Genomic DNA, 72032 nt, shown 5'->3' on the forward strand with positions numbered 1-72032 from the left:
GTGGCAAACCTCTTCAAGGTTAGAGCGCTTTGTCACAAACTAAGTGGTAAACTGTCACCAAATCACCCAAGAATGAGAGTTCTTTCAACAGGACAGTACCTGTGTGTTTGTTTCTCCGTCCTGGTCCACCCAGGCCTTAGGCGAGGTCAAGGATAGCAGGGTTCGGTACACGAATCGGGTTCTCGGTAGGTCCAGGTCCAAACGCCAACAGGTAAGTCCAAACAATCCAGCTCATACACGGTAAATCCAGCCAATCTCTATAGTCTCTTTCTCTATTGTTCATAGCTCCTTCCAGCCCTCTCTCTTCCTCTTCCTGGTTTCTCTTGACCCTTTATCTGTGAGTCGGCTCCACCTTCTGAGGGTTCCCCTCTGCTTCTGGGACTTGTAGTTTTGGCGGTCGGCCATTTTGTGATCTGTAGTTCTGACAGGGGTGGCCATTTTAGTGATCGGGCAGAGCCCGTTTACTAGCTCTGCTCTCACATATCTGCCACTTATCACTCGACCCTTCTTTGCCACATATCTCTCCCCTAGATCCGACTCCCCTAGGTCGGGCTACCGCAGCAAAATATGCGTGCATGCGGGATAACCCATCCACGTTTCCCATTTCCTTCCCTGCTCTGTGTTTCAAGTCAAAATGAAACGGTTGGAGACTCAAAAACCACCGCATCACCCGAGCTGTTCTTCTCTTTAGCCCTATGCATCCAGGTGAGTGGGGCATGGTCACTGATGAGGGTGAAGTGGCGCCCCAGCAGGTAGTACTTCAGGCTTTCTAGAGCCCACTTTACTGCCAGCGCCTCTTTCTCAACGACTGAGTAGTTGGTTTCCCGTGGTTCCAGCTTCCTGCTTAAAAACAGGATGGGGTGTTCCACCCTTCTACCTCTTGGGATAGCACTGCTCCCAAGCCGACCCTCTGAGGCATCCGTCTGAACCACAAACTCTCTTCAAAGTCTGGTACCACCAGCACTGGGTTACAACAGAGAGCCTCCTGTAATGTCCTAAATGCTTTGGTGGCCCTTTCATCCCATTTGACCATGTTTGGCCCTCTGGCTCTAGTCATGTCGGTAAGTGGGGCGGCCACTGTGGCATAACTTGGGATGAACTTCCGGTAGTAACCGGTCAGCCCTAGGAAGGCTCGGACCTGTTTATTTACTGGTTTCGGCCATTCTCTAATTGCCTTCACCTTCTTATGTTGGGGTTTGATTAACCTCTTCCCACAGTGTATCCTAGATACTCTGTTTCCTCTAACCCCACATAACACTTGGCAGGGCTTGCCGTGAGCCCTGCCTTCTAAGGGCATCTAACACTGCCTGTACCCGGGGTAAGTGGGATTCCCAATCTGGGCTGTAGATCCCCACGTCATCTAAATAAGCTGCGGCGTATGCCTTGTGCGGTTTTAGGACTTTGTCCATGAGCCGTTGAAAGGTTGCTGGGGCCCCGTGTAAGCCGAATGGCATGACGGTGTATTGAAACAAACCGTCAGGTGTTGCAAAGGCTGTCTTTTCTTTGGCCCTGGGGGTCAGAGGAATTTGCCAGTACCTCTTTGTCAGATCAAGGGTCGTAATGTACCGAGCATGACCAATTTTCTCCAGTAGTTCATCTACTCGGGCATGGGGTAGGCATCAAACTTCGAGATTTCATTTACTCTTCCGAAAGTCGTTACAGAACCGCAAACGACCCATCGGGCTTGGAGACCATCACAATTGGGCTAGACCACTCACTATGTGACTCTTCAACCACTCCAGCTGTCAACATTTTCTCAGTCTCTGCTCTAATCGCGGCCCGTCGAGCCTCGGGTACCCGATATGGCCTCATACTCACTTTTCTCCCTGGTAGGGAAACGATATCATGAGCCGTAACCTCAGTTCGGCCAGGTACCTCTGAAAACACATCTCTGTTTTTCTGGATCAGGGTCTTTACTTCCTGTACTTGCGCTGGGGACAGAGTGGGTGAAATATTTACTTCGGCTGTCTCCTGAATGTGTGTGGGGTATGTGACCATTAGTGTTCTCTCTCTCTCCATGCTTTTAACAGGTTTATGTGATAAATCTGTTCCTGGGGTCAGCCGACCTGGCTGTCGGATCCGATAATTGACTTCTCCTATTCTCTCCAGTACTTCATATGGCCCTTTCCATGTGGCTAGTAGTTTACACTCTACTGTGGGGATCAGCACTCAACACCTTATCTCCCGGTTGAAATTCCTCAGGTAGCCTGCCGGTTATAAGTGTGCCGCTGGTGTTCTTGTGTTTGTCTCATGTGCTCTCTGACGATGGGCATGACTGTGGCTATCCTGTCTTGCATTGCCGTGACGTGCTCTATGACACTAGTATACGGGGTGGATTGGTGCTCCCAGGTTTCCGGGCGATGTCTAAGATTCCCCGGGATGCCTCCCATATACCAGCTCAAAGGGAGAAAACCCCAGCGAGGCTTGAGGAACCTCTCTAATGGCAAACATCAGATACGGCAACATGCAATCCCAGTTTTTCCCATCCTTATCGATTACCTTTCCTGAGCATTGACTTCAGGGTTCGGTTGAATCTCTCAACCAGCCCGTCCGTCTGAGGATGGTAAACCGATGTCCTCAACTGTTTCACCTGCCACAGTTTACAAGAGCTGTCCGCCATAAGGCGGACATAAAGGGGTCCCCTGGTCGGTAAGGATCTCCTTTGGAACCCCTACCCTGGTGAACAAGAGCACTAATTCCTTTGCGATATTTTTGGAAGTCATCGTCCGAAGGGGAATGGCTTCTGGGTAGCGAGTGGCATAATCTAGAATGACCAGAATGTATTGGTGCCCTCTGGCGGATTTGGGTAGTGGGCCCACTAAATCCATCGCTATCCTCTCAAATGGCGTTCTGATTATGGGGAGTGGCACTAACGGGCTTCTAAAAGCTGGTCGGGAGCTGTTAACTGGCACTCCGGGCACTTCCACAATGCCGAGCCACTTCAGCTTGAATTCCTGGCCAGTAAAACCTCCTTACAATCCGGTCTCGGTTTTATCGATACCAAGGTGTCCACCCAGAATGTGCCCATGAGCTAGATCCAGTACTGTCCTCCGGCACCGAGTGGAACCAACAACTGTTCCACCAACATCAACCCCTATTTTCGAGACTCTGTACACCAAACCCTTTTTCATGATGAAGTGGGGAAAACTATTAGGCATCATCCCACCATTTATGGGAGTACCATCTACGACCTGCACATCTGCTCTGGCTTGTTGCAGGCTGATCCTGGTTTTGGGCCGGCCCAAAATTAGGTCAAGGACTCTGCCAGGTCTGCTGGTTCTATATCGTCGTCTCCTCTGGAGTCAGATCAACCCCAGCCCCACTAGTACCGGCTGCTCACCATCAGCCAGGTTTGGCTACTTCATCCTCCTCCTCCCCTACTAGCACCTGTGATGTTGTCCCCTGGGAGACCTCTTTTCTTGGCTTTGGTTGAAGGCCCCATGCTTCTTCCTGCTCGGTCAGGGTTGTTGATTCTCAAATATGCTATTCTGTAGGCCTAACTGGCAAAGTTAGGAAAGTTCCCACCAATATTAATTATATGGCATCTTTGGGACCACGTCACCTTATAATCCAGCAGACCGTCCTCTGCTGTATGCTCACTAAGGCCGTGGGGTACAGACGGGTATCCCCATGAATGCATGTAAAACTGATATCCTGTCTTGTATCCAGTTTATGATTCGGCACTAGGCCTGCAACGACCAGGGTTAGCATAATGTCGGAATCCAGCAGTGCTTCAACCTCTTTCCCCTTCAATCTTCACCCTGCACATATGTTTGTTCTTGATCTTTAAAGTACAAGTGGTTACAACAGGACATGCATACCGTATATCATCTTCATTTTCACAGAGGTTACATTGCATTGGCTCTTCTTTAATAGGGCAATAGGCTGCAATATGTCCTGTTGATTACAATTGTAACAGATAATAGGGGCACCGGGGAGACCTCCTCACACCCAGTCCCGTTCCGTTTTTTCCTTAGTGTCTTGGCCTGAACATTAGTATAAGATCAGTAGTGTGGTTGATTTACCCCCCTCTCCCCATATATCTGACTGCATACGTTCAACACAAGTGCTCAAATGCCAGAAAGAAGTTCCTTGACAAAATAAATATTTTGTTATTATATTTTTGGAATACAACATTGAATACAAAGTAAGGCTAGCCTTCAGCAATAGACTATATCCAGACCTTAACTGTAAATACACTGGATGTATTGAATGTGAATGCTGGATTCATCATATGGTGTACTGTATTTGGATTTGAGCGTTGCAAGTTGCAAAGAAAGCATAGGCGTATATGTGTGCTTTAAATGTGTGTTTCTTGTGATTTAGGAAAAACGTGTGTATCGCAGTGTATTCTCGTTTGTCCGGTCTTTACCACTGAATTGACTAGGATATGGAGGTTTCTGGAGAAAAATCATACCACACTGTAAAGCATGACTATTCCTACTACAAAGATAATTTTGTTTTTTTACTTTTTCAGACACCATCTACATTGTAGTTCCATTTTAGATGTTTTGTATTGTACATAAAGTTTGTGAAAGACTTAGTTTTGTTGATGTTTGTTCGTAGTTCAGGTTTACATCTGCCATTCCTTTGATGGTTTACTGTATGGTCAAGTAAACCATCGTGACCTTACAGTAAGCCACATACATCAAGTGATAAACCAGAGGTAAATGTTGCAACTTCTACAAATGAATGTATCCAAAATTCTGATAACCACGGTTATTTCAGTTTTATTAGCCTCGCCTGCATTGTGTGAGTAACATTTTCTCATACATTTCTGTCATATCCTTAATAATAGTATCACGTAGACCCCTCAAACTTAACTCTGGACCACACTGCATTTTTTAGGTACTGATTTAGACCTGGGACACTAGGTGTGTGCAATTAATTATCAGGTAGAACAGAAAACCAGCAGGCTCTGGACCTCGTTAAGAGTTGAGTACCCCTGGTGGTTCTCAGTGTGGGCCACTGAGGTACTGCAAGATGAAAATAATTACATGAATATTACCAAATGCATTTTGGCCAAAGACCGGTATCTGTCGAATAAGTTGAGGGTGTAATGCAATTTAATAATAAAGGAGCTAGATGTAATATTTTTGTATTATAATTTCATAAAAGTCCTTAAATGTCCTTAATATATACAGTGATAGTATTTTCCCCCCAAAAGGTTATTGTGGGCAGACACAATTACATTCTAAATTGGTCAACAAAAGGTGAACGTCTCTTGTCAAATTGACTGGGGCCAGCAAATGTTAAACGTAGAAATCGCTCAGCCCCAGTCAATTTGACGAGATTTGCTGGTACCAGTCAATTGGTCGTCCATCATTTCTATAACTACAAAGTCATAAACCCCGCCCATTTCTACAAATTCTCTAACATTTGAATTTAAACCTAACCCTAACAGCCGCAATGCTAACCTTATATCTAACCTTAAATTAAACCCTGACCTATTTTTGTTGTAGCCAATTTTGACATCTTTGGGGATATGGTAGGGGTTGAATGTTTAGCAAAATAAAACGAAGTGCGCAACTATGGGACAAAACACGGGGTTGGCGTAGATTTTTGACATAATTTGTTAACATATTCTATCCAATGTTTATTGAAAACACAAGGTTGAACAATGAGCACTTGTTTCTCAAATACATCGTTAGGTTTACATTAGATAGAGAGCTTTTTTGTTGTTGCCATATTAGCATAGATGTGACAGTCAAAACACCTACAAATAAGACATAAAATGAGCTGAAATGAGCCACTAAAGATTCACCAAATGGCAGTTTCTTGACATTGTTGCTAGCTCTCTGGCCATCCAGAACCATAACACACTGCCTTCTGCCCCTTGTAAACTTCCACATCGTTTTTGCGACGTCAGCTAACCTGTCTATTCAACCTAAAGGAAACTCAGTTATGTTGATAACGAGATATATAGTAGTCTTTTGTTGACCATTAACAACGCTCTACCATTAAATGCAATTTTGTGTGGACCTAATAGATTTTTGGGGGAAATAATATTGTGAAACACTCATTCCACTATTATTGTCGATATGAAGAATATTTTTAGAAATAATAATGAAAATTATAACATATAGCCTAGCACCTTTATTCTACAATGTATGTTCTTAACCCTGGGCAACATGGGTCTTGGAGGCTCCATAGTACTCAGTACTTCTTGTAATTCCCTTTAAAATGTTTTTGGAACATAAACATAATTTTGTTATCTGCCTCATGGCAAAATGTGTAGAATTGCAGGATATTAGCTTGGAAAATGACACATTTTTCTCTCTGATGCTGTTGTCGAGACTGGATGTTGAAGCAGCCTTCTATGCAGTAAGTAGCAGGATCAGGTGCAAAAGAGTGTCCAGTTTATTAACAGTGAAAGGTGGTTCCTGGTGAATGACGGAATCAAATGAATGAATATTTACACAATGTTTACATATTTACAATATGAACAGACTCTCAAAATACAGATTTAAATCTAAATCGAAAAACTTAAGCCTTAATCAGACCTACCCTACTAAACCAACTATAGCAGGTTGGGCTATAGACAGCCTCCCACACAGCTCACATAGCAGAGCCAGAACATATTTCCAGCTCACAGGTACCTTTATACCTATGTCCCCTCCATGTGGACTATACCATTAAACATGGGGCTCTTTTCCCAAATATGTCATATTAACCCTTATACAATTTCCACGGCCCTGCGGAAACCAAATGAACATAATATAAAAATCCCCATCAAAATCCTGTTTAAAAATGATATATTTCTGCATGGGCTGCGTCTTAATACGACGGCTCCGCAGATATCACCCTTCCACATCTGTGGTGAAGGTGACAGCACTACTTCTAATGCGTCCGAATGGTTTGACCTACAAACTATTATGGAAGGCAGGTCCTCACCAGACATCACTGGAAACAACGTCGCCTATGGGCACAAGCCCACTGTCGCTGGACCAGACAGGATTGGCAAAAAGTGTTCTTCACTGACGAGTCGCGGTTTTGTCTCACCAAGGGTGATGGTCGGATTTGCATTTATCGTCTAAGAAATTAGCGTTACACCGAGGCCTGTACTCTGGAGCGGGATCGATTTGGAGGTGGAGGGTCCGGCATGGTCTGGGGCGGTGTGTCACAGCATCATCGGACTGAGCTTGTTGTCTTTGCAGGCAGTCTCAACACTGTGTGTTACAGGGAAGACATCCTCCTCCCTCATGTGGTACCCTTCCTGCAGGCTCATTCTGACATGTCCCTCCAGCATGAAAATGCAACCAGCCATACTGCTCGTTCTCTGCGTGATTTCCTGTAAGTCAGGAATGTCAATGTTCTGCCATGGCCAGCGAAGAGCACGGATCTCAATCCCATTGAAAATGTTTGGAAACTGTTGGATCGGAGGGTGAGGGCTAGGGCCATTCCCCCCAGAAATGTCCAGGAACTTGCAGGTGCCTTGGTGGAAGAGTGGGGTAACATCTCACAGCAATAACTGAGAAATCTGGTGCAGTCCATGAGGAGGAGATGCACTGCAGTATTTAATGCAGCTGGTGGCCACACCAGATACTGACTGTTATTTTGATTTTGACAACCCCTTTTTTCAGGGACACATTATTCCATTTCTGTTATTCACATGTCTGTGGAACTTGTTCAGTTTATGTCTCTGTTGTTGAATCTTGTTATGTTCATTCAAATATTTATACATGTTAAGTTTGCTGAAAATAAACGCAGTTGACAGTGTGAGGACGTTTCTTTTTTTTGCTGAGTTTATTTGGTATTCTATTAGGATCCCCATTAGCTATTGCAAAAGCAGCAGCTTCTCTTCCTGGGGTCCACACAAAACATGACACATAATACACAATGACATAATACAGAACATAAATAGACAAGAACAGCTCAAGGACAGTACGACATAAAACATTTAAAAAGGCACACGTAGCCTACATACCAATGCATTCACACAAACTATCTAGGTCAAATAGGGGAGAGGCGTTGTGCAGCGAGGTGTTGCTTTATCTGTTTTTTTGAGACCAGGTTTTCTGTTTATTTTAGCAATATGAGATGGAATGAAGTTCCATGCAATAAGGGCTCTATATAATACTGTACGCTTTATTGAATTTGTTCTGGATTTGGGGACTGTGAAAAGACCCCTGGTGGCATGTCTGGTGGGTCAAGTGTGTGTGTCAGAGCTGTGCGTAAATTGACTATGCAAACAATTTAGGATTTTCAAAACATTGTTTCTTTTTTTTAAAGAAGAAATGATGCAGTCAGTCTCTCCTCAACTCTTAGCCAAAGAGAGCCTGGCATGCATAGCATTTATATCAGCCCTCTGATTACAATTAAGAGCAAAAAGTGCAGCTCCATTCTGAGCCAGCTGCCCCTTAATTAACTAGGTCTTTCCTTGCATTACTGGACCACATGACTGGACAATAATCAAGATCAGACAAAACTAGAGCCTGCAGAACTTGCTTCTTGGAGTGTGGTGTCAAAAAAAGCAGAGCATCTCTTTATTATGAGATGAGCTATAAAAATGCACATTTTCCTCTACCCCATGGCAAAATGTGTAGAATTACAGGAAATGAGCTTTAAAACAGCAACAGTTTCTATCAGTGTCATAGCGAAATGTGTAGAATAGCATAAGATTAGCTATACAACGACAAAATGTATCTCTACCACATAGCAACATTTCTGCAGGCTCACCCACCAACGAATTTCTGGCTACACCACTACGTAGTCAGCAGAGGTCGTAGAAGAGCCTCTCTAAATCTAACAGTTAATCTGGGCTAGACATGGGGCAAATTCGTTTCACATGGCCCGGTGCCCCTGGTGAGTAGAGATTCAGTTAAGGACCAATGGAATGGTCTAAAATATACAGACTACGCCGACCGGGTGCACCGAGCCACGCAAAACGAAATCGCGCATTGCAACCGGGGATATGGGAGGGGTTAAAGACGTGTAGAGATTATGGAACAGTTCGCGGAATGTCACTGGAAACTGGGCGAGACGAGACGTACCTGGGGAATTTGCAGGAACAGAGCTGCACTGTCTATGAAGGGTATGCAACACTGGAATATGCGTTCTTGAATATTTGGATACATGTATACCACCGAACGCAGGCGTATGAGCCTGCACGAGGTTAAGAGAAAGGATCCTGTTTGGGTATCAGCTGGAAGTTTATGGCAGGACCCTTTGGCTATTGAACTCAGCACCTCGAATAAACACATTATTTCCCCCCGGAGCCGGACTAGGGCTGTTGCTGTTGCATACATTGTCACTGAGGATGCATCCCTCCCACAGACAGAAGATAACTTGTCACTGAAGTCCGTGAAAGAAGCCTGCGCGGAAACGCACGCGGTGTTCAAAACCATTCCTTTCGAGAGAATATCGCTTGGGACGACTGACATTCTTGATATCTTCTACAATGCAGGCAAGTATAGTCATGCCGACTGTCTGTAAGGCATTGGCCACACCACACGACTTAATTCTTCTAAAGTGTTGTTGGCCAACAAGTTGTGTGTGTGTGTGTGTGTGTGTGTGTGTGTGTGTGTGTGTGTGTGTGTGTTCTGCACCCAGGTATTTTAAGTGCGTACCTGCGCTGAACGGGTGTTTTCGAATTTCGACACCCAATTTGACCCTTCTCTTTTGACAGATGTGGCAGTGGTGGAAATGAGTGATACTTACTGCCAGCAGTCCCTTTTCTATCACCTGGGTGTAAGAGAGAGCTTCAGCATGACCAATAACATCATCCTGTATTGTCACAAGCAGGACAGTGACCTGGAAGCACTCAAGGTACACCCAGGGCATCGTGAGAGTTTAAAACTATTAAATGATTGAGGAAGGGACCAAGTTGGCCTTTTGCCAGCTCACTTTGGGGGGAAATTGGGTTGTAAACAGATATTAGGGTGTGACATTTTGGAAGATGTCCCCTCCATTGCCACAACAAACCCACCACCAGTTGCTTAATATTGCCAATAACTACTGCTGTACTTAAAAAAACCAAAAAACATTTGCAACATATTTTTAGCCCTGATTTCTCTGATATAAGTTGATCCTAGGGTTGTTTTCTCTGGCTTGTTGAACAAAGATTGAATTGCAGTCTTTTATGGGTTTATAGGTCAATGGATTTCCTATGACCTATCAAGCGGATGTGTGTGTTTAGTAGATATATGTGTTTTTAAAGCAGCACCGCTATTAGAGCACGATACCACTCTGGTATGGATAAGGTACCAAGGTGAGTACTCCATTATCATAAGACAATGGAACAGTGTTCATAACCTCAGTAATGTTAATTAAGCTTTTGCGGAGATGTGACTTAAGCAAAAACATTTCCTCATATTTGAACAGATGTTACCACACAGTGGTACCAAAGTGAATATTGTGTATGTTTCTGTTCGCTAATAGTGTGCTGGGCTTTCGTCATAAAATATTCATGTCTGCTGCATATAGATGACGCTTGTATGTTAATGTCCGTATGTGTGTCTTCCCTCAGGAGCAGTGTGGGAGCTACACGTTCATCCCGTATGTAGTGTTGCCACAGGGCAAGGTGTTTGCCTGCGACGCGACCCTCGTAAACGGCATCAAAGAACTGATGCAGCCGAGCTTCCAACTGGAACCCCTCCTCACCCCACTGGTAGAGAGGCTCATCCAACTGCTGGACAATGTGCACGTTCATGCCAGGTCAGCATGTCATGCTACCCACGCTGCATGTCTAACTATTCCCTTATGACTCCCTTGTTGTGTTTTTCCACTTAGTTTTGCTCAACCAAACTGCTTGGTTTGATAGGGAGAATAGCAGCAAATAAAGTACAAGGTTACGCTTGGAAATGTCTAGACTGCCCAACTGCAAATGTCTTTCAGTTAGCGATTATCAGTCTTTCGTGCTGTATACAATATATGCCTCTGGATCAAGAGCAGTTTCAGGTGCTAAGTGCCTTGCTTAAGGGTACAACTGTCTCTCTTATTAGTGAGTACTTCCGGGAGTCCATCCGGCATGAGATCCGCACAGCCCGGGAGCGCTTCAGTGGCCAGGACTTGAGTCAGGAGCTGGGCCGCATCCAGAAGCGCCTTGACACGGTGGAGCTGCTCAGCCCAGACATCATCATGAACCTACTGCTGTCGTACCGGGATGTCCAGGTGGGATTAGCTATGGGAGCGAGGGACCTGGATATCATGTTTATTAGGTTACACTGTAGCAAAGCTTTGTGTAATAGAAAATGAAAATGAGCGCTTCTTATTGGACAAGTCCATCATTGATGGTGAAGACATCATGACGTGACAGACAATGTATAGCCTATTTCAACTTGATTGGCACCAAGCAGTAAAGAGCTGCCCGGGCAACCCACAGCAGGGCCATGTCAAGTGGCCTATTTCTTTGCTATAGCCTGCATAACCTATTTCAATATATATGTTATAAACAATTTATACAATGCAAAAGAACAATGTAGACAGAGCTAAGATTTTCACCAAAGCAGCTCAAAATGTCGTGTCAGAAACATGTTTTTTTTCTCTCTCTTCGTGTCGGGTGATCTGGGCATATAGCCGAAGCCTATACATTTTTTAAAACTTTTATAGCGGACAATCCGGTGTCGGATTATTTAAAAAGCCTAGATTTGTATTTTCTCTCCATTTGATATGAATATGACACCTGTTTTTATGCATGCTGGCTTTCTCCCGCCTCCTCCCTCTGCACTACTTCCTGATCAAACAATACATTTATTTAACAGAGCTCTTAGACAGTTTCAAGTTGCTTTTGAATAAACTTAACATGATAGGCCTACGGTAATAATGAGAGGTAGAACAAACAATAGCAAGATAGAGAAATAGAATGAGTAGTTTGTTCAAACCTTACAGTTGAGCCAAGCTTAGTCTGAAATAAATGATTCATTCCTCCTACTTGCCGTTGCGAACCAAATGGCCAAAAGCCAAATCCTACTAATTAAAAACGCTTATAAAAAGCATTAAGACGAGTTAACATTATAAAAGATATTTCCCAAGTAGGCCATTCCAATAAAGTGTTTAATGTCCTAAAGTTGCAGCTTTCAAATGGAAACAATTGTGAAAGTCAGAATCTATAGGTGATTTTCTGATCCAGATTTATTTTGAATGGCAACTATTACAGGCAACAAGAAGTGAAATTGTGCAAACAATATTTTGGTGGACAAATTAAGTCAAAAGGAAACTTACAGCTGAGCCGAGCTTATGAAAGAGATGATGTGTAGAGTAGGCCTATTTCAATAGCCTATTATTAGCAATGTACAGAACCTACCTACAACATATAGAAGCCTTGGCCTAATAAGAGAGGAAGATTTGTCAAAAATGCAAACCATTGAATAATTATCCAGTTCTGGGGACAGCAGACTTGCTTGCTCTGCAGCCAGGCCCTTCATTATTTACAAACCAAAATATATCACAGAAGCACAGCCCATTAGGCTGTCTTGCGTGTCGGCACACACACACACACACTTCTTTTATGCCACAGCTCCAACAGAGAGGAATAGGCTACTAAAATATATTTTTTGCAGTCTTTTTAGTGTCCATTTTACAATTGTATTTCTTTTAAATAAATACAAATATACAGCACCTGTCGCAAGTTTGGACACACCTAATCATTCCTGGGCTTTTCTTTATTTTACTATTTTCTACATTGTAGAATAATAGTGAAGACATCAAAACTATGAAATAACACATATGGAACCATGTAATAACCAAAATAAGTGTTCAACAAATCAAAATATATTTGAGATTCTTCAAAGTAGCCACCCTCTGCCTTGATAACAGCTTTGTACACTCTTGGCATTCTCTCAACCAGCCTCATGAGGTAGTCACCTGGAATGCATTTCAATTAACAGGTGTGCCTTGTTAAAAGTTAATTTGTGGAATTTCTTTCCTTCTTAATGCGTTTGAGCCATCAGTTGTGTTGTGACAAGGAATGGGTGATATAGAAAAGATAGCCCTATTTGGTAAAATACCAATTCCATATTATGGCAAGAACAGCTCAAATAAGCAGAGAGAAATGATTTACTTTAAGACATGAAGGTCAGTCAATCTGGAAAATTTCAAGAACTTTGAAAGTTTCTTTAAGTGCAGTCGCAAAAATCATCAAGCGCTATGATGAAACTGGCTCTCATGAGGACCGCCAGGAAAGGAAGACCCTGAGTTAGAGGATAAATTCATTAGTATTACCAGCCTCAGAAATTGCAGACCAAATAAATGCTTCACAGAGTTCAAGTAACAGACACATCTCAACATCAACTGTTCAGAGGAGACTGTATGAATCAGGCCTTCAAGCTGCAAAGAAACCACTACTAAAAGACACCAATAAGAAGAAGAGACTTGCTTGGGCCAAGAAACACGAGCAATGGACATTAGACCGGTGGAAATCTGTCATTAAGTCTGAGGAGTCCAAATTTGAGATTCTTGGCTCTAACCGTCTTTGTGAGACGTGGAGTAGGTGAACAGATGATCTCCACATATGTGGCTCCCACCGTGAAGCATGGAGGAGGTGTGATGGTGTGGGGGTGCTTTGCTGGTGACACTGTCAGTGATTTATTTATAATTCAAGGCACACTTAACCAGCATGTCTACCACAGCATTCTGCAGCGATATGCTATCACATCTGGTTTGCGCTTAGTGGGACTATCATTTGCTTTTCAACAGGACAATGACCCAACACAACTCCAGACTGTGTAAGCGCTATGATGGAGTGCTGCATCAAATGACCTGGCCTCCACAATCACCTGCGCTCAACCCAATTGAGGCGGTTTAAATTGAGTTGGACCCCAGAGTGAAGGCAAAGCAGCATATGTGGGAATTCCTTCAAGCATTCCAGGTGAAGCTGGTTGAGAGAATGCCAAGAGTGTGTAAAGCTGCCATCAAGGCAAAGGGTGGCTACTTTGAAGTATCTAAAATATATTTTGATTTGTTTAACACTATTTTGGTTACTACATGATTCCATATGTGTCATTTAATAGTTTTGATGTCTTCACTATTATTCTGCAATGTAGAAATAAGTTAGAATAAAGAAAAACCCTTGAATGAGTAGGTGTGTCCATACTTTTGACTGGCACTGTATATATATTTGGCTTGGCAAATAGGGGGGATATTAATTTTATGTCACCATTTTTTTTATGGCTACTTAATCAAGTTAGAACAAAGGTTGACATCGCCCAACCCTAACAAGTACCGCAAGGGTTAAAGTAAATCAGTTTGAATGAGGATCTTCACTCTGTGTGTCTATTTAAACATGTTAAAGGTGTCTGCAGCCATGCCTAATTTATAATGAATTGAAATCAGATATGTTATTATAATGTTTATAAAGGGTTTGCTGTAATCCAGTCCTCTTTCTGACTTCAGGACTACGATGCCATTATCAAACTGGTAGAGACTCTGAACAACTTGCCCATGTGCTTGGTGGCTGCCCAGCAGAATATCAAATTTCACTACATATTTGCTTTAAACAGGTACCATTGTTCCTCCACTTGTGTATTGCTCACATATTCTGTTTGACGATAGTCTTTCACATTATATAATAGAAGGAAATAATGTGTATACAACACTAAATGGGTTAAAGCCTTCCCCCATTTTAACACTTAATTAGTGAGCTTTCTGAAACCACCTTACTGTTTTTCCCCCTTCCCCCATTTTAACACTTAATTAGTGAGCTTTCTGAAACCACCTTACTGTTTTTCCCCCTTCCCCCATTTTAACACTTAATTAGTGGGCTTTCTGAAACCACCTTACTGTTTTTCCCCCTTCCCCCATTTTAACACTTAATTAGTGGGCTTTCTGAAACCACCTTACTGTTTTTCCCCCTTCCCCCATGTTAACACTTAATTAGTGGGCTTTCTGAAACCACCTTACTGTTTTTTTCCCCCCTATCTTTGTTATTTTAAACAGCTTGAAATAAGCACACAAGATTTTCTTCAAGAAATTTACCAGACACTTTAAATTTGCAGCACAACACATGCTGTTGATTCTGAGGATTCCATCTGTCATAATGTTTCCTAATCTTTGACTTTCAGGAGGAATCGTCCAGGTGACCGTGCCAAGGCCCTGGAGGTGATTCTGCCCATTGTGGAGTCAGGTGGCCGGGTGGTGTCGGACGTGCACTGCCTCTGCGGCCGTATCTACAAAGACATGTTCATGAGCTCTGGCTTTAAAGACCATCGCAGTCGAGACCAGGCCTGCTACTGGTGAGACACACCATTACAGTGTCTATATTAGTACAGCATTCGAGTCAGAGGCAGTTTGTACTTGTAAGTGGTCCTAATATGCACACCGTAGACACAGCATCCCTTCACTCACTCCAGTCAAGTCCTCCTTACTAGCGCTCTACTATGTTACTATGTTATCCCTTTGAGTTCCCTCCATCCTTTCAGTTACACTTTACTTGAGTCCTCTGTCATAAAGGCTGCATAACACTGTTAGAATTATAACATAGCAGATGGCATAAACAGTCACGACACACGTGATACTATTGTCAGGATTTGGCCAGGGTTGTTCCGGTTTTTGGTCACTAGATGCCCCCATTGTGCCTTTTGACCTTTTGTTTTCCCTTGATCCCCATTATTATTTTCACCTGTGCCTCGTTTCCCCTGATTGTATTTAAACCCTTTGTTTTCCTTAGTTATTTGCTCTGTGTTTGTATGTTAGCACCCAGCCCTAATACTCTGTGAACTCTTGTTGATCCTGGTGGACTCTCTTGTGGAATTCTGTTTTTTGTTCTTGTTTGTTTGTTTTTGAGTATCTTTTGAGGCTTTTTGTGCTATACCTTCCACCTTGTGGATTTACCTTTTTGTCTTGGAGGATTACCCTTGTTCTTGTGGAATTCCTTTTGAGGTTGTGGAGTTACATGTTTTCCTGAAGAACTTCACTTTTTACTTCATTAAATACACCGTCTCAAGTACTGCTGTGTCTGCCTCATCTTCTGGGTTCTGCCGACTATTCGTGGCTCAGTTGGTTAAGTGACTGTTTCTCACTCCGGAGACCCGGGTTCGTAACCGGGTCCTGACAGAAACACAGAGCCAAGAACTGAGGAAAACTAAAGGGTTTAAATACAATCAGGGGAAATGAGGCATAGGTGCAAATAATAATGGGGATCAAGGGAAAACAAAAGGTCAAAAGGCACAATGGGGGAATCTAGTGACCAAAAACCGGAACAACCCTGGCCAAATCCTGACAACTATATGTTACTCTGTTATTAAACAAATCATTGCTTAGGTCAGCTCATTGACTAGGCAGCAATATGTATTAGTTAATGAATCAGTTTTAATCTCCCTTCATGGATTCTCCCCCAGGTACGGCAAAGCATTCGAGACAGAGCCCACCCTTCATTCCGGCATCAACAACGTTGTCCTCTTGATGGCTGCCGGCCACGAATTTGACACCTCCATTGAGCTGCGGAAAATAGGTACATTTGTTCTCACCGACACTCCACTGCCCTGAATCGGTAGCCTGTCAAAGGGAACTAGTGTGTTCATGTTTTGTTTAATTGCTTAAATAAACTACAATTGCCTTATTTTTTTTATCCATGTCTGTGATCAACCGAGTGTGGGCTAATTGTTGGTGCAGTCGTAATCCCTGCCAATCTCTATCATCATTGCTAACAGCCTGCATAAAGACACTAAATAATTACACCCGTACATTATTTATCAATGCATGTCACTGTTATTCTGTGCTTCTGTGCCATGTCATGCGTCTCTTTTTTCTTTTGTTACATTTCGATGCCATACTGTTAGCTTGAAAATATAAATATAATACTAATATTCTCACCATCTAGCATGTTTGTCTGTCTGCACCCATCTGTGTGTGTGTGTGTATCCAGGCGTGACCCTGAGCAGCCTCCTGGGGAGGAAGGGCAGCTTGGAGAAGATGCAGGACTACTGGGACGTAGGCTTCTACCTGGGAGCCAGCATCCTGGCTAACGAACACAGGAAGGTCATCGAGGCTTCAGAAAAACTCTACCGGCTCAATGCACCCATGTGGTGAGAGGAGTCACAATTCATTTAGTCAAATCCTATGGTCATCACTGCAAACATTCGAGACAGGACAAACAGATCTGGGACCAGGCAGGCATTCTTGATGTGAAATATATGAGCATATCATTCTAACAGATTCAAATCAAATCTAATTTTGTCACATGCGCCGAATACAACAAGTGTAGACTTTACCGTGAAATGCTTACTTACAAGCCCTTAAGCAACAGTGCAGTTCAAGAAGAGTTAAGAAAATATTTCCCAAGTAGAAGAAAATGAAAAAGTAATAAGAAAAAGTAACACAATAAGAATAACAATAACGAGGCTTTATACAGGGGGCACCGGTACCGAGTCAGTGTTTGGGGGTACATGTTAGTTGAGGTAATTTGTACATGTAGGTGGGGGTGAAGTGACTACGCATAGATAATAAACAGCCAGTAGCAGCATTGTACAAAGGGGAAGGGGGTGTCAATATATATTGTCCGGTGGCGATTTCATTAATTGTTCAGCAGTCTTATGGCTTGGGCGTAGAAGCTGTTAAGGAGCCTTTTGGTCCAAGACTTGGCACTCACGTACCGCTTGCTGTGCGGTAGCAGAGAAAACCGTCTATAACTTGGGTGACTATAGTCTCTGACAATTTTCTGGGCTTTCCTCTGACACCGCCTATTATATAGGTCCCAGATGGCAGAAAGCTTGGCTCCAGTGATGTACTCAAAAAACACAGATGTTGCATGCACCTTGTTTTTGAGATTGAGATGATTAGAAACCAGAATGAGAGGGCAAATTTCAAAATATCTTGTTAAAGGGCCCGCACAGTCATTCGGATTATCATGTAAAATAGCCTTTTATATTTTTTCCCGATTTAAAAAAACAACAACATTTTTTTTTTTTATTTTAAATATTTTTTTTAAATATTTTTAATTATTTTTAATTATTTTTTTAAATATTTTTTATAATGCTCAGAATTGGAGACAAATGCACTTTTTCTCATGTCTAACTATCAGTAAGGTTGAAAAGACAGGCTGAGTAGGCAGGGAGCTAATCGGCTGAGTGGGGAGGGGAGCTCACCTTGACTGACATTTCTTTGAAATATGTATGTCAAGCAACTTGGACGTAATGAGCTGTGTCGTGCCTCTGGCTATCATTAAAGGTGAAGTCTGTTATTTTATCAAATCAATTCTCTGTAATTATTATTACTTGATTAAACTAATCATGTACATTTTAATTAACTAGGAATTTTAATATCTGATCAATTAGTCTTCAATTACTGAATTATTCTTTACCTTACGTCAGTCTAATTTCAAACGTCGTAGAATTCTTGGTTATCTGCACAAACCCAGCCTACAACATGAATCATCCATAGACCAATTGGCTATTTATTTACTAACTAACTAATGTTGGGACATGGTAGATTTGGGCGGGAGAATCCCTTTGTCTTACTGTGAAACTCTCTCAATTGCATGGTCAGGGAGAGTCTCTGTGGTATTTACGACCTGGGGCAATAAAACCTGGGTTTAGGAGAGGGAGGGAGAGTGAGAGAGGGGGAAGCCATGATCTACACCCAGAAAGGTCCATGTCATGACAGCGGTGTTACAGTGAGATCATAAAAATAGCTAGCTTGTTCATCTTGGACAATTTCAGTTGAAACTGGACAGGGTGAGGTCTGGGTATCCCTCATATGAGTGTAGAACATGGCTTCCCCCTCTCTTTCTCCCTCTCCTAAACCCAGGTTTAAAAAAGTATTTAGTCAGCCACCAATTGTGCAAGTTCTCCCACTTAAAAAGATGAGAGGCCTGTAATTTTCATCATAGGTACACTTCAACTATGACAGACAACATGAGAAAAAACATCCAGAAAATCACATTGTAGGATTTTTAATGAATTTATTTGCAAATTATGGTGGAAAATAAGTATTTGGTCACCTACAAACCAGCAAGATTTCTGCCTCTCACAGACCTGTAACTTCTTCTTTAAGAGGCTCCTCTGTCCTCCACTCGTGACCTGTATTAATAGCACCTGTTTGAACTTGTTATCAGTATAAAATACACCTGTCCACAACCTCAAACAGTCACACTCCAAACTCCACTATGGCCAAGACCAAAGAGCTGTCAAAGGACACCAGGAACAAAATTTTAGACCTGCACCAGGCTGGGAAGACTGAATATGCAATAGGTAAGCAGCTTGGTCTGAAGAAATCAACTGTGGGAGCAATTATTAGGAAATGGAAGACACACAAGACCACTGGTAATCTCCCTTGATCTGGGGCTCCACGCAAGATCTCACCCCGTGGGGTCAAAATGATCACAAGAACGGTGAGCAAAAATCCCAGAACCACACGGGGGGGCCTAGTGAATGACCTGCAGAGAGCTGGGACCAAAGTAACAAAACCTACCATCAGTAACACACTACACCGCCAGGGACTCAAATCCTGCAGTGCCAGACATGTCCCCCTGCTTAAGCCAGTACATGTCCAGGTCCGTCTGAATTTTGCTAGAGAGCATTTGGATGATCCAGAAGAAGATTGGGAGAATGTCATATGGTCAGATGAAACCTAAATATAACTTTTTGTTAACTCAACTCGTCGTGTTTGGAGGACAAAGAATGCTGAGTTGCATCCAAAGAACACCATACCTACTGTGAAGCATGGGGTTGGAAACATCATGCTTTGGGGCTATTTTTCTGCAAAAGGACCAGGACGACTGATCCGTGTAAAGGAAATAATGAATGGGGGGGCCATGTATCGTGAGATTTTGAGTGAAAACCTCCTTCCATCAGCAAGGGCAATGAAGATGAAACGTGGCTGTGCCTTTCAGTGATCCCAAACACACCACCCGGGCAATGAAGGAGTGGCTTCATAAGAAGCATTTCAAGGTCCTGGAGTGGCCTAGCCAGTCTCCAGATCTCAACCCCATAGAAAATCTTTGGAGGGAGTTGAAAGTCCGTGTTGCCCAGCAACAGCCCCAAAACATTACTCCTCTAGAGGAGATCTGCATGGAGGAATGGGCCAAAATACCAGCAACAGTGTGTGAAAACCTTGTGAAGACTTACAGAAAACATTTGACCTCTGTCATTACCAACAAAGGGTATATAACAAAGTATTGAGAAACTTTTGTTATTGACCAAATACTTATTTTCCACCATATTTTGCAAATAAATTCATTAAAAATCCTACAATGTGATTTTCTTGATTTATTTTCTTCTCATTTTGTCTGTCATAGTTGAAGTGTACATATGATAAAAATTACAGTCCTCTCTCATCTTTTTAAGTGGGAGAACTTGCACAATTGGTGGCTGACTAAATACTTTTTTGCCCCACTGTGTGTGTGTATGTATGTTTGTATGTTTGTATATGTATGTTGACTGCCAGACTATGTTCATAAACCATGACTATCAATGATGTCAAAATCTCCCATTTGGCATGCCTCTTCTGTTGCAGTTTGCAAATGCACCGACAGATATATTACATGACAACTGCGTCTACATTTTGAACGACCCCCCTCCCTTTTGTTCCATGATGACTAAAGAACTAGCTAACCAGTAACTAGCAGACACAGATGAAAGGGGAATCTTATCATTTTTTTGGCCATAGATGAACAGGAGAAACCTGTAATCTGATGTCACCCTGCAGTCAAATTTTGGCACCAGTAGACTAGCTAGCTATGCAAACACACCTTCTGTGCTGATGGTTACCAGGCGGTACTTATTTAAATTAGGTAGGAGAATATGACATTACCATTGGTATATTCAAATTAGGGCTTTATGTGATGTAACACAAAGCCCTAAATATTTCCACCATCTGAATTCAAGTGTTTGACAACGGGGGAGGGGACCAGTAACTTTATGATCAGACTTGATCAATGTACCAGCAACAGTCATTTTTCATACTTAGGTCATCCAACTCTGATCTGGTTTCATCCAAATATCACCCATTTGATGAAAAACATGTTTTTTTGCGGGACCTTTAATGTTAAAGATAGGGGAAAGGGCTCCCCATTATGGACACTAAGAAAAATATTGGTATGGCCTCTTTAAGGTCAATGTCAATCTCTGTTTAAGGTCAACTTTATTTTGATTTTCAAATACTTATTCGCATCTTTCTTTTGAGGTATGTGGGCTCGATCATGGAGACGTTCATCTTGTATCGTCAGTTCACCAAGCCCCCAGAGGTGAAAATGTCTAAACAGGAGACTGTGGACTTCTGGATGGAGCTGATGCTGCAAGCCTGCAAGCCTACTGTTTCCACTGACCGCTGCCCAGTAAGACCTCACCACATCACATTCAGCTTTATTTAGTTAGTTTAGTCTTGACTGCTGCAAAGACACTCTGTCAGACTCCACCACTCCCAGTTCCTCAAACCCTTTGTGAGATCTCAATAGATTCTCTCTGTCTAGTATATAACAGTCTGGGCATTCAAATTAGAGGTTGACCGATTAATCGGAATGGCCGATTAATTAGGGCCGATTTCCAGTTTTCATAACAATCGGAAATCTGTATTTTTGGGTGCCGATTTGTCTTTTTAATTTTTGTTTTTATATCATTATTTTGGTGTTCTTTTATTTAAATAGGCAAGTCAGTTAAGAACACATTCTTATTTTCAATGACAGCCTAGGAACGGTGGGTTAACTGCCTTGTGCAGGGGCAGAATGACAGATTTTCACCTTGTCAGCTCGGGGGATCCAATCTTGCAACCTTACAGTTAACTAGTCCAGCGCAATAACGACCTGCCTCTCTCTCGTTGCACTCCACAAGGAGCCTGCCTGTTACGCGAATGCAGTAAGCCAAGGTAAGTTGCTAGCTAGGATTAAATTTCTTATAAAAAACAATCAATCATAATCACTAGTTAACTACACATGGTTGATACACGCTAGATAATATCCAAGTATCTGACTGAGCAGTGGTAGGCAGAAGCAGGCGCGTAAACATTCATTCAAACAGCACTCTTGTGCGTTTTGCCAGCAGCTCTTCGTTGTTCGTCAAGCATTGCGCTGTTTATGACTTCAAGCCTATCAACTCCCGAGATGAGGCTGGTGTAACCGAAGTGAAATGGCTAGCTAGTTAGCGCGCGGTAATAGAGTTTCAATCTTCACTCGCTCTGAGCCTTCTAGTAGTTGTTCCCCTTGCTCTGTATGGGTAACGCTGCTTCGATGGTGGCTGTTGTCGTTGTGTTGCTGGTTCGAGCCCAGGGAGGAGCGAGGAGAGGGACGGAAGCTAAAAGACAACCTAAAGCTTCTTACCTGGGAATATTGAAGACTCATGTTAAAAGGAACCACCAGCTTTCATATGTTCTCATGTTCTGAGCAAGGAACTTAAACCTTAGCTTTCTTACATAGCACATATTGCACTTTTACTTTCTTCTCCAACACTCTGTTTTTGCATTATTTAAACCAAATTGAACATGTTTCATTATTTACTTGAGGCTAAATTGGTTTTATTGATGTATTATATTAAGTTAAAATAAGTGTTCATTCAGTATTGTTCTAATTGTCATTATTACAAATTTAAAAAAATGTCATATTAATCGTTATCGGCTTTTTTGGTCCTCCAATAATCGGTATCGGTATCGGCATTGAAAAATCCTAATCGGTCGACCTCTAATTCAAATGCAGAGCAGTAAAAACATATTTGCTTTAACATGTATTTTAACTGCACCGTCATGGTTAGATCATTTGCTAATGAAGTTGGCACTTGGCGTCACCCTGCCGGGATAGTTTGTCACATTAACAGCGTTAGGTGCCATTCTGCAGCAAAAGTATTTATATAAGTAACATTTTAATGCTAAAAACTGTTAACACCATTAACCGTTGCCGTTCCTCAGGTTCTGATCCTGGAGCCGACCAAAGTGCTCCAACCCACCATAGTGTGTGTGAGTGAGGAGGATGACAGCTGCACAGTTCAGCTCAACCACATCACACCCCTGAAGGTACGGACCGTGTTTGGCATGACAATGATCATAAGAGTTGGCTAATACAGTACAAGCAGATCTGGGACCAGGTAAATGGACCCCTACCGCCTCGTAGATATTTAACTACTGAGTTATACTGTACAGGTCTACAGTTTTCAACGTGTCAAGACATTGAAAATGGTAGTTCAGGAATGGTGTGAGAGTGAATGGTGTGTTTTAACTAGAATAGGCGTGGAGTGTTTTCTTAACGGCACCACGTCAGTGATGGGGAAAGAAGACACGCCTAATGAGGAAGTGTGCGTGCGAGGCCGCCAGTGTGTGCAGGCACGTGCATACTTTGTTTGTGTGTTTAGGTTGTTGAGTGAGCATTTTGACAGTCTGCCATGTCTTCCCTTCCATAGAAAGGCCAGAAAGCCCAGTGGACTTTCCCTGCCTCGCAAATCCGGGGAGTGAGGTACGGTAACAGACAGTACAGAGTGTGCTAACATTTGCTGTGTGGGTGAGTGGTGTTCACGCCTGCAGCCCATGCACATCAGGGCTAGTCTACCAGACCTAGATTTAAATACTATTTGAAATATTTCAGTGTTTGCTTTAGCCTGATGGGCGGAGTTTGCAGGTTTGCAACTACTCTATTGGTTCCATTGTGCTCAGTCAAGCCCCAGCTTTAGTATTTCAAAGGATTTGAAATAGTATTTGAACCCAGGTTGCGGTCTACTGAGTCTAAACACTTCAACTATCTGGCGGACTTGGCCACTGGCCATCAGGGTGTTTTTGTCTGTGCTGTTCTCAAAGACTGTGACTGGATATATGTGTGTGTGTGTGAGTCCGTGTCTATTTGGCTGTGGAGGTCACTGTATTTTCCCCTTTTTTTGCTTACCGAACTGCCTCCAGGGGCAGTAGATATATTTATTTGCAACACTATCAACCGGTGGCTTGAAACGTATCAGTATTTCAATCTATACGAGATACAAAGAAAAAGTTTCCCTCTGATTTGCAGAGCCACGTATTGAATGTGTTTATTATTGGCTTTTCTTGTCTTGATTCGTATTCCTTTTAACTTTGTTTGCCTGCATTGCTATTTTGAGAGTACTTGTTGTGATGCCTCTGTTCGCTTTGAAGTGTTGTGTCCTAATCCTCCTCTTTTGACCTGTTCAGTGTTTCCAAGTTTGACGAGCGTAGCTGCTTCCTGTATGTCCTGGAGAACTCGGATGACTTCCAACTCTGCTTTCCCAGCGAGCTGCACTGTAAAGGGTGAGTCCCACACACATACAGACACAGACACACGCTCACGCACGCACAAACACACACCAAAAGACAGCCTTTAGCCCAGCTGTCTAGCAGGAACTGGCGTAACAACCAACCATATCAACCAATGATTCATTCCCCACATAAAACGTACATACAGATTGGGCCTGTTCATTCGACCATTATCACATTATTTGATTGTGTTGACATGACAACTGTTCATGTTTATTTTACACTGGCATATGGAAATAGAGCCTGCTTCTCTCTCCCCTTTCTGTGTGGATTGATAGGTGTATGTATTTTACATTGTGTGCTTATACAGTACATTATTATCTAGGTGTTGTGTATTGGGACACAGTAAATACCCAGTGTTATCCAAGACCTTCTGAGAAGGAAGGAAATAGGAAGTGGTTTTCATAGTAGTATTTGCGGAATCAGTGAAAGGCAAATAACTAGCCATTGATTGAAAGGTCCCCTTTAATATGTCATGACATAAGATTGATAACAGTGCTGTGTACTGAATTTGTTTGTCTGTGTTTCAGCAGGTCTTATCTATGACTTGCCTGTGAGGTCCGTGAATATATGACTGTCTTTCCATATGATTTAGTTTCTTGTGTGTGTTGTTTCTCCATCAGGTTCTGTGAGCTAGTCAACTCTCTCCTAAGCCAGGCAGAAGCCCCAGTGGAGTACCCCAGCGAGCTCACTGGAGGATTACTGGAGGTCAGCTAGTCTCTTTCTCAATTCATCTTTCCTCGATTTCCTCTTTTCTTGCTTCCTTCTGAAAGCGCATTGGAAACCAGGGTTCGAGGGGAGAGACATTGGACCGTCTCCTCCAATACGGTTGAAAAGGAGGTGAGGAGAAAGGATTCAAGGAATTGCGGAGAGAAATTGAGATAGGGCCATAGAAGCCTAGAATCCTCCCTCTCGAGGCTGCTTTTCTGTTTCTGACCCCCCTTCTACCCTACCAGTACACAAACAAGCCCTGTCATGATGGGGTCAAAAGGTGAAAAGTTTCCCTTAACCGCTCCCCAATGGTTAACGTATTCCCGACTCCTCATTTTTTTGTGTGTGTTAAGTTCCTGGTATTTCCAGAACATTGGATTCAGTCCAGCATGTCACTCCAGCAAACCTGGGTTCAAATACCATTTGAAATCATTTCAAATAGTATTTCAGTTCACTGCCGTTCAGAGCAGCAGAAGGTTTTCTAAATTAGCATATTCCTTTTCTGTTGTGGTTGCCTGTGAAATTCTTTACAATATTTCTAACCTACACACTCAAACAATTTTCTTTATGAAACACACATTTGGTTTCACATCCGTCTTCCTGTTGAATTAAACCTTCTCCCTTACCTCCTGCAGTTTATCTATGAGACCAGTGAAAACGGAGACAAGGTGGTTCTGGGTAAAGGAACCTATGGCGTGGTGTATGCTGGGAGGGACTTGAGCAACCAAGTCCGCATCGCCATCAAGGAGATCCCAGAGAAAGACAGAACGTATGGAAAACACATTTCCCCTGTTTACTTTTTTTTGCATGGTCCCAGATCTGTTTTTTCTGTATCGTCAAACAATGACCATACTTGTTGACACGACAGCACAAACAGATCTGGGACCAGGCTACTTTTCTTTGCACATTATACCATAAATCCCAATTATTATCTGAGCCTAATATGTAAAATGTATTATATAATTGTAAGCGAAACGATTAATGATGAGAATAATGAACGTGCATATGTTTTCCTCGACATTCCAAATGTGTAATGTTTCTCCAGTATCCCCATAGCTACACCGGAATCTACTCCCCGAAGAGATGGATGTCTATTTAGATTTCCCCATTCCTTGTTTACGAACCTTCCATCTCGACTAAGAGCTGAGCCCCATAGTTCAAGAAATGTTAATACTAAGTTCCTCTGCAGAACTAATGGCCACTTAGGCTAAAGCAGCACATGACAGATGATTTGTAAAGCTCTCATCATATTCATACAGTATGTATGGGTCACAGCTACACCATGTCAGCACAACTGCCAGATTAGAGTGTGAATTATTTTTTTTTTTCAATGACGGCACAGCTAGCACTAACATTTTTTATGTTTTGTAGCAATGTTGCTATAACTGCAGATGAACACAATGTCCCATTTGCTAATGCTATGCTAAATCTAGTGCCAATGCTAACTGTTGGTTCTCTCCCCCATCTGTGTGTGAATCTCAGTTACTCCCAGCCTCTGCATGAGGAGATAGCTCTGCACAAGAGGCTGAAGCACAGGAACATCGTTCAGTACCTGGGCTCTATGAGTCAGGACGGCTTCATCAAGATCTTTATGGAGGAGGTTCCTGGAGGTACAGAGGATAGAAATAGAATTGATTTAATTCTATATTAAAATCTCATTCTGTTTCTATGGTCCCATAAACCAGGTCACATAGAACCAGTTTATTCAGTGTTCTAATTTCGATTTTTGTTCCTGTCTACTACAAATTAGTAGTCTGTAGACAAGTCTTTATATCACTCCTTCACTCAGTATGTACAGTATTCATTCATTCTCTCACTGATGAAAGCTTTGGTAATCTTATACTGTCCTGCTTTAACTTTTAAACTGCCGTACAACTTATGGTTTCAGTCTTCACTTCTCAGTTTTTGTGTGTCTCTCTACTACTCATTCTCCTTCCTTCAACCTCTGTCTACCACTCACACACTCTGGTACTGTATTCTCTCATCAATAATTTCACTATTGCTCATCTTTCTCTGCCCCCCTAATTATGAAACTGTCACATGTGCCGAATACAATAGGCGTAGACTTTACCGTGAAATGTTTCATTACAAACCTTTTCCCACCAATGCAGAGTAAAAAATAAAATAAAAATTACAATTTAAATAGCATAAAAGGAAATGTTAACACAATAAAATAACTAATGAGGCTATATACAGTTGAAGTCAGAAGTTTACATACTCCTTAGCCAAATACATTTAAACTCAGTTTCACAATTCCTGACATTTAATCCTTGTAAAAATTCCCTGTCTTAGGTCAGCTAGGATCACCACTTTATTTTAAGAATGTGAAATGTCAGAATAATAGTAGAGAATTATTTATGTCAGCTTTTATTTATTTCATCACATTCCCAGTGGGTCAGAAGTTTACATACACTCAATTAGTATTTGGTAGCGTTGCCTTTAACTTGGGTCAAACATTTCAGGTAGCCTTCCACAAGCTTCCCACAATAAGTTGGGTGAATGTTGGCCCATTCCTCCTGACAGAGCTGGTGTAACTGAGTCAGGTTTGTAGGCCTCCTTGCTCGCACACGCTTTTTCAGTTCTGCCCACAAATTTTCTATGGGATTGAGGTAAGGGCTTTGTGATGGCCACTCCAATTCCTTGACTTTGTTGTCCTTAGGCCATTTTGCCGTAACTTTGGAAGTATGCTTGGGGTCATTGTCCATTTGGAAGACCCATTTGCAACCGAGCAACACAATTCTTTTCACATAATTTTCCTACCTCATGAAGCCATCTATTTTGTGAAGTACACCAGTCCCTCCTGCAGCAAATCACCCCCACAACATGATGCTGCCACCCCCGGGCTTCACGGTTGGGATGGTGTTTTTTGGCTTGCAAGCCTCCCCCTTTTTCTTCCAAACATAAAGATGGTCATTATGGCCAAACAGTTCTATTTTTGTTTCATCAGACCAGAGAACATTTCTCCAAAAAGTACAATCTTTGTCCCCATGTGCAGTTGCAACCCGTAGTCTGGCTTTTTTTAATGGCGGTTTTGGAGCGGTGGCTTCTTCCTTGGTGAGCGGCCTTTCAGGTTATGTCGATATAGGACTCGTTTTACTGTGGATATAGATACTTTTGTACCTGTTTCCTCCAGCATCTTCACAAGGTCCTTTGCTGTTGTTCTGGTATTGATTTGCACTTTTCGCACCAACGTACGCTCATCTCTAGGAGACAGAACGCGTCTCCTTCCTGAGAGGTATGACGGCTGCATGGTCCCAAGGATGCACCGGACTTGTGGAGGTGTACAATTATTTTCTGAGGTCTTGGCTTATTTCTTTTGATTTTCCCATGATGTCAAGCAAATAGACACTGAGTTTGAAGCTAGGCCTTGAAATACATCCACAGGTACACCTCCAATTGACTCAAATGATGTTAATTAGCCTATCAGGAGCTTCTAAAGCCATGACATTTTCTGGAATTTTCTAAGCTGTTTAAAGGCACAGTCAACTTAGTTTATGTAAACTTCTGACCCACTGGAATTGTGATACAGTGAAAATAAGTGAAATAATTTCTCTTTAAACAATTGTTGGAATAATTACTTGTCATGCACAGCGTAGATGTCCTAATGGACTTGCCAAAACTCTAGTTTGTTAACAAGAAATTTGTGGAGTGGTTGAAAAACTAGTTTTAATGACTCCAACCTAAGTGTATGTAAACTTCCAACTTCCAACTTCAACTGTACAAGGAGTACCAGTACTGAGTCAATGTGCAGGGGTACGAGGTAGTTGAGGTGTTTGCGGTAATATGTACATGTAGGTAGGGGTAAAAGTGACTAGACAATCAGGATCGATAATAAACAGAATAGCAGCAGTGTGTGTGTGTGTGTGTGTGTGTGTCTGGAGTGTCAGTGTAGTATGCTTGAGTGTGGGTAGAGTCCAGTGAGTGTTCATAAAGCCAGTGCAAGAATGTCAGTACAAAAAAATGGAGGTCAATGTAAATAGTCTGGGTAGCCATTTGAGTAACTGTTTAGCAGTCTTGCGGCTTGGGGGTCTTACGACTTGGTGCTCCGTTACCGCTTGTGCAGTAGCAGAGAGAACAGTCTATGACTAGGGTGGCTGGGGTCTTAGACCATTTTTAGGGCCTTCATCTGACACCGCCTTGTATAGATGGAAGGGAGCTTGGCCCCAGTGACGTACTGGGCTGTACGCACTACCCTCTGGAGCTACCCTCTGTAGCGCCTTGAGGTCAGATGCCAAGCAGTTGCCACACCAAGTGGTGATGCAGTCAGTCAATATTCTCTCATATATTTGAGGATCTGAGGGCCCATGCCAAATATTTTCAGCCTCTTGAGGGGGAAAAAGGCGTTGCCATCACACCCATGTTGGGAAGCATCACTGACTCTGGACTATGGAGCTATCACATACGTGAGAGTAAAGAGGCGGGGATAGCGTTCATATGTTAGAATTATACAGTGCATTCGGAAATTATTCAGACCCCTTGACTTTTCCACATTTTGTTATGTAACAACGTTATTCTAAAATGTATTAAATTGTTAGTTTTTTCCCCTCATCAATCTATATACAATACCCCATAATGACAAAGCAAAAACAGTTTTTTAAATTTTTGCAGATGTATAAAAAAACAAATCACATTTACTCAAGTATTCAGACCCTTTACGCAATACTTTGTTGAAGCACCCATGGCAGCGATTACATCCTTGAGTCTTGATTGAGTGTGATGCTACAAGCTTGGCACACCTGTATTTGGGGAGTTTCTCCCATTCTTCTCTGAAGATCCTCTCAGATGGGGCACATTCGCCCCAGTCTGAGGTCCTGAAAGCTCTGGATTATTTTCATCAAGGATCGCTCTGTACTTTGCTCCATTCATCTGTCCCTTGATCCTGACTAGTCTCCCAGTCCCTGCCGCTGAAAAACATCCTCACAGCATGATGCTACCACCACCACGCTTCACCGTAGTGTAACGCAGGTCAACTAATGTTGAGTACTTATCCTTACTAGTGAGATTCCAGTAACCAATCATATTATACTATATTGCTATTGATATGTTTTAAATGGAGTGATATTACAAATCAGCTGTCAGAAGCTGCATGACGTGCAGTTTATTTTGAGCCAAACAATATTATCTTAGTCCCTCTCCTAACCTCACGTTATACACCAGTTGGCGCCAACATGCTGAAAAAGAGCTAGAACGGAACGTGATGAGCTACCTCCATTCCATGGAAGAAAAATTTCATTTCAAATCGTTGAGAAGTTTTATAAAAATGAACTAAAAAGAGAGACCTGGATATTAACACTCACTTATCTGTACGAATGTGCTGTGAAGCGATTGAGGGAACGGTTGATGCCAGGATTTGTTGAGTTTTCATAAGGAAAACGAGCTGCTAATGATTAGGCTAGCTAAACTATTGCTAGCATTTTGTGCGCATTCCAAGCATACGCACAAGCCATTAACATTTAGGCTAGCTCAGCTATCGATCAATTGAAATGGCAAACGTTAGTGAGCATGCTAATCATGCATGGCGAACTATTTTTGTTTTCATACTATCATGAAATGTGATTAACTAGTATCACAATCCATTTTGGTACACCTATGTTTTAGATGACTTTATAATAAATGACGTGTAGGTGTAAGCACTAGTACTTTTCATTTACCCAGGCTAGTTTATTGGTCAGTCCACTTGAGCCTGGTGCTGTAGTCAAAATACTTTACACTTAACTAAGTTTGATTCAAATCAAATCAAATCCAATTTTATTTGTCACATACACATGGTTAGCAGATGTTAATGCGAGTGTAGCGAAATGCTTGTGCTTCTAGTTCCGACAATGCAGTGATAACCAACAAGTAATCTAACTAACAATTCCAAAAAAAACTACTGTCTTATACACAGTGTAAGGGGATAAGGAACATGTACATAAGGATATATGAATGAGTGATGGTACAGAGCAGCATACAGTAGATGGTATCGAGTACAGTATATACATATGAGATGAGTGTGTAGACAAAGTAAACAAAGTGGCATAGTTAAAGTGGCTAGTGATACATGTGTTACATAAGGATGCAGTCGATGTTGTAGAGTACAGTATATACATATGCATATGAGATGAATAATGTAGGGTAAGTAACATTATATAAGGTAGCATTGTTTAAAGTGGCTAGTGATATATATATATATATATATATATTTACATCATTTCCATCAATTCCCATTATTAAAATGGCTGGAGTTGGGTCAGTGTCAATGACAGTGTGTTGGCAGCAGCCACTCAATGTTAGTGGTGGCTATTTAACAGTCTGATGGCCTTGAGATAGAAGCTGTTTTTCAGTCTCTCGGTCCCAGCTTTGATGCACCTGTACTGACCTCGCCTTCTGGATGATAGCGGGGTGAACAGGCAGTGGTTCGGGTGGTTGATGTCCTTGATGATCTTTATGGCCTTCCTGTAACAACGGGTGGTGTAGGTGTCCTGGAGGGCAGGTAGTTTGCCCCGGTGATGCGTTGTGCAGTCCTCACTACCCTCTGGAGAGCCTTACGGTTGAGGGCGGAGCAGTTGCCGTACCAGGCGGTGATACAGCCCGCCAGGATGCTCTCGATTGTGCATCTGTAGAAGTTTGTGAGTGCTTTTGGTGACAAGCCGAATTTTTCAGCCTCCTGAGGTTGAATAGGCGCTGCTGCGCCTTCTTCACGACGCTGTCAGTGTGAGTGGACCAATTCAGTTTGTCTGTGATGTGTATGCCGAGGAACTTAAAACTAGCTACCCTCTCCACTACTGTTCCATCGATGTGGATAGGGGTGTTCCCTCTGCTGTTTCCTGAAGTCCACAATCATCTCCTTAGTTTTGTTGACGTTGAGTGTGAGGTTATTTTCCTGACACCACACTCCAAGGGCCCTCACCTCCTCCCTGTAGGCCGTCTCGTCGTTGTTGGTAATCAAGCCTACCACTGTTGTGTCGTCCGCAAACTTGATGATTGAGTTGGAGGCGTGCGTGGCCACGCAGTCGTGGGTGAACAGGGAGTACAGGAGAGGGCTCAGAACGCACCCTTGTGGGGCCCCGTGTTGAGGACCAGCGGGGAGGAGATGTTGTTGCCTACCCTCACCACCTGGGGGCGGCCCGTCAGGAAGTCCAGTACCCAGTTGCACAGGGCGGGGTCGAGACCCAGGGTCTCGAGCTTGATGACGAGCTTGGAGGGTACTATGGTGTTGAATGCCGAGCTGTAGTCGATGAACAGCATTCTCACATAGGTATTCCTCTTGTCCAGGTGGGTTAGGGCAGTGTGCAGTGTGGTTGAGATTGCATCGTCTGTGGACCTATTTGGGCGGTAAGCAAATTGGAGTGGGTCTAGGGTGTCAGGTAGGGTGGAGGTGATATGGTCCTTGACTAGTCTCTCAAAGCACTTCATGATGACGGAAGTGAGTGCTACGGGCGGTAGTCGTTTAGCTCAGTTACCTTAGCTTTCTTGGGAACAGGAACAATGGTGGCCCTCTTGAAGCATGTGGGAACAGCAGACTGGTATAGGGATTGATTGAATATGTCCGTAAACACACCGGCCAGCTGGTCTGCGCATGCTCGGAGGGCGCGGCTGGGGATGCCGTCTGGGCCTGCAGCCTTGCGAGGGTTAACACGTTTAAATGTCTTACTCACCTCGGCTGCAGTGAAGGAGAGACTGCATGTTTCCGTTGCAGGCCGTGTCAGTGGCACTGTATTGTCCTCAAAGCGGGCAAAAAGTTATTTAGTCTGCCTGGGAGCAAGACATCCTGGTCCGTGACTGGGCTGGATTTCATCTTGTAGTCCGTGATTGACTGTAGACCCTGCCACATGCCTCTTGTGTCTGAGCCATTGAATTGAGATTCCACTTTGTCTCTGTACTGACGCTTAGCTTGTTTGATAGCCTTACGGAGGGAATAGCTGCACTGTTTGTATTCAGTCATGTTGCCAGACACCTTGCCCTGATTAAAAGCAGTGGTTGGCGCTTTCAGTTTCACGCGAATGCTGCCATCAATCCACGGTTTCTGGTTAGGGAATGTTTTTATCGTTGCTATGGGAACGACATCTTCGACGCACGTTCTAATGAACTCGCACACCGAATCAGCGTATTCGTCAATATTCCCATCTGACGCAATACGAAACATGTCCCAGTCCACGTGATGGAAGCAGTCTTGGAGTGTAGAGTCAGCTTGGTTTGACCAGCGTTGGACAGACCTCAGCGTGGGAGCCTCTTGTTTTAATTTCTGTCTGTAGGCAGGGATCAGCAAAATGGAGTCGTGGTCAGCTTTTCCGAAAGGGGGCGGGGCAGGGCCTTATATGCGTCGCGGAAGTTAGAGTAACAATGATCCAAGGTTTTACCACCCCTGGTTGCGCAATCGATATGCTGATAAAATTTAGGGAGTCTTGTTTTCAGATTGGCTTTGTTAAAATCCCCAGCTACAATGAATGCAGCCTCCGGATAAATGTTTTCCAGTTTGCAAAGAGTTAAATAAAGTTCGTTCAGAGCCATCGATGTGTCTGCTTGGGGGGGATATATACGGCTGTGATTATAATCGAAGAGAATTCTCTTGGAAGATAATGCGGTCTACATTTGATTGTGAGGAATTCTAAATCAGGTGAACAGAAGGATTTGAGTTCCTGTATGTTTTCTTCATCACACCATGTCCCGTTAGTCATGAGGCATACGCCCCCTCCACTCTTCTTACCAGAGAGATGTTTGTTTCTGTCGGCGCGATGCGTGGAGAAACCCGTTGGCTGCACCGCCCTGGATAGCGTTTTCCCAGTAAGCCATGTCTCCGTAAAGCAGAGAACGTTGCAGTCTCTGATGTCCCTCTGGAATGCCACCCTTGCTCGGATTTCATCAACCTTGTTGTCGAGAGACTGGACATTGGCAAGAAGAATACTGGGAAGTGGTGCGCGATGTGCCCTTTTCCGGAGTCTGACCAGAACACCGCCGCGTTTCCTCTTTTTCGGAGTCGTTTCCTTGGGTCGCTGCATGCGATCCATTCCGTTGTCCTGTTTGTAAGGCAGAACACAGGATCCGCGTCGCGGAAAACATATTCTTGGTCGTACTGATGGTGAGTTGACGCTGATCTTATATTCAGTAGTTCTTCTCGACTGTATGTAATGAAACCTAAGATGACCTGGGGTACTAATGTAAGAAATAACACGTAAAAAAACCAAAAAACTGCATAGTTTCCTAGGAACGCGAAGCGAGGCGGCCATCTCAGTCGGCGCCGGAAGTTGTGAATTTCTTAGTCCTGTAAGAGATTAAAGCTAAGCACTATATTAATGGTTATATGAAAGGTACTTAGTGTGTGTGTGTGTGTGTGTGTGTGTGTGTGTGTGTGTGTGTGTGTGTGTGTGTGTGTGTGTGTGTGTGTGTGTGTGTGTGTGTGTGTGTGTGTGTGTGTGTGTGTGTGTGTGTGTGTGTGTGTGTGTGTGTGTGTGTGTGTGTGTGTGTGTATATTTGACCCCACGGGGTGAGATCTTGTGTGGAGCCCCAGATCGAGGGAGATTATCAGTGGTCTTGTATGTCTTCCATTTCCTAATAATTGCTCCCACAGTTGATTTCTTCAAACCAAGCTGCTTACCTATTGCAGATTCAGTCTTCCCAGCCTAGTGCAGGTCTACAATTGTTTCTGGTGTCCTTTGACAGCTCTTTGGTCTTGGCCATAGTGGAGTTTGGAGTGTGACTGTTTGAGGTTGTGGACAAGTGTCTTTTATACTGATAACAAGTCCAAACAGGTGCCATTAATACAGGTAACGAGTGGAGGACAGAGGAGCCTCTTAAAGAAGTTACAGGTCTGTGAGAGCCAGAAATCTTGCTTGTTCGTAGGTGACCAAATACTTATTTTCCACCATAATTTGCAAATAAATTAATTTAAAAATACTATAATGTGATTTTCTGGATTTCCCCCCCTCATTTTGTCTGTCATAGTTGAAGTGTACCTATGATGAAAATTACAGGCCTCATCTTTTTAAGTGGGAGAACTTGCACAATTGGTGGCTGACTAAATACTTTTTTGCCCCACTGTATATGCACTGTCAACTGTGGGACATTTATTTAGACAGGTTTGTGCCTTTCCAAATCATGTCCAATCAATTGAATTTACCACAGGTGGATCAATCAAGTTGTAGAAACATCTCAAGGATGATTCATGGAAATAAGATGCACCTGAGCTCAATGTTGAGTCTCATACTAATGGCAATAAGGTATTTAAAAAAAACATTAATACATTTGCAAACATGTCTTACCATGTTTTTGCTTTGTCATTATGGGGTATTGTGTGTAGATTGATGTGGGGGAAAAATGTAATCCATTTTAGATTAAGGCTGTAGCTTAACAAAATGTGGAAGTCACTGTAAAAAATGACAGTACAAATCCCTACAATTTCAGCTACATACTTTTGTGAAAGCTTAGTGAAACTCACTGGAATATTACGAAATTATCATATTTCAGTTTTCAGGAAGTCTGGAGGTGTGTGTGTGTGTGTGTGTGTGTGTGTGTGTGTGTGTGTGTGTGTGTAACTCAATGCAATAGCTACAGGCGGCGTATCACACCGGATGTGTGGGTGTTTCCAGTATCCCAGCGATAGAGGAAAAATGAATTTCACAATGCAATCAAGTCACTGATTGTACCAGTGTTAAAGAAATTGAAAATACTTTACATAGTAATGTTTTTTATTTCAGCTTCTGACATTTTATCTTCTGGGCCTTGTTTCTCAGAGCCTTCGTAGCGTTAAGATCATCATTAGAACCTTCTTACGATGTATGTTTCGTAGCTGAGGTGTTTCCCAGTTCCTTCGTTAGTAACGTGGCACATCTAGTGATCCAGACCACTCGTAGCACAGCCAAAGTGCATCATTAGGTGCTTTTTTTGTTGTTGTTGCCCTTTCGCATCACTTTATTCACAGAAGATCTTCGCTAAACACAGCATAAACATCTAGATTTTTTCTGTCTGACTGTGACGGCTGTTATCTTCAGAACTAAGTTGACTACAAATACAACAAGTGAAGAATAAAATTATGCTTGGAATGAAAACCGAGATGACTGTATTAAAAGATGCATAGCCTGCATGGGCTATTTCCATCAATTGAGTTCTATTTTTCGACTAGGGTATTGTCTATTATTTTTGCTTAAGTGTTTCATGATGTGTGACAACGTGGTCAATAATGTGCCCAATCTGTGATGTAGTGAGTTATTGTTGGGTAAGCATAATAAGCTGCCTCAATAGCCTATTTTCAGCCGTAGGTGGTAATATCTCTAGGAGCTGATCCTTGGTCAGTATTGTGGAATCGTTTTAATGTTAAGTTTTGAATGGAGAAATCTGACCTGAAAGCAGTGCTGCTTTTCTTTTGATCCTATCAGTGTCGATACGCGGTATAACAACGCACTAAGCGAATGTTTTCTTTACGTGGTTGTCTGGGAAACATTCGTAAAGTTAGCTCCTAAATAACAATGTGTCTGGTACGTCATTGTAACGCTTAAGTTACATCGCAACTGGGAAACGAGGCCCCGAGGTGTTGCGAATCCTAAATTGAACCCCTTGCCTATCTACCTGTAACCCATTCCAATGTCATCTCTCCCATTGTAGGAAGCTTGTCCTCTCTCCTGCGTTCCAAATGGGGACCCCTGAAAGACAACGAGGCCACCGTCATTTTCTACACAAAACAGATTCTTGAAGGGCTTAAGTACCTCCATGACCACCAGATAGTCCACAGAGACATCAAGGTGAGGTGTCCTCATTGAGACCGTTTGTTGTTGCTGCTAAATAAATGTTCAAAAAAGTACCAATGCCACAGCAGATTTTAATTCACACAGTCCGAGCTGGTTGTGTTGGAGTGAATCAGAAAGGGACTTCCTGGACTTGAGAAACGCTCCTTTATTATTTCCATTTCTAATCGTTTTGCTACTTTGTGCCCCACTGAGCATGAACCTGGTGTATGTTGCTTACTCAACTCCTTCCTGTGTTACCATGTTTTATGGGGAAAGTGGATCCAGTGGAATCGACCGATTTATTTTTAATTTTTTAATTTAATTAATTTTTTAAATGATTTTTTTCAAAGCCGATACCGATTTAATTGGACGTTTAAAAATATATATATTTGTAATAATGACAATTACAACAATACTCTATGAACAGTTTTTTATTTTAACTTAATATAATACATAAAATATATTTAGTCTCAAATAAATAATGAAACATATTAAATTTGGTTTTAATAATGCAAAAACACCATGTTGAAGTAAGTAAAAGTGCAATATGTGCCATGTAAAAACGTTTACGTTCCTTGCTCAGAACATGCGAACATATGAAAGCTGGTGGTTCAATATTCCAAGTTAATAAGTTTTAGGTTGTAGTTATTTTAGGAATTATAACACGTTGGCTGTTTCTCTCTATACCATTTGTATTTCGTATACCTTTTAACTATTGGATGTTCTTATAGGCACTTTAGGATTGCCAGCCTAATCTCGGGAGTTGATAGGCTTGAAGTCAAAAACAGCGCTGTGCTTCAAGCATTGCTAAGAGCTGCTGGCAAATGCAGTAGTGTGCAGTTTGAATGAATGCTTACGAGCCTGCTGCTGCCTACCACTGCTCAGACTGCTCTATTAAATATCAAGTCAGACTTAATTATAATATAATAAACACAGAAATTACAAGCCTTTGGTCATTAATATGGTCAAATACGGAAACTATCATCTCGAAAACAGAAGTTTATTCTTTCAGTGAAATATGGACCCGTTACTTATTTTATCGAACGGGTGGCAACCCTAAGTCTAAATATTGCTGTTACATTGCACAACCTTCAATGTTATGTCATAATTATGTAAAATTCTGGCAAATTAGTCTACAGTTCGCAATGAGCCAGGCGGCCCAAACTGTTGCATATACCCTGACTCTGCTTGCACTGAATGCAAGAGAAGTTGACACAATTTCCCTAGTTAATATTGCCTGCTAACATGAATTTCTTTTAACTAAATATGCAGGTTTAAAAAATATATACTTTTGTGTATTCATTTTAGGAAAGGCATTGGTGTTTATGGTTAGGTACATTTGTGCAAAGATTGTGCTTTTTTCGGCAATTTGTTCTTGTCTAGGCTGTGATTCGATGATAAATTAACACACAAAGCATTGATTATATGCAACGCAGGACAAGCTAGTTAACCTAGTAATATCATCAACCATGTGTAGTTAACTAGTGATTATGTGAAGATTGATTGTTTTTTTTTTAAAGATACGTTTAATGCTAGCTAGCAACCTACCGTGGCTCCTTGCAGCCACAAGGTGCCCTAATTAATTGGCCGTGCCGATTTTAATTAGTCGACCTCTACAGTGTAAAAAAAAACCCAGTCATTTTCTCACAGGGTGACAACGTGTTGATTAACACCTACAGTGGTGTTCTCAAGATCTCTGACTTTGGCACCTCGAAACGACTGGCGGGAATCAACCCCTGCACCGAGACCTTTACAGGTGTGTGTGTGTGTATGTTTGATGCTTGTGTATGAGTGCGGTTGGGTAATGTGGCCATGCTTTTTTTTCGTATGAACATTTTATATTTGACTTTGTTGGTATGAAATTATTTACATGCGTTTCCTACATGTTTGTGTAGGCGGGTGTCTAAACGTCTCTGTGGTGTTTTTAGGGACCCTGCAGTACATGGCTCCAGAGATCATCGACCAGGGCCCGCGGGGTTATGGGAAGCCTGCAGACATCTGGTCCTTGGGCTGTACCATCATAGAGATGGCCACGGGGAAACCACCCTTCCACGAGCTGGGCAGCCCACAGGCAGCCATGTTCAAGGTAATCTTTCTCTTGGAAACCAGAAGGTTTGATAATTAGTATGTTATTACATTGTAACCTATACTTTGTTAGTACTTGTGAATACTAGCTAAATGCTGGACTGTAAAGAATTCTACCAGCTGAAACCAGGGTTTTGTTCAAAAAGCTTCAAACTGAAGACACACTGAAACCGGGAGGGACTACCTGAACATGTCCATTGCAAAATGTTTTACGTCGCGTGCCCTACTGAACACAACCTTGAAGTGTACGTACTCTGTTTCCATCTCCCTCTAGGTTGGTATGTTCAAGATCCACCCGGAGGTGCCGGAGTGTATGTCAGCTGAGGCCAAAGGCTGCATCATGAGCTGCTTCACACCGGACCCAGACAACAGGGCCACGGCCTCTAAGCTGCTCAAGGATTCCTTCCTCAAATCCACCTCCCGGAGGAAGGCCAAGCCAGAGTCTGAAACACTGCCTACAGATGCTGGTGAGTCATCTTCATTGTTATTGTAATCATCATAATCAGAGAGAGTGTTATTTGAATCGTCATATTTATCATTTTTATAGTCATCATCATCAGTGCCAGAGTCCAGTCTTGTGGTAGCACTGCCTACTCTGGACCACATACCCCCCCCCGACAATGGGAACACAATCCCTTTCCTGGCCTCTCAGGCTAGCTGTCTGTCTGTTCTTTTACAAATACATATAAAATACAAAAGGGGATTCTAATTTCAATCACCACACTCATTGTTTTCATAATTGTCTGAAATATGCATTTTTATAGCCCTCGTCTGTGTACAGTCTTCCTAATTCAGAAAGGCTACACTCATCGCCATTCCGTCACCATTATTGGGGTAATTAATGACTCTGTCCTGCGTTGTGTCCTGTAGGTGACATCTACCAGCGGAGTATGTCTGTCCCAGTGTCTATACGTGTGACAGATACAGACAGGGACACTGACAGGATGGACCTGTCGTGCTCATGGGACCTCCGGAGGACCATCTCCCCCCTCAGAGGAAAGGACATTACAAAGAGCCCACCCAGCACCAGAGGCTTCCTGCCGTAGGCCAAAACATCCTATACCCTCTGGTTCCCCATTCGATTGCATCCGATTTGTGAAACAACTTCATTGTAGATCATTGCCTTACTGTAAATGCAATATAATGCCATAGATAACCTCAACATAGACCATGGCTTTTCCTAAATTGTCTGAAAAATCCAGCTGCTCCGTGATGAGCTTCCACCATGTGGTCTTATTATCCAATCACTGCAGATAGAGGGGGGAGTAGAGGAGAGGTCAGATTTTCAAGCAATTGAGATGGAGCCCATGCTGTATATTGCCAAAGGCCATATTTGTATGGCAAAATGTTTTATCTATGTGACATTGGTGTATATCTGTCTCCCCCTTGTGGTGGCCAGGGTGTCAGAGGAGCCTAGTACTGTGGACATGACTGCTAGTCCAGCCACGTCAGGGGAGAACCTGGGCCTGTTCCTACTGAGGAAGGACAGCGAGAGGAGGGCCACACTGCACAGGATCCTCACTGAGTACATCACCGACGTGGTGCACAACATCCAGAACACACTACCTCAGGTAGAGAGCGAGAGATCTTGGGCTGTATGTATCAAGAGTGTCAAGAGTAGGAGTGCTGATTTAGGATCTGTTTTGCCTTTTAGATCATAATGAATAAGACAGGATGGACCTGATCTTAGATCAGTACTGCTAGTATTTGACCATTTTTGAATATGGGCCCAGAGAAGGGTCTACACCTAATTGAGATAGCCAACTCCTGATAAATGCAATGGCTTAGGATTGTTATGAGGGCATGCACCCAACTGATCTGAGCATGCATATATCGAGAGCAATTGAAAACAACGTATGGTGAAATAATATATGTCACTTAGCAGACTTAGTCATGCGTGCATACGTTTTACGTCTGGATGGTCCCAGGAAAGTGAACCCACTACCCTGGTGTTACAAGCACCATGCTTTGCCAACTGAGCTACACAGGACCACAAAGCACTTAAACAGAGTATACCCTTATCAGGAGTCTGCTGTACATGTTAGGTGTGAAAGAATGAGTGTTTATGTCTGCATTTTACATTTGTAGGTTTCTTTGTCTATAATTATTTTATCGCGTTTCCTCTCTCCTTGCCTCTAAGCAAACAGACGTTGGGTCCGTGACCTCAGAGCACATCTCTGAGCTGATTGGCTGCCTGCGGGAGAACATCCGCTCTCCAGACAGAAGGCACCTGACCAACAGCCTGGTGAAGTTGCGCTCCACACTGCTTGCTACTGCAGTACCCCTCAAAAACCTGCGAGCTGTGCTCTTCAGCTTCCAGGATGCGGTAGGTCACTGGAGGTCACTGTTGTGTTCATTAGGGTATGCAACGGAAAACATTTTAAAAGTCTTTCAACATCTTATTGGACTAGTTCGGGTAGTCCCTCCCTGTTTTTTAAAATTTGGTACATAATGAACATTACCCAGGAGTTGCAAAGCCAGTCCTTGAGTGCAGTAGCCCTGCCAGTTTCCATTTCTCCCTGGCATGTAAACGATTGCGTACTGTCATTGATTGGCCATATATTTCACACACATGGTTCCTCAAGTATTAGATAGTTAGTAATCACAAGGCAAGGGCGGATGTGGAATTAAACAGTGGGAGTCTTATATGTGTCAATAGGCAAGAGATTTACCACTCGACCACAGGCTCTGTGTCACACCCAGTAGTATTGTGCTAACCCATTCTTCTCACTCCCTCGTGTGTGTGTGTGTGTGTGTGTGTGTGTGTGTGTGTGTGTGTGTGTGTGTGTGTGTGTGTGTGTGTGTGTGTGTGTGTGTGTGTGTGTGTGTGTGTGTGTGTGTGTGTGTGTGTGTGTGTGTGTGTGTGTGTGTGTGTGTGCAGGTGAAAAAGGTGTTGAGGCAGCAGCGGGTGAAACCTCACTGGATGTTTGCTCTGGATAACCTTCTGAGGCAGGCCGTACAGGACGCCATCACTGTGCTGTTACCAGGTAAGAACCAGCAGCGTCAGGCCTAATTCCATCTCAACTTCTATCAGTTGTTTAGACATGGAAATTCCTCATAGAACTAGAGTTCAATTTCAAGATATGAGTCCCAACCCCGCCATTCAAATACCTCACCACCTCCCAACCCCTGTCCCACCTACACACACACACACACACACTTGCTCACACACACACACACACACACTTGCTCACACACTTGCTCACACACACCTCGATGACTTGCAGAGCTCAAGCTTCAGCTGCAGTCTTCCTTTGAGACGGAGGAGAGTAGCCCAGGAAGAGAGCAGCAGCCCAGTGAGCTAGCAGAGCTTTTGCCTGCAGTCCCCTCAGATGACCAGGTGGCGGCGCCAGCCGACACAGTGCCCATAGAGGAGGTTTCAGAAAGCCCCTGCTTACCCAATGGCCTCCAGTACAACACTAACTGTCCCCTCAGTCAGAAACTGAGAGATCTACGGCTAGAGACGCGCAGGTTCAGTACCATTTACCTAGCTGTTTATATTACATTGCTTTTTGGCGTGGAATAAATGCATTTGTGTTGTCGTTTTATTCTTTGTTCCACCTTTTAACATTTTCCTTTTTTTTCACCTTTAGTATAATGGGCTTTAAAATGTAAAGAAAATTAGGTCATTTCTACAGATTCAGTGAACAATGCCAGCACACCACCCAGGATTACATTGCAACCAGTTACAAAATGGACAGTGAAGTGATATGTGTAAATAGTGAAATGTAACTGTTACTTCAGGCCTGGTCCATAACGACTAAGTGTGTTTTAGACTGCTGACCCAGCTGAGTGAGAAAGAGAGGGAATACCAGGAGCTACTGAGGAACTCTGTCCAGAGTAGACAGGGTCAGATCGACACTACCAGGAACACATCAGAACCCACAGGTAATGTTTTCAGCTCCTACTCCACCCCGAAGCAGTCTGACGATTGCTAATGTCAGCATATTGAAGGCTAGAGTGTTGGTAAAGATTGTAGGTTTGGGCGAGGTACCTTAGTGAGCCAAATTCTGGGTCACTCTGCCACACCTTAGTATGTAGCAAGGCCAAACACTCCTTGCCCAACAAGTAATGAATATCAGCCGTTAAATCCTCTTGTGTGTTTTTGTATACATGTAGATACTGGAGGTTGAAGGCCCACAAGTTACAGCCTGCCTACTGTAATAGTCCTAAAATGGAGATATGTAAATGCCATTGAGACACTTGGTAGGCCTTGTGATTCACACCCTGTGTTTCTAGATCTATCTCCACACCTCACCCTCAGGCAGTGGATTTCTGCTCTACTGGTTTGAGTTTAAGGCATATCGCTCATTGCTGCTGAGATACGAGAGTTCGAACCAGATGTGTCAGTCATGATAATGATTTAGAAACTGGCATAGGAAAATGTTGGACTGTTTTTGTTTATTAGACCCTTAATTACCTTATTTCCCCATGTTAACATATACTGTCGCGATTAGCCCAGACTGGGGCTAACACCTTAACCATTTCTGAAAATCTGTATTTGAAATACTCATGCTGTTCAGCTTAGTAGCATGATGGTGCAAACTGGTGACCAGATCATGCCGACTTGTCTTCTCATCCGCCCGTAGATACAGAGTTGTTCCTGCAGATTAGTTCGAACTCAGAAGTCAAGTCCTTGGTTTGCTGGCTGAAGGCTATCCCAGTAGATCAGGACACCATAGACAAGGTAAGGAACTTCAAAAATACCTTGTGATTTAATGATGTGGGATTGGTTACCAAAATATGGTGCGACTATTGATTGATGGGTAACAACTACATGCATGGAATAAACCATCTAACTGGTGAAAAGAGTGAGCCTTATTCACATTATTATAATACTATGACAAGTCACAAAAGTCTAGACCACGAAAAATCTGGAAAAAAGAGGACGTAATCCATTATGACAATATTCTCTTTATGATGTAGCTCAGTTTCAGTCAGTGTTTTGCGTGAGGCTAGAGGCTTGTTCTCACCGATGTTGTGTAAGTAGAATTCATGCTGTGCTTTTGTTTCTAGTTACTCTCTCACGAGTTCACCTTGGACTGTCTCCTCACCATGGCCTGCAGGGATGACTTGATGTACTGTGCCATAAGGTGACCTGCCTCCTCCAATCATGTTCACACATCCTTAAAGCAGAAACAGGAAACAACTGATCTGCGCTTAATGAGGAAAACCCGCTGTTCTCTGTTTGGATGGTTGTTATGTTCTTATTCAAAGGACCTTAACAGTGAGAACTCGGTGAATGCACCAATTTGTAAGTCGCTCTGGATAAGAGCGTCTGCTAAATGACTTAAATGTAAATGTAAATGTAAATGACTGTGAGAGTACTGTGAATTGCTGAGATTTGTCAATGTGGATACATGTGGATGTGACTAGGGATCTGTGCAGTGTGAGGGTGTATGGATGTGACACACACACACATACATGGACACACACCCACACACAAAGGGTCTGTACGGTAATGGTTGTTTTCTTTACTGTAACTGTTTCTCCACAGAGGAGGGATGCTGTGTCGTATCTGGGCGGCCATCACAACATGGAGGAAGTCACAGCTCAAATCTCAGCTCAGCACACACTCTGAAGAGAGCGAGGACACATTCTCGGATGGGTAGTCACATGTTCGATGAATAGGCTGGTCCTATAAGCACAACATGGTACAGATTTACTGAGTGAATTTATCTCATAGTTAAGGTGTGTGTGTGTGTGTGTGTGTGTGTGTGTGTGTGTGTGTGTGTGTGTGTGTGTGTGTGTGTGTGTGTGTGTGTGTGTGTGTGTGTGTGTGTGTGTGTGTGTGTGTGTGTGTGTGCGCGCGTGTGCAGTTTTCTGAGAACAAGATAATCATGTCATAAAAAGTGGACATACCTTAGTATTTCCTTAAAGTTGTTATATTGAAACTGAAATGGTTAAAGGATATGTCTTTTTCTGTAATTTCTTATTGTGAATACCTATACTTATAAAAACGGGTTTGAGAAATCTGCAATCTGATTGGCTGAAATGGCGTTCTAAACCATTTGACAATTCTCTGATATTTGAAATGCATATGCAGGGGAAAGGGGAATATTTAGGGCCAACAGCTGTCATATTTTTACCTCTACAGACAATCCATGCCTCCATGGATACTTTATATTCCCTTATTAGTTTGGCGTGTAGTATGAAACAAAATAACTTATTTCTATTGTACCTCTTTAATGTACACCATTTCTGAGATCTTAGAAGGGCCTAAAGCTTGAAGAAAAGGTATGTTATTGGTGGTAAATATACACTTTTGCGAGTCTGCACTGGTGACTGGTCATTAAAATAAGCGGGAATAGTGGTGGTGTCTGTAAGATGTGTATATGGGTCTTTTGATAAAGAAAGGTGCCAATGTTCATGTTAAAAACTGTCATGTTTAAATATGATTTTCTTTCAGTTTCACAGGGGTAGGTACAGGAATAAAAGTCTAGGTAGGCATAATGACACTGACGCCACCTAGCAACGACAAAACATCTACATGTCATTCAAAATGTCACATGAAACGTGGACACTGCATGTTTCTTTGTCATGCCTACTAGCCAGGTCTGTTTGTGCTTTAGTCAACTTCTCTATAATTTATAGCCATGCTAAACATTTCTGAAGAATGGAAAAGATAAACCGCTTCTATATGTTTTTATAGTTTATAAAATACAATGGGTCCTGTCAAGAAATTTGATGATCAATAATTAAATCTATATAATCTGTGAATTCATCAAGCATTTTGTTTGGCTGAGGGAAAACTAGCCATCAAATGCTTGTTTTCTCTGTCCTTGTTTCCTTCACTCCTTGCCTCTCTGAATGTGCATTGGGGACCGAGGGGAGGATCCTTCACTCCTCTCCCACAATGTGCTTTGAAAGGGAGGTGAGGAAACAAGGGGAGAATCTCAATTGCATCCTCACGTTGTCAGGATTTGGCCAGGGTTGTTCCGGTTTTTGGTCACTAGATGCCCCCATTGTGCCTTTTGACCTTTTGTTTTCCCTTGATCCCCATTATTATTTGCACCTGTGCCTCGTTTCCCCTGATTGTATTTAAACCCTTTGTTTTCCTCTGTTCTTTGCTCTGTGTTTGTATGTTAGCACCCAGCCCTAGTACTCTGAGAACTCTTGTTGATCCCGGTGGACTCTCTTGTGGAATTCTGGTTTTTTGTTATTGTTTGTTTGTTTGTTTGTTTTTGAGTATCTTTTGAGGCTTTTTGTGCTTTACCTTCCACCTTGTGGATTTACCTTTTTTGTCTTGGAGGATTACCTTTGTTCTTGTAGGATTCCTTTTGAGGTTGTGGAGTTACATGTTTTCCTGAAGAACTTCACTTTTTACTTCATTAAATACACCGTCTCAAGTACTGCTGTGTCTGCCTCATCTTCTGGTTTCTGCCGACTATTCGTGGTTCAGTTGGTTAAGTGACTGTTTCTCACTCCGGAGACCCGGGTTCGTAACCGGGTCCTGACACACGTCCTCTCGCCGCCTCAAAGTCCATTGGATTAAAAAGGTGAGAAGGGAGTGAAGGAGACGAGGACAGAGGATGCGACAAATCAAGGAAATGCAATTGAGATTCTTCCAAGGACAGAGGAAGCAAGTATTTGACAGACAGTGAGTGAGGGACTGAGCTACCATAATACCCATGGATGGTGACATGGTGAAAGATCCACCTTACTTGGTTGAAATTTTCCCATATTGCTTACACCTGTCCAATCCTCTCAGATTTACAGATGTATCCATTGACAATTTACAGGAGGAATGAGGGTTAAGTGCCTTGCTTAAAGGCACATCAACAGAATTTTCACATAGTCAGCTCAGGGATTCAAACCAGCAACCTTTCAGTTACTGGCCCAAACGTTCCTAACCACTTGACTACCTGTTGCCCAGATCTCCACAAGTGTCTAGGGGAAGAGGTTGTTTCTGGACAGGACCCCACAATCCTTTGTGTTTGTGGTGGACCTTCAGCACAACACTTGATGCATGGTTGGATGTTTAATTCCATTGCTGTACACACAGATTTGCACATGGTGCCGTGGCTGTGTCCAGATTACACCTATCAGGCAGTTCTGTGTAGCTGATTAGTAATTCATAAATAATAGATGCATAGAATGGAGTTGGAAGGGTGAACTACTTTGAAAGGACAGGAAGTGTTAGCTGTGCACTTGACCAATGACAGGCATTCCACATTAAACCCCACACGTGAACATTGAAAGTCATTTTAAATCTTTTTTATTCCAAACCAACAATTTGGCTGTTTTCACATTCCTTGTAACTCAAAGAAAATGTACACTGACTGTAATCTTATCTCAGGAATCCTGACTTAATGTTGTCCACGAAGTAGGCTAATTATGTTGACTGCCGTAACATGAACACAATGTTCTGTTAATCCTGGAGATCAACAGTCATTCCTGCACTTTGGCTGTTGTTCAATCACATGCGGTATAACAGGAGCTTGACTGTCATTCCACAAATAATCCTGAATCAGATGATGTAGTGCGATAATGTCCCCTCATACTAAACAGCTAGACATCAAATGCGCGTCAAACAACTATTGTAAACAAATATATTCTTGTCTATAGTGAATGCATCATTTAAACATTCACAGTGTAGGTTGGAAAAAATTTGGTGAACCCCGAGGCTAATGGCAGGAGTCCGCTACCCTCGAGTACAATCATTGAGACGAGGTTAGAGCTGCCCTGCCCTATTAAAAACACACACAAAATGTTAGTTTGCGATTCACAAGAAGCATTGCCTGATGTGAGCCATGCCTCGAACAAAAGTGATATCAGAAGAGCCAAGATTAAGAATTGTTGACTTGCATAAAGCTGGAAAGGGTTCCAAAAGTATCTCTAAAAGCCTTGATGTTCATCAGTCCACGGTAAGACAAATTGTCTATAAATGGAGAAAGTTCAGCACTGTTGCTACTCTCCGTAGGAGTGGCCGCCCTACAAAGATGACTGCAAGAGCACAGCGCAGAATGCTCAATGAGGTTAAGAAGAATCCTAGAGCTAAAGACTTACAGAAATCTCTGGAACATGTTAACATGTCTGTTGACGGGTCTACAATACTTAAAACACTAAACAAGAATGGTGTTCATGGGAGGAAGCCACTGCTGTCCAAAAAAAAACATTGCTGCACGTCTGAAGTTTGCAAAAGAGCATCTGGATGTTCCACAGCGCGACTGGTCAAATATTCTGTGGACAGATGAAACTAAAATTGTGTTGTTTGAAAGGAACACACAACACTATGTGTGGAGAGAAAAAGGAACAGCACACCAACATCAAAACCTCATCCCAACTGTAAAGTATGGTGGAGGGAGCATCATGGTTTGGGGCTGCTTTGCTGCCTCAGGGTCTGGACAGCTTGCTATCATCGACAGAAAAAAATGAATTCCCAAGTTTATTAAGACATTTTGCAGGAGAATGTAAGACTATCTGTCCATCAATTGAAGCTCAACAGAAGTTGGGTGATGCAACAGGACAATGACCCAAAACACAGAAGTAAATCAACAACAGAATGGCTTCAACAGAAAAAATACGCCTTCTGGAGTGGTACTGGAGAGTCCTGACCTTAACCTGGTTGAGATGCTGTGGTATGACCTCGAGCGGTTCACACTAGACATCCCAAGAATATTGCTGACTTGAAACAGTTTTGTATTGAGGAATGGTCTAAAATTCCTCCTGACCGTTGTGCAGGTCTGATCCGCAACTACAGAAAACATTTGGTTGAGGTTATTGCTGCCAAATAAGGGTCAACCAGTTATTAAATCCAAGGGTTCACATACTTTTCCCACCCTGCACTGTGAATGTTTACACGATGTGTTCAATAAAGACATGAAAACATAGAATTGTTTGTGTTATTTGTTTAAGCAGACTATGATTGTCTATTGTTGTGACTTAGAATTGTATTTCCAATTTATGCAGAAGTCCAGGTAATTCCAAAGGGTTCACATACTTTTTCTTGCCACTGTAATTATTGAAGAACCCTGTTAATGATAGTATCACATTTTTTATTCATGTTAAAGTTACTTCCAAATTGCTTCCAAATTCTCTAAAATTATGTTTGAGGCAGCGTGGTAGAGAAGTGAACGTTCAATTAGCTGCCAACAGCTCTGGTGGACATTCCTGCAGTCAGCATGCCAATTGCATGTGTTGTTGTGTGACAAAACTGCACATTTCAGGTGGATGGATTATCTTGGTTAAGGAGAAATGCTCACAAACAGGGATGTAAACAAATTTGTGCACAAAATTTTATAATTTTTTATTGTGCATTTGGACAGTTACTGGGATCTTTTATGAAACATGGGACCAGTGTAGATTGATAGGTAGCTCCTGTGATGTATGATCACTTCCACATCCTATGTCTTGGCTGATGTGTCATCTCAAAGTCATTGCATTCAATTATCCTATGAGGAGAGTTAAAAGAACCCCTTGAGTATTAAGCATGTCCATCTAGTAGGATAAAAACTGTTTGTGGTTGTCAGAGGTGTGCCAGGGAAACATTCCCCACATCATTACACCACCGACACTAGCCTTTACTGTTAGCCACCAGGCAGGATGGGCCCGTGGTCTCTGGACGACACAACAAGGCCGGACGTTTCTGAGATACTGGAACCGGGCTCGCCTGGCACAAGTGGTCATACCACGCTCAAAATCTCTTAGGTCACTCGTTTTGCCCATTCTAACATTCGTTTGAACAGGAACTGAATGCCTCGATGTCCATCTGCCTGCTTTATATAGCAAGCCACGTTACTCATTGTGTGTAGGAGCAAACTATTTCCGTGAACGGGGTGGTGTACCCAATAAACTATCCACTGATTGTATGTTCCCAGTTTTATATCTTAATGTGTTCACGTGAAAAAGAGCTGAGTATTATGTATGACTGTAACAGCTCCAAACATTTGCCCACTACAAGAAATGTTCACTGGTACCCTAGTTTATAGAAAGACCCACATGCTGAAAGATTATTAGAAGGAAAGATGATCATATTTGCGTGTGAGTGTACAGTGTACACACGCCCCTGCTCTCACTCACTCACTCACTCACACACACACACAAACACACAGTCTGTTGGAAGAAGTGATGCAGTGGTGCCCACACTGTAAAATACCACACATGCTTCCCCATCTGTTTTCATACTGTTGACATCACCATGGAGACAAGTGTTTGGGCCTTCCTGTTATCTCAGGCCATATGTCTACACATTGTGTTTGTGTGTGTTTCATTCATTTAGTTGTGTAATTATTCCCCAGTATTCTCTATGGTCCTATATGCAATTGGTGAGATGGGACAATGAAGTCAATTATTTTCATAACTACAATAAGTGCTGGAACTATTAGAGGGCTAGTGAAGTATAAGTACTCAAACACTGCGTCATAAGGGATATGAAGTCATTTAGGGACTGGGCTTGGTTCACTTTAATATATGAAAAACACCCACAAAGGCGTAACAGTAATGTCTGTTTTTTATTTAGATAAATGTTTATGTCCTCTCCTTTCTTGTCTTTATAAGAGTGTTTTACCCTATTGCTATTGGACGTAGCACAAGAGGGTACAGGATTAAAAACATCCAGAGAAATTAGTTCAGAATAAAAAAATAGTACATTTACATTTTAGTCAAATGGCAGCCGCTTTCATCCAGAGCGACTTACAGCTCATCTTAAGATAGCTAGTCAGGACAACCACATATCACAGGCACAGTAAGTACACATTTCCACAAGTAAGTAGGTGTCAGCAAAATCAGAGCTAGAAAGGGGGGTAGTCAAGTGCAAGTGTTGGTTTAGGAAGTTGTTTTTGTTGGGGGGTGGGTCGAGGTGAGGAGGGTTATTATTTAAGATTCTCTTTGACGTGGTAGGGTTATAGGTTCTTGCGAAAGATGGGCAGGGACTCTGCCGTCCTTGCTTCAGGGTGAAGCTGGTTCCACCATTGGGGTGCCAGGACAGAGAAGAGCTTGGACTGGGCTGAGTGGGAGCTGCCCCCCTGTAGAGGTGGAGGGCCGAGAGACCAGAGGTGGTCTTGTAGTGGATTCGAGCTTCGACTGGAAGTCAGTGGAGGTTGCAGAGGAGCGGGGTGACATGGGAGAACTTGGGAAGATTGTCCAGGGTCACGCCAAGGTTCTTCGCACTCTGGGAGGGCGACAGTGTGGAGTTGTCAACCATAATGGAGAGGTCTTTGTATGGGCAGGCCTTCCCCGGGAGGAAGAGCAGCTCCGTCTTGTTGAGGTTGAGCTTGAGGTGATGGGCCAACATCCAAGCTGAGATATCTGCCAGGCACGTAGAGATGCGTGTCGCCATTTTACAACCTAGGTTTAGGTGGAAGAGGAATGGGAACTGGCAGCAGTGTCGATAAAGATGCGAGCCATCTTGGCCAAACTGTACGCGGTGCCGTCTATGACCGTGGAGCTGAATCAGTGACACAGTTGATGTCGGAAGTTTACATAAACTTAGGTTGGAGTCATTAAAACTTGTTTTTCAACGACTCCACAAATTTCTTGTTAACAAACTATAGTTTTGGCAAGTCGGTTAGGACATCTACTTTGTGCATGACACAAGTACTTTTTCCAACAGATTATTTCACCTATAATTCACTGTATCACAATTCCAGTGGGTCAGAAGATCACATACACTATATAACTTTGCCTTTAAACCGTTTGGAAAATTCCAGAAAATGATGTCATGGCTTTAGAAGCTTCTGATAGGCTAATTTACATATTTTGAGTCAATTGGAGGTGTACCTGTGGATGTATTTCAAGGCCTACCTTCAAACTCAGTGTCTCTTTGCTTGCATCTTTGGAAAATCATAATCAGTCAAGGCCTCAGATTTTTTTTGTAGAGTCTGGTTCATCCTTGGGAGCAATTTCCAAATGCATGAAGGTACCACGTTCAACTGTACTAACAGTAGTACGCAAGTATAAACACCATTGGACCACGCAGCCGTAATACAGTTCAGGGAAGGAGACGCGTTCTGTCTCTTAGAGATTAACGTACTTTGGTGCGAAAAGTGCTAATCAATCCCAGAACAACAGCAAAGGACCTTGTGAAGATGCTGGAGGAAACGGGTACAAAAGTATCTATATCCACAGTAAAACAAGTCCTATATCGACATAACCTGAAAGGCCACTCAGCAAGGAAGAAGCCACTGCTCCAAAACCGCCATAAAAAAAGCCAGACTACGGTTTGCAACTGCACATGGGGACAAAGATTGTACTAAAGGCAATGATACCAAATATGAATTGAGTGTATGTAATCTTCTGACCCACTGGGAATGTGTTGAAAGAAATAAAAGCTGAAATAAATAATTCTCTCTACTATTATTCTGACATTTCACATATCTAGAATAAAGTGGTGATCCTAACTGACCTAAGACAGGGAATTTTTACTAGGATTAAATATCAGGAATTGTGAAAGACTGAGTTTAAACTCAATTTGGCTAAGGAGTATGTAAACGTCCGACTTCAACTGTATATGGTCGCGTCACAGTCCATAGTGCTTAATTGTTTGGGATTGTACACCATGCACATCTTGGCGGACAACGGACAATGACCAATGTAAGAGTTGTAAATCATGCTCTGTATACAGATAGTGTTCCTTGCCTTTGCAGTGTCCTATTGTACCTCAATGGGAGCTCGTGTAGAGGCTTGTGGAGCCAAGTCCGAAGATGTCCTGATTATGTTGGACGCATCTTCCATCACCAAGAGTTGCAGTCTGTTTTGGAATGGGTGGCCAGCAATGAATTCCTGAACATCTTTAAAACTAAGAGCATTGTATTTGGTACAAATCATTCCCTTAGTTCTAGACCTCAGCTGAATCTGGTAATGAATGGTGTGGCTATTGAACAAGTTGAGACTAAATTGCTTGACGTTACCTTAGATTGAAAACTGTCATGGTCAAAACATATAGATTCAATGGTTGTAAAGATGGGGAGAGGTCTGTCCTTAATAAAGAGATGCTTTTTTGACACCACACTCCCAAAAGCAAGTCCTGCATGTCAGGACCCGGTTACGAACCCGGGTCTCTGGAGTGAGAAACAGTCACTTAACCAACTGAGCCACGAATAGTCGGTAGAACCCAGAAGATGAGGCAGACACAGCAGTACTTGAGACAGTGTATTTAATGAAGTAAAAAAGTGAAGTCCTTCAGGAAAACATGTAACTCCACAACCTCAAAAGGAATTCCACAAGAACAAAGGTAATCCTCCAAGACAAAAAGGTAAATCCACAAGGTGGTAGGTATAGCATAAAAAGCCTCAAAAGATACTCAAAAATAAATAAACAAGAACAAAAAACAGAATTCCACAAGAGAGTCCACCGGGATCAACAAGAGTACACAGAATACTAGGGCTGGGTGCTAACATACAAACACAGAGCAAATAACTAAGGAAAACTAAGGGTTTAAATACAATCAGGGGAAACGAGGCACAGGTGCAAATAATAATGGGGATCAAGGGAAAACAAAAGGTCAAAAAGCACAATGGGGGCATCTAGTGACCAAAAACCGGAACAACCCTGGCCAAATCCTGACACTGCAGGCTTTAGTTTTGTCTGGATTATTGTCCTGTCGTGTGGTGCAAGGAAAGACCTAGTTAAGCTGCAGCTGGCCCAGAACAGAGCTGCACGTCTTGCTCTTCCTTGTAATCAGAGGGCTGATATAAATATTATGCATGCCAGTCTCTATTGGCTAAGAGCTGAGGAGAGACTGACTGCATCACTTATTCTTTTTATAAGAAACAATGTGTTAAATCCCAAATTGTTTGCGTGACACACACACACACTTACCCCACCAGACATCCCACCAGGGGTCTTTTGATAAGCACCTGATGTGCTTATCAACCAGGCTCAGCACTTGGACCAGGTTGCTCCTGCCCCCTGGGGGAATTGAGCGTGGTACTAAGCTGTATTGTGCTGTCTAAACTACCTAACCTATTCCAAAACAATATGATGTTGATTTTGAATGTCTGTTGCAGACCACTTACTGAAGAAGACCAGGCTCACAATTAGGATGTTGGAAACTCAGAGGGCAAAGCAATTTGCATCTGAGCATTGGCCGACCCATTGAACAAGCTTTTCGAAGTCACCAAGGACTAATCTTTAAGGCCAAGGCCGTGAGTATATAGTGGACAGGATGGGGAGTACAACACTTCTCCAAGCTGAAACAGATCTGTTTTGGGAGATGAGACCGCTCATAGCTGTGGTGAAGCAGAACAATGCTTTTATATCGGACCGTATAGAGCAGACCCTGGTCAACCTTAGTGGGCTTAGGGTAACATGGCTAGAACTCTCAACGGCTAATGCCCAGATAGCTGCTCAGCTAGTGGCAGTAGTCACTGTTCAGCTCCCTTGTTGACCAACATGTTGCACAACGGGCATCGATGGAGGACTTGACAATGGCCATTAGTGGTGTCAGTGAGGTCCTTGTCTGATCCTCAACAAGCCTTACTCACCACCAAAATCAGTGCCCCATGACACTCCAAACTCCAAATGTTGTCATCAGTTTCCCAGAATGTTGAGACTAGATAGAGACTTGGACTTAGAGATGCATTTTCCAGTTCAAGAAGACACAGCCACACCTGAGGAGCTTCAGGATGACTTGAACCATGCTGCCATTACCATTGTTCCTATCAATTATATACAGTACTTCCATCCAAGGAGAATGATAAAAGCAAGAGTTCTCATTCCCTGTCTGCCAATGCCCAGGATGCATACAAAGGCCACATAGACACGAGGACCAAAAAGGTTATTGGTACTATTGACCTCTCTTACTTAACAGAGGAATCTTTGGGAGAGAAAATCTGAAACCTCCATGGAAGTCAGTATATTTCTGAACAGTTTGTTCCACATTAAGGATTACTCCTCCTTTGATACAACTTATTGGTACTCTGTGAGATTGGAGACGTTCTTTGACGATATCACTACTAGTGCTAGAACGGTGTCCTCTTGGAGTATCCCTATTATTTTTGCACCACCATAAACGATCACATAAAGCAAGTTGTACCTCTTTTTGTCCTTATAGGGATGTTGGGATTACTGCACAGTTTCCCAGACCAATGTATGAGTCACCTCAGCATAAAACAGCCAGGATGGTGGCCATGATTGTCTGGCAGAAGCAATGTGCTAGCTCAACCCAAACAAGATGAGTGCACCAGAACATCCAAATGTGCATCACAATTGTAGTGAGCCAGCAGAAGGTCATGTTGGATTCAGGCAGACGTATTGGACTAGAAATGAATCAAAGCTCACTTCTAAATGATCAGCAGGTGCCTTAAGAGTTAGCAATCCTGGAGGGGCAAGTTATACCACAGTGGGGGCAAGTTGTAGAGCTAGGGAGATGGTGTCAGGGTTGGAATCTCTTTCCATTCGTTGGAGCCTCCCTGTTGCCATACCAAGCAGTCTGCTGCTGTTTTATATATCCAGATAAAGGTGTTTGAGTGTTTATGGTGGGCATATTGGATTCTTAACATGCACTACATGAACAAGTATGTGGACATTCCTTCAAATTAGTGGATTTGACTATTTCACACTTGTTGTTGACAGGTGTATAAAATCGAACACACAGCCAAGCAATCTATATAGACAAACATTGGCAGTAGAATGACCCGTACTGAAGAGCTCAGTGGCTTACAACGTGACACCGTCATAGGATGCCATCTTTCCAACAAGTCAGTTCGTAAAATATCTGTCCTGCTAGACGTCGCTGGTCAATTGTAACTGCTGTTATTGTGAAGTGAAAACTACTAATCTCATATTCGGTTTTGAACATTAATAAACTCTGTTTCTGTTAACGGCTCAGCCGCAAAGTGGTAGGCCAGACAAGCTCACAGAATGGGACTGCTGAGTGCTGAAGCACATAGTGCTTAAAAATCATCTGTTCTCGGTTGCAACACTCACTACTGAGTTCCGAAAGGCCTCTGGAAGCAACATCAGCACAAGAACTGTTGGGTTTCCATGGCCGAGCAGCCGCACACAAGCCTAAGATCACCATGTGCAATGCTAAGCATCGGGTGGATTAGTGTAAAGCTTGACGCCATTGGAGCAGAGGAAACACGTTTTCTGTATTGATGAATCACACTTCACCATCTAGCAGTCTGACGGACGAATCTGGGTTTGGTGGATGCCAGAAAGCATAGTGCCAACTTTAAAGTTTGTTGTGGAGGAATAATGAGACTCTTTGCCACCAAAACATTTACGTCAATAAAAGGGAAACATTGGAACATTATTCCTGACATCCAAATGTTAAGAATCGTCGGTGGGGATCAAAAGGATAATCATGTCATATTATTTATTATTTTGTGATGTCATTGTATTACAAAGTAACTGTAACTCAAAGTGTAAGCATTCTATGTATCAACTTTACATCTAAATGTTGTATAAAATACATGATTAAATATGAGAATACTTTTGTGAAGATAGCAACGTGATTTTAGCCTTCTAAATGAGAGTTTATCATTTCAATTTGTGCCCAGTCAATAACCACGCCAAAGTGAGCAAAGACATTGTGTGTCGGCGTGATGGAACATCCCTCTTTTTACCCGAGGATAAAAGCCCAGCCGATGTACAGCGCGACCAAACAGACGCACATCACGAATGGTTAAAACTACAATACCAGAAAGCGTGGAGCGATGGCTACATGACTGAAAATGGTGAGACCAGGACATTGCCGGGCTACTACTGGCGTGTAAAGTGGTTGTGAGATGAACCCTGATTAATCAATCCTTGAGATCACTACGAGACCAAAAGACGTTAGGCCATGGTCCACACATTGAAATGGTTAGAAACTCTGAAGCTCTCAACCTCTCCACAAGAAGATGAACTCACTAGACCTTATCATATCAGTCTGCAGCTGGCATGTAAAGTCATCTAGAACTTTTTCTAAAGACACAAGGTGGGAAGGAGAATCCCATCCGACAACCTTTGGTACATCTGAAGTAGCTGTTCTAACAAACGCTTCACTACCAGAGAAACTCTGCAACCTAGAAGGCCATTGTGACCTCTTGTGGGCGACCAGAGCCTTACATTGAGCCACTCCCCATAGACGGCTCGATTGGTTTCAACAGACGATCTAGAAAGACATCTACGCGTCAATATATATATATTGTATTTCTTATCCGAATGAGCGATGGTTCATGTGCAATGTATTACTATTCCTTTGAGCATAGGTTCCAAATGTATCCAAGTGTTCTCTCTGTCTCTCCCTCTCTTTACCTACCCCTCCCTCTCCAAATGTATAACAAGCCATCATATCTTGTCAGTCTACTAGGGACTTTTATCTCATGTAGGTGTGTTTGTATTCTGTGTTATTATTTAGTTAGTTAGTGATTCTTCAATAAGGTTAAGGTTCTTGCAGATATCAAGGAGTATGCGACGTTCAGAATGAGACTGAGGTAAGGATTAATAAGTAAGTGACTGTTATTGATGTAAGAAATAACTATATATCTTTAGAGTCGGGAGATACTAACTCGTTAAACAACTTTTCCAGTGGTGCAACAAATTCCTAATGAGTTAATTGTTACATGATTAATTTAGTCAAGTAACAATTAAACATAGTTAGTTGATAAAATAAATAACAGTCATCAGATTAATGATAATCACATCACGACAGCCCCCATATACAAAGCGAGGTCCATACAAAAATGGTTTGTTGAGATCGGTGTGGAAGAATTTGACTGGAGTGCACAGAGCCCTGACCTCAACCCCATCGAACACCTTTGGGATGATTTGGAATGCCAACTGCGAGCCAGGCCTAATCGCTCAACATCAGTGCCCTACCTCTTGTGGCTGAATGGAAGCATGTCCCAGCAGCAATGTTCTAACATCTAGTGGAAGGCCATCCCAGAAGAGTGGAGGCTGTTATAGCAGCAAAGGTGGGACCAACTCCATTTGAATGCCCATACTTTTTTACACAAAAATAATCTTGAGTACAGGTCATACGTGCGTACACAAATCTGAAAAATGGCTCTGAATTTTAAATGTGTACATATACAGGTGATTAAACCACCATTTAATGATAATGTGGCAGCCATATTGGAATTTGGACTCTATTGGATTTGGAGACAAATCTAGTGGGGTGCCCTGAATTAATTGCAAGACTACGGGCTAAATACGCTAAATCCTTTATGGAACCTTGGACCCCAATTTTTTTTATTTTGATCTCCGAGCCCACTTGTTTTCCTTAGATCCGATTACAATAGCCACAACATTAAAAAACGTGTAACTGTATGCATTTTTGTCAGGCAGTACCACACTGCACTGAATGAGAGGAAATTTGACTTGGAAAGTTGTGTATTGAACCAAAAAGTGAAGTTCATCATAACTATTCATAGTTGATACTTCCTCATATGGTATCTGTGTTTACAAGTCTATATTTCTACAATTATTTAAGATATCCTAATGCTGTTTGTTTGTATATGTAGGGCAGACAATATTCTGTTTTCAGCCTGCAGCGCTATGACACCACAGACTGCACAAGAGGTGAATTCGGCCTCCTGTTTGTCCGAAAAGGAGAAGAGGAACAAGCACCCCTTATTCGAGAGAATATTTTCTGCCATGACCAGACTTGTGAGTATCAGTACTAATCTCTCTCTGTGGCAATATACTGTACATTGGTTAAAGAACCAATAAATCTGTCACGAGTCCGACCGAGGGTGTTTCCCCTTCCCGGGCGGGTGGCGCTCGGCGGTCGTCATCACCGGCCTATTAGCTGCCACTGATTGTTTTTCCTCCCCCTCCTTGTATGTTTAGTGGTAGCACCTGTTCATGTTTAATTAGTTTGTCTTTATTAGACAGCCGGCCCGCCTGGTTGTTGTGCGGGATTATTTCTTTGTAAACCTTCGGCTCTGTTGTAGAGGTACGTGCTTAGTGCCTAGTCGTGATTTTTTCCATTGTACTTTTTCCCCTGTGTTTGGGAACGTTACTTTTGTGAGCACCCTGTGGTGCGTTGGTACTAGTAAAAGACGCACAGCATTGAACTCCGTCTCCTGCATTTGACTCCACACCCACGACACCCGGAGCATTACAGAATCCCGCACCTATCAGATTGATGGAGTCAGCAGGAGCAGCAGCCAACCCTCTCCCATCGATGGAGGAACGGGTTCTCCACCACACCACCGTCCTCCATCGGATCGGATCCGCGATGGATCAAGTGATGGAGAGAATGGAAAGATGGGAGAGGAGTGGTCTCCTCTCTCCACCTTCGGCACCCACGGTTCCAGACTCCCCATCTCCCGACTCCAGCACTCTCCGTCTGACGCTACTGAGGGCTTATGATGGAGCGGCGGCGGGTTGCCAGGGGTTTCTGCTTCAGCTGGAGCTATACCTGGCCACCATCAGACCCACTCCCTCAGGAGCAGAGAGGGTGAGTGTCCTAATCTCCTGCCTCACGGGTCGTGCTCTGGAGTGGGCGAACGCAGTCTGGAATGGCCCAGACTCAGCGCGGGAGCACTACACAGAGTTTTCCTGCGGCTTCCGTGCCGTGTTTGATCCCCCTCTAGAGGGCCGAGCGGTGGGAGAACGACTATTTCATCTCAGGCAGGAGAAGAGGAGCGCCCAGGATTACGCGCTGGAGTTCCGGACCTTGGCAGCCGGATCTGGGTGGAACGACAGGGCCCTTATTGACCACTACAGGTGTAGTCTCCGAGAGGACGTCCGCCGGGAGTTAGCGTGTCGGGACACCACTCTGTCACTGGATCAGCTGATCGACATGTCCATTCGACTGGATAATCTGCTGGCTGCCCGCGGGCGTTCAGAGAGGGTTCTGTGCGTTCCACCACCCAGCCCCTCCGCTCCCATTCCCATGGAGTTGGGAGGGGCTACGCCGAGGGGTACCGGAGGAGGTGGCCTTCCCTGCACCAACTGTGGTCGGAGAGGGCACACGTCTGATCGGTGCTGGGGGGGTCCGTCTGGGAGTAGAGATGGCAGGCGGAACGTTTCTCGGTCACCCCAGGTGAGTCAGCATCAAACTCACCCAGAACCCCTTGTTGGCCATATGTTTGTCTTAATTTCTTTCCTTCACTTTTTTCCCTCTTCCCAGCATAGGGCGCTAGTCGATTCAGGCGCAGCTGGGAACTTTATGGATCGCGGACTCGCCCTTAAGTTAGGGGTTCCGCTGGTGCCGATAGATTCTCCTTTCCCCCTGCACTCCCTAGATAGCCGGCCATTAGGGTCAGGGATGGTCAGGGAGACCACGGTCCCACTGGACATGGTGACGCAGGGGAATCATAGGGAGCGTATCAGTTTTTTTTATTATTGATTCGCCTGCGTTTCCAGTGGTGCTGGGGACTCCCTGGCTGGCCCGGCACAATCCTAAAATTTCGTGGAGACAGGGGGTTCTCCAGGGGTGGTCAGAGGAGTGTTCTGGAAGGTGTTTGGGAGTTTCCATCGGTGCCACGTCGGTGGAGAGTCCAGACCAGGGTTCCACGGTGTGCATTCCCCCCGAGTATGCCGATTTGGCAATCGCTTTCAGTAAAGTGAAAGCGACTAAATTACCACCTTATCGACCGGGAAGGGATTGTACGATAGATCTCCAGGTGGACGCTGCGCTTCCCAAGAGTCACGTGTACCCGCTGTCCCAGGAGGAAACGTTGGCAATGGAGACTTATGTCACGGAGTCGCTGGGACAGGGGTACATTCGGCCCTCCATTTCATCCGTCTCCTCAAGTTTCTTTTTTGTGAGGAAAAAGGAGGGAGGTTTGCGTCCGTGTATCGATTATAGAGGTCTAAACGCCATCACAGTGGGGTATAGTTACCCTCTACCTCTCATCGCTACGGCGGTGGAATCGTTTCACGGAGCGCAGTTCTTCACAAAACTGGATCTCAGGAGCGCGTATAGTCTGGTGCGTATTCGGAAGGGAGACGAGTGGAAAACCGCATTTAGTACTACATCCGGCCACTATGAGTACCTCGTCATGCCGTATGGGTTAAAGAATGCTCCAGCCGTTTTCCAATCCTTTGTAGACGAGATTCTCAGGGACCTGTGCGGGCAGGGAGTGGTTGTTTATATCGATGACATTCTGATCTACTCGGCCACTCACACCGCGCATGTTTCTCTGGTGCGCAAAGTGCTTGGTAGACTGCTGGAGCATGACCTATACGTCAAGGCTGAGAAATGCGTGTTCTCTAAACGAGCCGTCTCTTTTCTGGGATATCGCATTTCCACCTCGGGGGTGGTGATGGAGGGTGACCGCATTAGGGCCGTGCGTAATTGGCCGACTCCAACCACGGTAAAGGAGGTGCAGCGGTTTCAGGGTTTTGCCAACTACTACCGGAGGTTTATCCGGGGTTTTGGCCAGATAGCGGCTCCCATTACCTCACTGCTGAAGGGGGGCCCAGTGCGGTTGCAGTGGTCAGAGGCGGACAGAGCATTCAACAAGTTGAAGGCGCTGTTCACTGATGCGCCCGTGTTGGCGCATCCGGACCCCTCTCTAGCATTCATAGTGGAGGTGGACGCGTCCGAGGCTGGGGTGGGTGCCGTGCTATCACAGCGCTCGGGTACGCCACCAAAACTCCGCCCCTGCGCTTTCTTCTCAAGGAAGCTCAGCCCAGCGGAGCGTAACTATGATGTGGGGGACCGGGAGTTGCTAGCGGTGGTTAGAGCTCTGAAGGTGTGGAGACACTGGCTTGAGGGGGCTAAGCACCCTTTTCTCATCTGGACCGACCACCAGAATTTGGAGTATATTCGGGCAGCTAGGAGACTTAACCCACGTCAGGCAAGGTGGGCCATATTCTTCACCCGGTTCCGGTTTACTTTGTATTATAGACCGGGCTCCCAGAACGTGAAGGCTGACGCACTGTCCCGCCTTTATGACACCGAGGATGGGTCCACCGAACCTACTCCCATCCTTCCCGCCTCAAAGCTGGTAGCCCCAGTGGTATGGGAGGTGGACTCGGACATCGAGCGGGCGTTACGGGCTGAACCCGCGCCTCCTCAGTGTCCAGCGGGGCGAAGGTACGTGCCGCTTGGTGTTCGGGACAAACTGATTCGGTGGGCTCACGTCCTACCCTCCTCGGGTCACCCTGGGGTGACGAGGACAGTGGGGAGCCTTCAGGGGAGGTATTGGTGGCCTACGTTGGTTAAGGACGTTAAGGGTTATGTCTCCTCTTGCTCAGTGTGCGCTCAGAGTAAGGCTCCTAGGCACCTTCCTAGAGGGAAGCTACAACCCCTCCCCGTTCCACAGCGGCCATGGTCACATCTGTCCATAGATTTCCTGACCGATCTCCCGCCGTCTCAGGGGAACACCGCGGTTCTAGTGATTGTGGATCGGTTTTCTAAGTCATGCCGTCTCCTCCTGTTGCCCGGTATCCCTACAGCCCTGCAGACTGCGGAGGCATTATTTACCCATGTCTTTCGGCACTACGGGGTGCCGGAGGACATCGTTTCTGATCGGGGCCCCCAATTCACGTCTCGGGTATGGAGAACGTTCATGGAACGCTTGGGGGTCTCTGTCAGCCTGACCTCCGGTTATCACCCCAAGAGTAATGGGCAGGTGGAGAGAATTAACCAGGAGGTGGGTAGGTTTCTGCGGTCGTATTGCCAGGATCGGCCAGGGGAGTGGGCACGATACATTCCTTGGGCTGAAATGGCTCAGAACTCACTACGCCACTCCTCTACTAACGTGTCCCCTTTTCAGTGTGTGTTGGGGTACCAGCCGGTCCTGGCACCATGGCATCCGAGCCAGACCGAGGCTCCTGCGGTGGAGGAATGGGTACAGCGCTCCAAGGAGACCTGGAGGGCCATCCAGGAATCTCTACGACAAGCGAGTGGACGGCAGAAGAGGAGTGATGACCGCCACCGCAGTGAGGCCCCCGTGTTTGTACCGGGGGACAGGGTCTGGCTCTCGACCCGAAACCTACCTCTCCGCTTGCCCTGCCGGAAGCTGGGTCCGCAGTGTGTAGGGCCCTTTAAAGTCCTGAGGAGAATAAACGAGGTGTGTTATCGATTACAACTCCCTTCCTATTATCGTATTAACCCCTCGTTTCATGTGTCTCTCCTCAGGCCGGTGGTAGCTGGTCCCCTGCAGGACAGTGAGGTACCGGAGGTCCCTCCCCACCCTCTGGACATCGAGGGGACCCCGGCGTACACGATCCGGGCCATTCTGGACTCAAGACGCCGGGTGAGGGGCCTGCAGTACCTCGTGGACTGGGAGGGGTACGGTCCGGAGGAGAGGTGCTGGGTACCGGTGGGGGACATCTTGGATCCATCCATGTTGAGGGATTTCCATCGCCTCCATCCGGATCGCCCTGCACCTCGTCCTCCGGGGCGACCTTCGAGGCCGGTGCTGGCGCGCTGCGGGAGCCGCGCGTCAGAGGGGGGGTACTGTCACGAGTCCGACCGAGGGTGTTTCCCCTTCCCGGGCGGGTGGCGCTCGGCGGTCGTCATCACCGGCCTATTAGCTGCCACTGATTGTTTTTCCTCCCCCTCCTTGTATGTTTAGTGGTAGCACCTGTTCATGTTTAATTAGTTTGTCTTTATTAGACAGCCGGCCCGCCTGGTTGTTGTGCGGGATTATTTCTTTGTAAACCTTCGGCTCTGTTGTAGAGGTACGTGCTTAGTGCCTAGTCGTGATTTTTTCCATTGTACTTTTTCCCCTGTGTTTGGGAACGTTACTTTTGTGAGCACCCTGTGGTGCGTTGGTGCTAGTAAAAGACGCACAGCATTGAACTCTGTCTCCTGCATTGACTCCACACCCACGACTCACGGAACATTACAAAATCGAGCCAGGCGTTCGCTGCTGTGTCCTTGGACCAAGGTGTCAACAGACAAACTTTGTCCACGACTTTCCAATATGAATTTCAGTAAAACATTTCATAGTGTGCAGGTATAGTGCATTATGGTGGGGCAAATTATGCATTGTAAGAATTGATATAAGCATGAATAACACCTTTTATAATGTCTTATCTTAGAATGATCTTGATTAAATAGCAACATCTTTGTTATTTTGCATTACAAGACGTAACTCTGTATAAGTCAGGATGGCATCCAAATGTACATTTAGGTAAATGTAGATTGATAGGTGTCTCTTGTGATGTGTGATCACTTCCACATCCTATGACTTATGGCTGATGTGTTACCATGGTTCCATCACATAATGCCATGACAGTCGGCACTGTCGCAGGCTGCGCTGACTGCAGCTGTCTTTTCAAAGGCATTCCTCATAGGATAATTGAACGTAAAGTCAAAAGAAGCCCTTGAGTCGCTGCTGTAACAGGCTTTGTACCTCAGTGGTATTAAGCATGTCCATCTAATGGGATAGAAAATGGTTGTTGTCGTCAGAAGTCATTCCTGTAGGATTGTATTGGTATTATGTAAACATGATTGCGTCCAATCTGATGTGGGACAGAAAACCAATTGACAGTAAAGCGGATAGGAAATTCAATGTAAGATGGTTGGTTGACAGTGGGGCTTTTTAAAAGGTTTTTATGTACTCTGAGTGAAGGAACGTTCTATAAACTAATTTTAGCTGCCAACACTGCACCAGTGGATGTTGGACAGGCCCAATTGACTGTATGTATCTACTGAAAACTGAATACTAAGCCTGCAGCGTTCTTCCTGCTCTCATATTTGATACACTATGTATTCCATTAAAATGTACTGTTTGCATTTCTAAGTTTATAGGTAAACTAAGGACAACAGTTAGCTCTGTTTTCATTGCTTATAACCTATAACACTCCTCAATCCTCTTCTCTCCCCATCCTCCCCCCACCGCAGTGCTGGCTGGAGGGTGGGGCTAATCCATTGATAGGCGAATAATGAGAATCTATGTCAAGGGGATTGGGGTCTCTTTAAGAGTCCGGTCTAAACCACTGGGGACTAACATGGAGGGGGGGGGGGTTGTTAAGCTGGTGTACTGCTTGTAAACATCTCTTTGGACTAATAGTATACAAGTAGAGTGTATTCTGTACGACTGCATCCGACTGCATCCTAAACACTGCATCCACTTGGTCATATTGAGGGGGCACAGCTGTAAATAACCAACTCATCTGCCTAATCATACTGCAAACTACAGACAATTTTCAAAATCAATAACATGCTGTGTTGCTTCTACTGAGCTCTTGTGTGTATGTGGTGCATCCCAAGGTGGAAGCTGTCCTAATACGGACACCATATTCTACACAGAGCACAGACTCTTATCTTCTGAGTGTGTATGCTATAACTGTGTAGCGAGGGCATATAGCAGGCAGTGTGTGAGCTCACTCCTCAGTGTCGTCATTCCCTTTTGATGATAAGAATGTGATTACTCCCGTGGGTAAGGGACCTTGGCCTGTATTTCAGTTGGTTGACTAAGTCTCGTGGTGGCCAGTTAAAAGGGAATGGGACTTTTTAATGACCATGTTGGCGGAAATGGTATGATATATGGACAATGATGAGAGAGAATTCATTACTGTAACAGACATTCCCCTTATTTAGCTCAACCTGCTGTACCTGTGTGACACTTTTACACTTGTCTGCCCATGTGACATCTAATCAATACATTTTTTTCACAGAACAGTGACCTAAGCCCAACAGTTGGCTGCAGACGGCAAAGCAAATGTGAGCATTTCTACCTAATAGCTCAGTCTATAAACCCAGTGCACCACGCTTACTTGTCTCTTTCTTTTTTAATGACAATTATTTACATGAATACATTCCTTAAAAAACATGTTGTCTTTCCTAACAGCATGAATCTGTCCTTCTCTTGGTCATCCTTCTAAATGAAAAGCACTGATGTACTCCCGCTCAAATTAAATGATTTGTTCAGAGTGTATCTAAATACACGCAATTACATTTCTTGACACACAACAATTCATAAATGTGCTGAACAATGGAGGTTAAGGAATACTCTGTTAGGGCCAGTAGGAGAGGAGGGAGAATCCAAATGTTCAGCTGCAACCAGAGGACAAGGGAAGGAGGTGCCATTCTCTCGTTTATTTTTCCCTCTCTCTCTCTCTTTCTCTCTGGTTTGTCATGGTAATGGAGGCACTGAGGGAGGCTCTTTAAGCTGCTGCTGAGGGGGGTTGTGTACATGTGAAGGGGGGGGGGGTCCGGTGAAATAGAGTGTTGTAGTCATATAAACATGTAGTGCACTGAAGCAGAAGGAGGATAAAGGGGGTGAAAAGGGGGTATGGCGCGGGACCCTGAGGGCAGGTAAGGTGGACTGAGTGCATAGAACCATGCAGGACCACTTGTTGTGGAGCGGCCTGGAGTTAGCCTCTTGTGCCCTGTTGCCCAACAGAAAACACGTTTGGCGTCACATTAGTCTGAAATGTGTATAATTTCTTCCACTTACATAATGCTTAACTTAGTATGGTAGACCCTTACCAAAAAACACAGGCTTCTGGCAAACAGTTGTGGCAAACCTTTGGCCAATTTGTCGCAAATTTGCGGCAAACTCATATTCACATGCAAATTTGTTTTGTTGCCAACTGTTGAGGTATCTTCTGAACTTCTGGCAAACTATTCTGGGAAACTTCTGGCGAACATTTTGTTTACTGCGAATTCAGTATGAATATGCAAATCAGATCAGGCTTTTGGTTACTGTGTGTTAAACATGAAATATATCTAAATAAATCAAATCACGTAACTTTAAATTAACTTACTTCAAATAAAAAAACTAAACATACTAAATGTAGTAAATATACTGTATATATTTACTAAAACATGCATTCAATGTCTTTTAACATATAAAAAATACATCCAAAACGACTTGAAATCATCAGCATGGTAATGAAGAAAATAGCAAAGACAAATAAATGGTTTAATCTTTTTATGTAGCTACAACATTTACATGAGAGAAGTGTGAACACTTTGGGGGATGTTGACCTTAGGATGTTTAAAGGGACAACTACAGAATTATTTACATGAGCCAAATGATAACTGAGCAATAGATTAACCAATGGAAGTTTAAAAGAGAATCAACAAAATATGAGTAATTAAAACAACAAAAACAAAATCAAACCCATTTCAGAACTATTGTCTTTTTGAGTGAACTTCGGAGAGTAGAGGAGAGATGAAGGCCAAGTCCTTCATCCAAAGCTTGTTGAATGCATGCACTGAAACAATCAAAATAAAATTAGGATAATGAAAACAACTACTGAAAAATAGGTATATTTTGGCATCTTAAAAGGTACAAATGTAGTTATGCCTAATATGGCAATTAATATTATATATATATATATATATATATATATATATATATATATATATATGTTTTGTTGTTACTCTTAAAAAAATGCTTGGTTAAAAATAACCCAATTTGGGTAATTTCGACAACCCAGCGCTAGGTCAATATCGGACAAACACAGAATTGGGTTAATTCAACCCAGTGCCTTGGGTTGAGGGCTTGACCCAACTGCTGGGTAAATTGGACTGTATTACTGGGTTAATTCAACCCAGTGCCTTGGGTTGAGGGCTTGACCCAACTGCTGGGTAAATTGGACTGTATTACTGGGTTAAATCAACCCAGTGTGTTGGGTTGTGCCACAAACCCAGCAAATTGGGTTGGTAGCTTGACCCAGCAGCTGGGCAACCAGGTTTTTCTTTAACAGTTTGCCTGTGCTTAGCAGTAATCTGTTTATTTTTATCCTAAAAAACTCCATAGTCCTTGCCGATGAGAAGCAGACCCATGACATGATGGAACTATCACCACGCATGAAAATATGAATGGTACTTGGTGATGTTTTGAGTTGGATTTTCCCAAAACAATGATTTGTATTCAGGTCATGAAGTTCTTTTTTTGCAGTTTTACTTTAGTGCCTTATTGCAAACAGGATGCATGTTTTGAAATATCTTTATTCTGTACTGGCTTCCGTCTTTTCAGGTTCAGCTTCTGTAGCTCAGTTGGTAGAGCATGGCGCTTGTAACGCCAGGGTAGTGGGTTCGATCCCCGGGACCACCCATACGTAAAATGTATGCACACATGACTGTAAGTCGCTTTGGATAAAAGCGTCTGCTAAATGGCATATATTATTATTATTATATTATTATTATTATTATTATTATTATTATTATTATTATTATTATTATTATATTATTGTGGAGTAACTACAATGCTGTCGATCCATCCTCAGTTTTCTTCTATCACAGCCATTAAAACCTCTTAAGGATAGGCTGGATGTAAATATCTCAACTGGCCAATTGCCAGGGGAAATGAAGAGCGCCAGATTCAAATAAAATGCTATAAAATTCAAACTTTCATTAAATCACACATGTAAGATACTCAATTAAAGCTACACTCGTTGTGAATCAAGCCAACATGTCAAATTTTTAAATGCTTTTCGGCGAAATTATCTGATAGCCTGCATCATCTGCACCAGCAGTGAACAAAGGAGTTAGCTGTCATGTTTTGTCTTAGATTGTCTTGTCATTATGCTTTCCCTTCTGTTCGTTTCCCCCTGCTGGTCTTATTAGGTTCGTTCCCTTTTTCTATCCCTCTCTCTCCCCCTCCCTCTCTCTCCTCTCTCTATCGTTCCGTTCCTGCTCCCAGCTGTTCCTATTCCCCTAATCATCATTTAGTCTTCCCACACCTGTTCCTTATCTTTTCCCCTGATTAGAGTCCCTATTTCTTCCCTTGTTTTCCGTTCCTGTCCTGTCGGATCCTTATCTATTGTTCACCGTGCTGTGTCTATGTATTGCCCTGTCGTGTCGTGTTTCCCTCAGATGCTGCGTGGTGAGCAGGTGTCTGAGTCTGCTACGTTCAAGTGCCTTCCCGAGGCAACCTGCAGTTCTTGATCAAGTCTCCTGTCTGTTCTCGTCATTACGAGTAGTATTATGCCTTTTGTTTGTAAAGTAACTTTACTGGATTAAATACTCTGTTTTCGCCAAGTCGCTTTTGGGTCCTCATTCACCTGCATAACAGAAGGATCCGACCAAGGAATGGACCCAGCGACTACAGATGCTCGTAACACTGCCGTCGAGATCCAAGGAGCCATGCTCGGCAGACACGAGCAGGAATTGTCTGCTGCTCGCCATGCCGTGGAGAACCTGGCCGCTCAGGTTTCCGACCTCTCTGGACAGTTCCAGAGTCTTCGTCTCGTGCCACCTGTTACTTCCTGGCCTGCCGAGCCTCCGGAACCTAGGGTTAATAACCCACCTTGCTACTCCGGGCAGCCCACGGAGTGCCGCTCCTTTCTCACCCAGTGTGATATTGTGTTCTCTCTCCAACCCAACACATACTCTAGCGAGAGAGCTCGGGTTGCTTACGTCATTTCACTCCTTACTGGCCGGGCTCGAGAGTGGGGCACAGCTATCTGGGAGGCAAGGGCTGATTGTTCTAACAATTACCAGAACTTTAAAGAGGAGATGATTCGGGTTTTTGACCGTTCAGTTTTTGGTAGGGAGGCTTCTAGGGCCCTGGCTTCCCTATGCCAAGGTGATCGATCCATAACGGATTACTCTATAGAGTTTCGCACTCTTGCTGCCTCTAGTGACTGGAACGAGCCGGCGCTGCTCGCTCGTTTTCTGGAGGGACTCCACGCAGTGGTCAAAGATGAGATTCTCTCTCGGGAGGTTCCTTCCAGTGTGGACTCTTTGATTGCTCTCGCCATCCGCATAGAACGACGGGTAGATCTTCGTCACCAAGCTCGTGGAAGAGAGCTCGCGTCAACGGTGTTTCCCTGCTCCGCATCGCAACCATCTCCCTCCTCTGGCTCAGAGACTGAGCCCATGCAGCTGGGAGGTATTCGCATCTCGACCAAGGAGAGGGAACGGAGGATCACCAACCGCCTGTGCCTCTATTGCGGATTTGATGGACATTTTGTCAATTCATGTCCAGTAAAGGCCAGAGCTCATCAGTAAGCGGAGGGCTACTGGTGAGCGCTACTACTCAGGTCTCTTCATCTAGATCCTGTACTACTATGTCGGTCCATCTACGCTGGACCGGTTCGGGTGCTACATGCAGTGCCTTGATTGACTCTGGGGCTGAGGGTTGTTTCATGGACGAAGCATGGGCTCGGAAACATGACATTCCTTTCAGACAGTTAGACAAGCCTACGCCCATGTTTGCCTTAGATGGTAGTCATCTTCCCAGTATCAGATTTGAGACACTACCTTTAACTCTCACAGTATCTGGTAACCACAGTGAGACTATTTCTTTTTTGATTTTTCGTTCACCTTTTACACCTGTTGTTTTGGGTCATCCCTGGCTAGTATGTCATAATCCTTCTATTAATTGGTCTAGTAATTCTATCCTATCCTGGAATGTTTCTTGTCATGTGAAGTGTTTAATGTCTGCCATCCCTCCCATTTCTTCTGTCCCCACTTCTCAGGAGGAACCTGGCGATTTGACAGGAGTGCCGGAGGAATATCATGATCTGCGCACGGTCTTCAGTCGGTCCCGAGCCAACTCCCTTCCTCCTCACCGGTCGTACGCTTGACCCTATCCCCTCCTCTCTTCTCCAGACCATTTCCGGAGACCTTCTCCCTTACCTCACCTCGCTCATCAACTCATCCCTGACCGTTGGCTACGTCCCTTCCGTCTTCAAGAGAGCGAGAGTTGCACCCCTTCTGAAAAAACCTACACTCGATCCCTCCGATGTCAACAATTACAGACCAGTATCCCTTCTTTCTTTTCTCTCCAAAACTCTTGAACGTGCCGTCCTTGGCCAGCTCTCCCGCTATCTCTCTCTGAATGACCTTCTTGATCCAAATCAGTCAGGTTTCAAGACTAGTCATTCAACTGAGACTGCTCTCCTCTGTGTCACGGAGGCGCTCCGCACTGCTAAAGCTAACTCTCTCTCCTCTGCTCTCATCCTTCTAGATCTATCGGCTGCCTTCGATACCGTGAACCATCAGATCCTCCTCTCCACCCTCTCCGAGCTGGGCATCTCCGGCGCGGCCCACGCTTGGATTGCGTCCTACCTGACAGGTCGCTCCTACCAGGTGGCATGGCGAGAATCTGTCTCCTCACCACGCGCTCTCACCACTGGTGTCCCCCAGGGCTCTGTTCTTGGCCCTCTCCTATTCTCTCTATACACCAAGTCACTTGGCTCTGTCATAACCTCACATGGTCTCTCTTATCATTGCTATGCAGACGACACACAATTAATCTTCTCCTTTCCCCCTTCTGATGACCAGGTGGCGAATCGCATCTCTGCATGTCTGGCAGACATATCAGTGTGGATGACGGATCACCACCTCAAGCTGAACCTCGGCAAGACGGAGCTGCTCTTCCTCCCGGGGAAGGACTGCCCGTTCCATGATCTCGCCATCACGGTTGACAACTCCATTGTGTCCTCCTCCCAGAGCGCCAAGAACCTTGGCGTGATCCTGGACAACACCCTGTCGTTCTCAACTAACATCAAGGCGGTGGCCCGTTCCTGTAGGTTCATGCTCTACAACATCCGCAGAGTACGACCCTGCCTCACACAGGAAGCGGCGCAGGTCCTAATCCAGGCACTTGTCATCTCCCGTCTGGATTACTGCAACTCGCTGTTGGCTGGGCTCCCTGCCTGTGCCATTAAACCCCTTCAACTCATCCAGAACGCCGCAGCCCGTCTGGTGTTCAACCTTCCCAAGTTCTCTCACGTCACCCCGCTCCTCCGTTCTCTCCACTGGCTTCCAGTTGAAGCTCGCATCCGCTACAAGACCATGGTGCTTGCCTACGGAGCTGTGAGGGGAACGGCACCTCAGTACCTCCAGGCTCTGATCAGGCCCTACACCCAAACAAGGGCACTGCGTTCATCCACCTCTGGCCTGCTCGCCTCCCTACCACTGAGGAAGTACAGCTCCCGCTCAGCCCAGTCAAAACTGTTCGCTGCCCTGGCCCCCCAATGGTGGAACAAACTCCCTCACGACGCCAGGACAGCGGAGTCAATCACCACCTTCCGGAGACACCTGAAACCCCACCTCTTTAAGGAATACCTAGGATAGGTTAAGTAATCCCTCTCACCCCACCCCCCTAAGTTTTAGATGCACTATTGTTAAGTGACTGTCCCACTGGATGTCATAAGGTGAATGCACCAATTTGTAAGTCGCTCTGGATAAGAGCGTCTGCTAAATGACTTAAATGTAAATGTAATGTAATGTAAATGTATGATTGTAGTATTGATCTCCTTCCGGGGACCACTCCTCCTCGGGGTAGACTATACTCTCTGTCGGCTCCCGAACGTAAGGCTCTCGAGGATTATTTATCTGTGTCTCTTGACGCCGGTACCATAGTGCCTTCTTCCTCTCCGGCCGGGGCGGGGTTCTTTTTGTTAAGAAGAAGGACGGTACTCTGCGCCCCTGCGTGATTATCGAGGGCAGATTCATGTTCAGCACGTTCGACGTGTTCTACAGCGCCTTTTAGAGAATTGTCTCTACGTAAAGGCTGAGAAGTGCTCTTTTCATGTCTCCTCCGTTACTTTTCTCGGTTCCGTTATTTCCGCTGAAGGCATTCAGATGGATTCCGCTAAGGTCCAAGCTGTCAGTGATTGGCCCGTTCCAAGGTCACGTGTCGAGTTGCAGCGCTTTTTAGGTTTCGCTAATTTCTATTGGCG

The 72032-nt window shown here is 43.9% G+C and overlaps 1 protein-coding gene across 2 annotated transcripts; it reads left to right on the forward strand.

The window, feature by feature from the left end:
• The first annotated feature begins 8941 nt into the window (after positions 1–8941).
• On the forward strand, positions 8942–44583 carry LOC124017316 (mitogen-activated protein kinase kinase kinase 5-like). 2 transcript variants are annotated; one of them, XR_006835489.1, is made up of 28 exons: positions 8942–9406; positions 9629–9768; positions 10469–10656; positions 10944–11112; positions 14332–14438; positions 15000–15170; positions 16275–16387; positions 16802–16961; positions 21058–21208; positions 22768–22872; positions 23256–23308; positions 24010–24105; positions 24735–24819; positions 25458–25591; positions 26305–26432; positions 36400–36536; positions 38172–38277; positions 38450–38607; positions 38881–39073; positions 39477–39648; positions 40006–40177; positions 40747–40932; positions 41488–41593; positions 41834–42077; positions 42382–42494; positions 43196–43293; positions 43623–43823; positions 43921–44095. XR_006835489.1 is itself a non-coding variant. In XM_046332571.1 (28 exons), exons 1-28 carry the CDS (start codon positions 9076–9078, stop codon positions 44216–44218), a joined length of 4008 nt encoding a protein of 1335 aa, XP_046188527.1. In that variant the 5' UTR covers positions 8942–9075; the 3' UTR covers positions 44219–44583. The 2 variants fall into 2 exon arrangements, 1 of the variants encoding a protein (XP_046188527.1); XM_046332571.1 differs by lacking the exon at positions 43921–44095 and adding an exon at positions 44104–44583 and having other exon boundaries at positions 43623–43699.
• Positions 44584–72032: the final 27449 nt, after the last annotated feature.

Source organism: Oncorhynchus gorbuscha, unplaced genomic scaffold (genome assembly GCF_021184085.1).
Source record: "Oncorhynchus gorbuscha isolate QuinsamMale2020 ecotype Even-year unplaced genomic scaffold, OgorEven_v1.0 Un_scaffold_177:::fragment_3, whole genome shotgun sequence".
In the NCBI taxonomy this organism is placed as follows: domain Eukaryota; kingdom Metazoa; phylum Chordata; class Actinopteri; order Salmoniformes; family Salmonidae; genus Oncorhynchus; species Oncorhynchus gorbuscha.

Coding starts and splice junctions, on each gene's coding strand:
- LOC124017316 (XM_046332571.1), top strand. CDS start 9,076: ATGTATACCACCGAACGCAGGCGTATGAGCCTGCACGAGGTTAAGAGA. Junction 26,433..36,399: donor TATGGAGGAGGTTCCTGGAG/GTACAGAGGATA, acceptor CTCCCATTGTAG/GAAGCTTGTCCTCTCTCCTG. Junction 39,649..40,005: donor AGCACCAGAGGCTTCCTGCC/GTAGGCCAAAAC, acceptor TGTGGTGGCCAG/GGTGTCAGAGGAGCCTAGTA.